This window comes from Hevea brasiliensis, chromosome 18 (assembly GCF_030052815.1).
Source record: "Hevea brasiliensis isolate MT/VB/25A 57/8 chromosome 18, ASM3005281v1, whole genome shotgun sequence".
NCBI classification, from domain to species: domain Eukaryota; kingdom Viridiplantae; phylum Streptophyta; class Magnoliopsida; order Malpighiales; family Euphorbiaceae; genus Hevea; species Hevea brasiliensis.
The window spans coordinates 43,240,725-43,312,813 of NC_079510.1; the positions used below are offsets into that span (position 1 = coordinate 43,240,725).

General features: G+C 34.3%; 5 protein-coding genes across 9 annotated transcripts; 4 read left to right on the forward strand and 1 right to left on the reverse strand.

Annotated features, from left to right (window-relative positions):
• The first annotated feature begins 6,865 nt into the window (after positions 1-6,865).
• Positions 6,866-8,123, forward strand: LOC110653664 (F-box protein At5g07610). Its single transcript, XM_058140937.1, has one exon. It carries the CDS (start codon positions 6,936-6,938, stop codon positions 8,121-8,123), a length of 1,188 nt encoding a protein of 395 aa, XP_057996920.1. The 5' UTR covers positions 6,866-6,935.
• Positions 8,124-8,622: 499 nt separating this feature from the next.
• Positions 8,623-26,482, forward strand: LOC110653663 (cleavage and polyadenylation specificity factor subunit 3-II). Its single transcript, XM_058140368.1, is given in 19 exon segments — positions 8,623-8,835; positions 9,161-9,256; positions 9,353-9,530; positions 9,632-9,704; positions 10,347-10,464; positions 11,144-11,217; positions 12,279-12,415; positions 13,320-13,383; positions 14,164-14,229; positions 15,724-15,793; positions 16,573-16,677; positions 17,591-17,732; positions 18,464-18,560; positions 18,812-19,358; positions 21,639-22,275; positions 24,453-24,572; positions 25,063-25,195; positions 25,332-25,490; positions 25,943-26,482. Coding segments are annotated over 18 exon segments (2,907 nt in total). The 5' UTR covers positions 8,623-8,835; positions 9,161-9,231; the 3' UTR covers positions 26,105-26,482.
• A 3,025-nt stretch (positions 26,483-29,507) lies between these two features.
• LOC110653692 (nuclear pore complex protein NUP155) lies at positions 29,508-40,576 on the forward strand. 3 transcript variants are annotated; one of them, XM_021809438.2, is made up of 13 exons: positions 29,508-29,972; positions 30,075-30,244; positions 31,744-31,870; positions 32,981-33,243; positions 33,530-35,180; positions 35,255-35,467; positions 35,637-35,884; positions 35,987-36,407; positions 36,563-36,765; positions 37,366-37,723; positions 37,835-38,053; positions 38,223-38,551; positions 40,073-40,576. In XM_021809438.2, exons 1-13 carry the CDS (start codon positions 29,814-29,816, stop codon positions 40,188-40,190), a joined length of 4,479 nt encoding a protein of 1,492 aa, XP_021665130.2. In that variant the 5' UTR covers positions 29,508-29,813; the 3' UTR covers positions 40,191-40,576. The 3 variants fall into 3 exon arrangements, with proteins under 3 accessions (XP_021665130.2, XP_021665131.2, XP_021665132.2); XM_021809439.2 differs by having other exon boundaries at positions 35,987-36,401; XM_021809440.2 differs by lacking the exons at positions 29,508-29,972; positions 30,075-30,244; positions 31,744-31,870 and adding an exon at positions 32,636-32,797.
• Positions 40,577-52,795: 12,219 nt separating this feature from the next.
• Positions 52,796-64,654, forward strand: LOC110647381 (protein VAC14 homolog). Of its 3 annotated transcripts, none has more exons than XM_058140747.1 (21): positions 52,796-52,939; positions 53,124-53,265; positions 53,357-53,470; positions 53,605-53,670; positions 58,043-58,132; positions 58,225-58,344; positions 58,448-58,476; positions 58,569-58,711; positions 58,817-58,911; positions 59,348-59,434; positions 59,605-59,712; positions 59,799-59,890; positions 60,094-60,175; positions 60,560-60,625; positions 61,631-61,746; positions 61,868-61,988; positions 62,173-62,334; positions 62,451-62,579; positions 63,196-63,264; positions 63,772-64,071; positions 64,157-64,654. In XM_058140747.1, the coding sequence occupies exons 2-21, from the start codon at positions 53,176-53,178 to the stop codon at positions 64,259-64,261; spliced, it is 2,184 nt and encodes a 727-aa protein (XP_057996730.1). In that variant the 5' UTR covers positions 52,796-52,939; positions 53,124-53,175; the 3' UTR covers positions 64,262-64,654. The 3 variants fall into 3 exon arrangements, with proteins under 3 accessions (XP_057996730.1, XP_057996731.1, XP_057996729.1); XM_058140746.1 differs by having other exon boundaries at positions 52,909-52,939; positions 53,047-53,265; XM_058140748.1 differs by lacking the exons at positions 63,772-64,071; positions 64,157-64,654 and adding an exon at positions 63,466-63,690 and having other exon boundaries at positions 52,836-53,265.
• A 1,277-nt stretch (positions 64,655-65,931) lies between these two features.
• Positions 65,932-71,539, reverse strand: LOC110647380 (ankyrin repeat-containing protein At2g01680). Its single transcript, XM_021801178.2, has 3 exons — positions 70,899-71,539; positions 70,030-70,439; positions 65,932-67,050 (listed from the first exon to the last, which is right to left on the reverse strand). Exons 1-3 carry the CDS (start codon positions 71,212-71,214, stop codon positions 66,175-66,177), a joined length of 1,602 nt encoding a protein of 533 aa, XP_021656870.2. The 5' UTR covers positions 71,215-71,539; the 3' UTR covers positions 65,932-66,174.
• Positions 71,540-72,089: the final 550 nt, after the last annotated feature.

Below are 72,089 nucleotides of genomic sequence, written 5' to 3' on the forward strand. Positions count from 1 at the left end.
TTGAAGGTTAGAAAAATAATTAGTGATTGTAATTATTTTTCATTAATAGTAGATTTGTTGGCACAATAGACTTATACCGAATCATATTAAATTTTATATTTTTTATTTTGAATGGGCGTATTTTTTCACAATAATAATCAATCCAATAATTTAAATTGCTTGACATGAAATTTATATATTTAATATGAATTTTGATATGAAATTTAAATAAAATAAAATCAAATTTTATAATAAAAATTAACATTTTAATTAGTAATGGATTCCAGCCTGACCCCCAATCCTTTTCACGTAAATTCCCATTTATTTCAAACAAATAAAAAGACAATTCAAGAGCAAATCATGGAACCGATCAAATTTGCATGTAAATTTAGTATTGGAAATGGCCAAACACAAGATGTCCATTTTCTTAGTAGAGTGACACGGTGAAAGAATATTGAGCCCTAAACCTAGTTAGGGAGCACAAAAACTGGCGGATATGTTACCACTAACAACAGTAGCGAGACATATCCCATATTATCCACTTCATGGCTATTGCGTCTGCTACGGGGAAGCATCTGCTTCATAGTCCCCAATTGATGTTTTGGATTTTTATTTAAACTCAGTGTATTATAGATTTAAAGTATAAAAATATATATTTAATAGATAAATTTTATCTTATATTATGTATTTTAGATCTATAATAATGAGTATAAATAAAAAAAATCGATATATATATGTCAAAAATTCATGATATGGGTTTGGTGCCTCTAGTTAATATGTTTGTATATTCTCACAATTGGAGCATAAATATTAATGCAACTAATTAAGCAGAGTAATTAAAATTGCAGATGGAAATATGATATGATATTCTCATAGTATCTCAAATTGTGTGTGCATCTTTCACTCTCCAATCTCCATAGAAAGTGAGGGGATAAATTAAAGAAACATAAAGGAGAAAGCAAAAGCTGCAGGCCTTGGCCTTTTTATAACGTTGCTATTCCTTTAAGAATCAAAATCAAGGGAATCAACCAAAACCCAAATTAAAAAAAAAAAAAAAAACCCAAAATTTATGAGCTGCTCTTTGTTAATTAATTAACATGGGCTATTAATTTTAATTCCTTAAAAACGGATTTAAAAGTGAATGTGTGGTCTGGCAGGCATTGCTGTTTTCTCAACGGCCTCTCTACTCTTTATTCACTTTCAAATGTAGAACAAACAAACAATGCCTTGCATAATACACACAAGCAGATGTAGACACTTGTTGCTTGGGATTCTAACGACAGTGTGAACGTGACACTGCACCCGCTGCCCCGTACGGTCTAATCTGTAGATGAACCTTCCCCCTCTCTCTCTCTCTCTCTCTCTCTCCCTTCACCAATCCCATTATATTTCCAAATGATCAAAACTCAAGTTCCATTTTTCAAAAAAATATCGCTGGAAGAAGTAATATTGAATTTGAAGGGATTATTATCTTGAAGTAGGGTCCTCGTGCTCTCATATGCTAAAACAGCAGATGGTGGCTGCATGTTCCTTCCGTAGCCTTTGCAAAGTCATTTGTCCAAAGTGATACTTTTATTGTGGGCCTAAATGTCATCTTCAATGGGCCAATTGGTCCAAAGTGGACAGCCAAAATTTAACTATGTTATTTATTTCCATTATTTTTAATTTCGATTAAAATGAATGTTTAAACATTTACTTAAGATCATCATGCCTTAAAAAAAAAATATATATATTATTATATAATTTCTTTATATATATTTACAATTTAAAAAGAGTAAGGCTAACATTAAATATAGTATGTGTATAAATTATATAAAAATAAAAATACTATTAAAATTATCAGTGGTTCATTTTCATTGTGTTTTATTAATAAAAAAAAAAACTCAAACGAAAATAAAAGTGAATTTATTTGGTTGCACTTTTGACACAAAATCAATGTTTTAATTTTTGAAAACAGCATTTGCTTTTATAGGTTGTTATAATAATCATAACTTTTATGCACATCCCGTAAGCATGGGCTTTTGGATTGAAAGCGACCATAAGCATTATATATATATATAATTTAGATAAAGATATTATTCTATTAAAAAATAATTTTCATATACTTAATGGTTTCAAATTAAAAATAAAAATAAAAATGTTTAGATAACTAATGGTAAAACGATTAAATAACATGAAATGATTAATTTTTTAATTAAATAATTTAAAAAAATAAACTATTGTAAATTAAAAGAAAAAAAAATTAAATTATAAACTTTTACTAACCTTCAGGAGCCTATGGGCTCTGAAAGAGCATCGTGATTGGTAAATACCAGGGGTGTTGGTTGGACAATTAATTAATGTGTAGATAAACTCAACTCAACTAAACTAAGCCTTTATTTTAAAAAATTAGGGTCGGCTATATGAATTTACTTTCTCCATTCTAAACGATTTTGGGTTAAATCCTCATAAATGTGTAATACTTCTAGGTCATGTTGTACTACTCTCCTCAAAATCAATTTAAGTTTACCCCTTTTTTTATTTATATCATCTAACCTAATGTGCTCTACTTGTTTAACTGGAGCCTCCGTATGTCTACGCTTCACATGACCAAACTACCTCAATCTTCATTCTCTCAACTTATCTTCAATTGGCACCACTTTTACGTTTTCTCTAATACTCCCATTACGGACTTTATCTAGTCTAGTATAGCCACTCATTCACCTTAACATTCTCATATCTGCAACTCTTATCTTAGACGCATACGACTCTTTCAGTGCCCAACACTCACTACCATATGACATAGCCGGTCGTATGACTTTATGGTAAAATTTTCCTTTCAACTTATTGGGAATCTTACGATCACATAAAACTCCTGTGGCACGTCTCCACTTCAACCATTCGGCTTTAATCCTATGACTAACATCCTCCTCACATCCCCCATGTACTTGAAGGACTGAGCCTAGATATTTAAAGTGATTACTTTAGGACAGTACAACTCCATTCAAACTAACTCCTTCCCTATCATCCGTTTGGCCTTTACTGAACTTGTAATGCATGTATTATGTCTTCGTTCTACTTAACTTAAAACCCTTTGACTCTAGAGTACTTCTCCAAAGCTCTAGCTTTCTATTGACTCCTTCTCGTGTCTCATCTATCAGAACAATATTATCCACAAACATCATGCATGAAGGAATACTCTCTCGTATATGTTTCGTCAATTTATCTAAAACTAATGTAAAAAGGTAATGGCTTATGGCTGATCTTTGGTGTAATCTAATTGAGATCGAAAAATCTCTTGTGTCTCCTCCAACTGTACGCATAATAGTAGTTGTTCCTTCATATATATCTTTCAACACTTGTATGTACCTAATAGATACCTTCTTTTATTCTAACACATTCCATAAAACATCTATTGGAACATAATCATAAGCCTTCTCTAAATCAATAAAAACTATGTGTAGATCTTTCTTCACATCTCTATATTTCTCCATCAAGCTTCTAATGAGAAAATCGCTTCCGTAGTTGAACGACCGGGCATGAAACCAAATTGATTGAGAGAGGTAGAACCGTAGAAGTATCATGACGTATTCGATGCTCCACAACTCTTTCCCATAACTTCATAGTATGACTCATGAGTTTAATTCCCCTATAGTTTGAGCAACTCTGTATGTCTCCCTTATTTTTAAAAATAGGCACTAAAATACTCCTTATCCATTCATCATGCATTTTCTTTGAGTTTAGAATCTTATTAAATAATTTAGTTAACCATGCCACTTCCATATCTCCCAAACACTTACACACTTCAATTGGTATTTCATCAGGTCCACAGGCTTTACTCACTTTCATTATCTTAAGTGCTTCATTTACTTCTAAAGATCTAATCCTTATAGTATAATTCACATTCTTTTTTATTATTCTATAGTCTATATTCACGCTATTACCATTTTGACTATTATTAAAGAGATCATTAAAATAATTTATCTACCTTTCTTTAATGTCCTCATCTTTCACCAATACTTTTTCTTCTTTATCCTTAATGCACATAACTTGATTAAGATATTGACATTTCCTTTCTCTTCTCCTTGCTAATCTATAAATATATTTCTTCCCTTATTTAGTTTCAAGTTTCTCATATAATTTTTCAAAGGCCTGTGCTCTTGCTTGACTAACTGCCTTTTTTGTCTATTTCTTTGCTATCTTGTACTATTCATATGCCTCATTATTATCATATTTAGGTAATTTCTTATACCATTCTCTTTTTCTCTTCACTGCCATTTGTACTTCCTCATTCCACCACCATCTCTCTTTTGAGGGTGGTCCATGTCCTATAGACTCTCCAAGTACTTTTCTAGCTACTACTCTAATCTTTGATGCCATCTTTATCCACATATCATTAGCCTCCATGCCCAGCTTCCATACTTCGGACTCGAGAAGCTCATTTTTGAACTTCACTTGCTTTACTCCTTTGAACTCCCACCACTTTGTTTGAGCTACACTATTTCTTCCGACCTTACTTAAATTGTTCATAAACTTGAAATCCAAGACCACCAACCGATGTTGACTTGTTAAAGCCTCTCCTGGAATGACCTTGCAATAATTTCATAGAGCTCTATTTGTCTTCCTGGTTAAGAGGAAGTCGATTTAGCTTCTATATTACCCACTTTTGAAAGTCACTAAATGTGACTCTCTTTTTATAAAGTAGGTATTTGTTAGTATTAAGTTGTATGCCATAGCAAAATCCCTTATCATTTCGACTGTCAAAACCAAAACCTCCATGAACATTCTCATAAACTTGTCTATCACTTCCTACATGTCCATTCAAATCTCCACCATTGAAAACATTCTCTTCATTCGGTATGCTTTGCATTAAATCATCCATATCTTCCCAAAACTTTTGTTTACTCTCACTGTCTAGTCCTATTTGTGGGGCATAAGCACTAACTATATTTATTATTTATCCTTCTAGTACTAGCTTAATTAGTATAATTCTATCTCCTACTATTTTCACAACTATTACTGCGTCTTTTAATGTCCTGTCTATAATTATGCCCACTCCGTTCTTGTTTCTCTCCTTTCCGGTAAACCACAGTTTGTACCCTGAATTACCCATTTCCTTACTTTTCTCTCCTACCCATTTAGTCTCCTGAATGCAAGCAATATTCACCCTTCTCCTTTTCAAGATATCCACAAGCTCCATTAATTTTCCTGTAAGTGATCCAATATTCTAAGTGCCGACCCTGATCCTCCTCCTATCCTGCTCATTCCTAATTGGTCTCCTTCTATGATATCTTCTGTTGTTTTCTATGTCTATCTTATATTCTGTTCCACTATCTGTTCTACTATCTGTCTTATGGACTAACTTATTTACCCACACCCATCCATGATGTGGGAACCCTTGCTCACTTAATACCACACTCGGGCGCCGGCATGGCGCATCGCTTTCGGTGAATGGTCTACACCCTTGCATATTTCTCACTAAACCCGGGCTCCAATGTAGCGCATCGTTAGTAGAGGACGTCCCAACGTTTATATCATTTGAATTCATATCATAAGGTGATAAAATTTTTACGCTGGTTGTCACCTACCGCAACCCTCCTCCTTTATCCGGGCTTGGGACCGATTAAGCGTAACTACTTAGGCAGAGTTTAATTAATGTGTAGATCATGTAATTAATTAGGGGTTTTTTATGTGAATGATTAATATTTGACGACTGCTTAAAATTAGGGTTCCTAAGTTGAAATGAGATCAAATTAAACCAGCTAATTAGGCCTATTACTCTCTATGAATTGATTTTGTAATCACGAAGTGAGAATTTTAAAATTAATATTTTTTATTTACTTAAAATATACTTTGATTGCCGCACTCTAAATTTTTTTATTTGAATTATATATATTTTAAATACACTTTTTTTATCCTTAAGTACACTTGTTTTTAATTTATTTAAATTGTAAAAAATTTACAAATTATCATTTTAATTTATAGATTTAAAAAAAAATTGATAAATACTATAAAAAAAAAAATCTACACTAGTTATTTCCTGCTTTTAACTAGAGTTAAAATTCAAAGTTAAATGCTGTTATTAAAAAAAATCCAAAGCTAAACAAATTAACCAAAGAGTTTTTAAAAACTAACCAATGAATTTTATTTTTTTTAAACACAATCAATTATTTTTAAAATGATAAAAATTTAAATTAGAAATAAAAAAAAAATAAAAAATTGCAGTCAACGAGCAAAAAGAGACATTAATCCTAACACGTCTCATCATCACTACGTATTGCCATTTTTTTATCCATACATAATCTATTATCAATTCAATATATATAATATATAATAAAATTTATTTATTAAATATATAAAATTTTTATATGTATATTTTAAATTCATAATAAATTTTATCTAGATAAGCCTCTTATTTTTTAAAAACAGTATAAAAATTTTTACGTAACAATTTTTTTTAATAAAAAAATAAAACAAATTGTAGAGAAAATAGTTATGAGAAACAGCCAAGAAAATAGGGAAAAAAAAAATCAATGATAACAAATTAACCCTAAACACCGAAACTCTGGGCCTATAATCATCATGGGAAAATATCTAAAACTGCATAATTAAAATTAGTTTAAAGTTTATGATCTATGAAGCTTGTATGTGAGAGTAAATCAATTAAAAATTACTTTCGTTCAACCACAACCTCAGAAAATAGGATTTTCTTTATACTAATAAGCATTTTACAGGCTCTTCTGTTAAATAAATCAAGTTATCATATTTTACAATGTCGTTTGGTCCAGTTTCTGCTAGATTCTGTTTTGCCAGAGTTCCTAACAAGCTAATGGTTATGTTCTTTTTAAATCTCACATGTTGTTGGCCAATCTCGTCATCTTCTGCACCAAAAGATTAATAAAGAAAATCATAGAATCAACCACAATTGGCCATTGGCTTACACCCACAATCTTGTTTGCAGGCCAGAAAGACTGATCATGTTCTCTGCTAAAGGAATCAAAATCAAAACAACCTCCTCTTCATCAGCGGAGACAATTGCCGATAGCGATGATCTCTTAACCGAAATACTTCTCCGTCTGCCCATCAAATCTCTCCTTAACTTCAAGTGTGTATCTAAGCATTGGCTGTCTCTCATCTCTGATCCTGTCTTTTATCTTTGCCTTAACCCCTCCAATTCTCCTTGTGCTCTCATGGTGCACAAGTGGCCGCGTTTGGATAACCCTGAATTCGACTTCGTCAATCTTGGTTCCAAGCACTCAAATCCCCCCTTCAAAACTCTGAATTTCGTTAATGACTCTTCAATTATCAAAATCATTCAGTCCTGTAATGGATTATTATTGTGTAATAGTTTCTGCAAAAAATCACGGAAACTAAACTATTATATTTACAATCCCACTACTAAGCAACGGAAAATACTTCCTGCACTGGGTCAAGTTGGTAAAACTTACGGTCTTTATTTAGCTTTTGATCCTACGAAATCACCTCACTACAAAGTCATTTGTGTATGTCAATGCAACATTTCACAATCAGTATACAGAATACATATTTACTCGCCGGAAACTGGCCAGTGGAGGGTCTCATCAACTGCGACTTTCACTCTACCCTTCAGTATTGGATTCCATGGAGGGGTTTTCTGGAATGATTCTATTCACTGGTATACTGATGTAGGTCCTTCTATGCGTTTTGATACTGATGAAGAAAAAGTCAAAGAAATGCCAATGCCTTCAATGCCATATGATTGTTATCGGAGGAGGGTAGCATATTTTGGCGAGTCTAGAAGGCATTTGCGTCTGGTTGAGATTCATAATCGAACCTCTACGCAATTCAATGTGTGTGAGATGGAGAGAGACCACTCAAGATGGTTTGTCAAGCACCGTGTTAATCTTGGTGGAGTTGTAAATGCATTTCCTGGGATGATAAGGTCCTATCATAATCCTTCAGTGTTGAACTATTATGTTTTTCAAATAATGGGCATTGAAAGGGAAGCAACTGACGATGGCGACTATTTGGTGCTGCATATACCTGCACAAATCATAAGGTATAACTTGAAGGACGGGAGTTTTAAAAAGCTTCGTGATTTTGCTCCAAATTATAAGCGTGAGGATGCCTCCAATTTTGGATATTGTAATGCTTATCAGTACATACAGAGTCTTGCTTGTGTTTGATGATTAGATTTGAGTTGGCGATCTCTAATTTGAGGGTGTCTTATTCTTTGGTTTATTAGTCAGAGCAAATTATAGGTGTTGGTTCGATAATTAATTAATTAACTAATTTTGATTTTCACTTCAATTTGATTCTGATTAATTTTAATACGGTTTCAATTTTAATTATGATTTTATTTTTGTTTAATAAAATTAAATATATTATTAATTTTTATATTTATAATATTTTTAATTAATTTTTGTAATGGTTAATTTTTATAAAACAAAATTTTTTATTAAATTAAAAAAAAATTAGAATTTAATATTTTTAAACGCTTATGAGAAATTCGATAATACAATTAAATATTTTTTTTGTTGAAACAAATATAATATTTTATTAATTTAAATTATAATTATTAATTTATCATTTACCAATATGTCAAAATTTCTAAATTTAATATAAAACTTCGTCGTTTAAGGGGCTCAGCAGAAAAAAAAAAAAAAAAGGATAGTCTCTTTAGACTTTCTGCAGACTGCAAGCCGCGTCCCGCTTTTCACTCTCACTCTCTCAATCTATCTCTGCCCCTCAATCTCGCCGTTGCACCGAAGAATCCCCCGCCTCTCCATCTCGTCGCAGCGCAGAAGCAAAGCGTCGCCCGCCCCTCAACCTTGCTGTTTCACAGAAGTACTCCGCTGCCCTTCGTCCTTCCCGCATTACAGAAGCAATCCATCGCAGGTGAGTGGATTTTGGGTTTACAGCTCTTTGTGTTCAGTTTTATTAAAAAAAAGCTGGGTTTGTATTTAGAATTTTTAATATAGATTTAACAACGTGTTGCGTTTCTTTTGTTTCTTGAAATTATAAGCAAAGCAGCTAATGAGTTGGCTCACTAAGTATTGGAGCTTGATTCTGAATTTGTTTGGATGGAGGATGTTCCTCTAGCTAATAAGCTTCTCCTCCTTGCTAATGTTGCTAGACTGCATAGTTCAATTATGGCTTATTCAGGTATATATATTGTGACACAGGTTTGAGAATTTTTTTAACTGGTATTGCCCAACTTCAGGTACCCTGAAGCGCGCGAAGAACTGACAGGCTAGGGTTTTTAAACTTTTCATTGCGCAGAGATAGGATACCATGGCCATTGAATGCCTGGTCCTTGGTATTTCTCTTTCCCTTCTCCTCCCTTTATTTCCTCTCTATTTTTTACTTCCCATCCACTAAAGTCAATTTACGTGTTTATGTATTGTTTGTTTAGGTGCTGGGCAGGAAGTGGGGAAAAGCTGCGTGGTAGTGTCGATCAATGGCAAACGAATAATGTTCGATTGTGGGATGCACATGGGCTACGATGATCACCGTCGGTACCCTGATTTCTCTCTTATCTCTACATCTGGAGATTTTGATAGTGCCCTCGATTGCGTTATCATCACCCACTTGTAAAAACATTAGCCCTCCATTTCTCTCTCTCTTTCTTTTTTTTCCCCCCCTTTTTTTTAAAGAAGATAATTTATTTGACTATTGAAGTGCAATTTTGCAGTCATTTGGATCATGTTGGTGCTCTTCCTTACTTCACTGAAGTCTGTGGGTATAATGGACCGGTTTACATGACGGTAATGTCTCTAAGGTGCTAGTTAAAATGTTTGATTCATAATTTAGATTCACGATGTAAAGGATTTATTATTGAAAGATGCTCGTTGGTCTGGGCTTTTTGGATTGGATGTTATTTGGAGTTGGAATTGGGTGATTAAAATCTCATTCATGTTAAAGCGTGAAGTAACCTTACTAGGCTTTTTTTTTTTTTACTTCAGTGATAAGTTTGCTCATTAAATGGCCGAGTTCCACGTAAAATATAAGTGGAAACTTGGTTTTGCTTCTTTTTTTTTGGGAGTCTGTGTAATATACGAGTTTTTGTGGTGGTTCTTTTCAAAGTTACTATATTTCTTTAGATCTTAGTTCATGTTCATCTTGATTTTTCCCCTACTTTTGTTTGCTGGATTGGGAGTATTTTGGTGCTTAGACTAATTTAACTTTTTATGTGAGAGTATGGAAAATGACTCTTCCTGCAATTTCATGATGAGATATGCCCATTTTCTCTTTGATTTTATTGGTTTCTTTCTTTAACCATGTGATTTTTATTTTTTGACTTCTCTGATAGTCTGAGAGAACTTGTACATATAAGCTCCCAATATCATGATTGGAATTGGAAATCTAGATTTTAATTTGATGTTTTTAGTAAAGTTGTTTTACTACAGTATCCAACAAAGGCATTGGCTCCTTTGATGTTGGAGGACTATCGAAAAGTAATGGTTGATAGAAGGGGGGAGGAAGAGCAATTTACTGCTGATCATATTTCTGCATGCATAAAGAAAGGTATCTGAATTTCTATGTTTTCTTATGAAGTTCAGTTTGTGCTTAGTTTGTTTTTTTAGTTTAGTTTAATATATGTTTTGACAGATAAAAAAAAATTGAAATGCTGATGTTTTATCTGAGTTGGTTGTGGGCCATTGTGTCTGATTTTGATATGCTGCATGTGTTGTCTCAAATGAGATTGAAAATCAGTATCATTCTATTGAGCTGTGGTTAATTTGCCAGTGATGCAAACAACTTTGCTTGATCTGCAGCAAACTTCTGAGATCTATATTAATTGGCTTAGCCTTGAACTCTAAACGGTCAAATCTTTCCTCAACATTCTTTAATGGAGGCATCATAAAAAGTCGAGCAATAATTGAATGACCATCTACTAATAGGCCTAATGTTGCAGACACAATTGCTTTTAACTTTTTGATCCTCTTTATAGCAAATATGAAATTATGAATAGAGTTTTTCAACAGAATTGAGAGTACAAATTGAGAATCTTCCATGCTTATGGTCTCAACTTTAATGAACTTGCGTAAAATCGGTTGAAGTTTATTTTCTGTAATAAAAATGATGCTGCTGATGTAAAAGCATATTATATTAATGATGTTTCTGCTAATATTATTCTTCCTTGCTAATTCCACCACCTTATATGCCTTAAACTTTGTTGCTTTCATTTGATTTTGCTTTGCAGTCATAGCAGTGGACCTGAAGCAGACAGTGCAGGTTGATAAAGATCTTCAGATCCGTGCCTACTATGCAGGTCATGTAAGATAACTTAATTTCTAATGGCACATATTCAATTGGCAGCCCCTGTTTCCATATGGTTGAGAAATAAATACCCTTTTACAGGAAGTTTGTTCCATTTAGATTGGCTTGTTATATCCTATTCTGGATTTTTGTTTTTTAATGTTTCTAGGGAAAGAGAAAAACTATTTTGTTGAATCCTAGCGTTAAATAACATGTTTATTGTTTAGCTAACCACAGCAAAACATCCCAGATTATAATTCATACTAGAATTAACTTTTCTGCGGAATTGTTACACATGTTTCTTGTGCTTCTTGTTTTCTCATAGACACTAGCGGAGGAGACGTTGTGATTTTAACGTTTCTGCATTATCCCAGGAATTGAGGGTGGTGATTTTTTTGAGATAATTCTTAGTTTCAGCTGCATTGGCAGGCTGAATTGTACTGTTGTCAACTCTCGAGCCCCAGGAAATAAGGCACTTGTTAACATAAAATTTTCTAGATAAACTAATGTTGATCTAGCAAATTGAGACTGGTAGCTTGTGTCTATTTTCAGTGTAAACTAAAGAGTAAAATACTTGTGGGAGATCAACATTTATTTGTAAAACTAAGAAATCTTATGAAAGAACTTTTCTTGTTATGGTAGGGATTGATGATAGTCTTCGCTTGAAACAGTAAGGCTGACATTTGAAGATTTGTTTTGCTACTCATGTTTTTGCGCCTTTTTCCAGGGTATATCCTTGATATGTCCTGAAAATACTTGATTAGTTGGTGTGGATGTAGGAGGATTAACTTTACTATGAAATTAATATGATAACTATTTGGTGGTACATTTTCAGAAAAAAAAAAGTGGGAGTAAACAAGGAACTAATAGTCAATTAGGAGATGTTGTCACCTGTTTTCTTGGATATGCTTGTTGGACGCATGTTTGATGGGCAAATTGGTATTACCTGCGCCATATTGTTTGTACCAAAACGTTTTAAACAATCCAAAAATCAGTGGTATTCTGGGAATGAAGCCTATGTTGTTATGGGTTTGTTTGTTGTTAACATTTGATCCTCTTTCAATTTTTTTTTCCTTAAGGTTCTTGGAGCTGCAATGTTTTATGCAAAGGTGGGAGACTCTGCTATGGTTTACACAGGGGACTATAATATGACCCCAGATAGACATCTTGGAGCCGCTCAAATTGATCGATTGCAACTAGATCTTCTCATAACAGAGTATGTGGAAAATGTATATGTTTTAGATATTCTTATGAATCTGTCTGTATAGAGTCTCCTTTTAGTGGTACTAAATATATATATTTTTTATATTACTGAATAGAATTCTACATTTAGATATTAAACTGTGGGAAAGTCCAAGTTAATTGTTATTTTTTCCCCCATTTGTATTTCATCTATTTAGTTTAGCTTTTTCTCTTTGTTAATCCATAGTTGGGATGATCAGGGATTTGCTGTGGGAATTTTAATTTTTTGAAAAATTATAAGAGTAAATATTTATAGGTATAACTTTTAAGCGCTGCATTCAAGGGGCCATTTATTGGTGATATTGTTTAAGACTTGGGCAGCCAATTGCAGGTCTACAAGTTAATGGGTAGGGTATAGCCACTTAATGCAAAATTTTGAATTTCTACGTTAACCACTCCAATACCTTGCTTTGGCTTGTCAAATACTGTGTTTAATGCATGAAATGCTAAAAATTCATGTCATGATTGCTTTTGTACATAAAGCCCTTAGGAGTGAAGACTACATAAAATTGACAGAGAGAGTTTTTTGTATTATAAAGGACTGATGGGATGATTTGCTTTTCAATTTTGAGCTACATGAGGTTTGCTAATCCAATGTTATTTGGAAAGCAATCTCCATTAGGACTAGTTGTCCTTCTTGCATCAATGGCTAAACCAGCCAAATTAACAATGTATATGTATAGCATCAATGTGAACTATCGTAAATGATCAAACATCATAAATTTTTACTATTATGTACTTCTTTGTTGAACTGCTATAGTGCTATGACTATATGTATTGTCATGGCATATAAAACATTACAGCATTGATAGCTCTTACAAAATCTGGTTTCTTCTAATGAAGTCTTATTATCATACTGTCGTAATTTTTTCTCACAGATCTACATATGCAACAACTATTCGTGATTCAAAATATGCTCGGGAGAGGGAATTTCTTAAAGTTGTATGTAAACCAAACTGTCAATTCTCCATCATGTACACAATTCTATATTTTTGTAGATTTCACCGTTCACCTCATTTCCTTTCCAATACTTCTCATGATAGTAAGATTTTGTGTCTTTTCAATCATAAATTGATTGAGGACTATAGATATTTGATATCCAATTGGTTGTATTGCTCTTTACCTAAATTGTTGAATGACACTTTTCTTAAAGACTAAAATTATAAATTCAGAAGTTGACAATTTGGTTTTTAGATAGCTCCAAAGGTTGTTTAAACAGTTTTGTTTGTTTAACTAGGGTTGCAGAGTTATGTGATCATTCCTTCCAGTATCAATGCTTAGCATCTGATCAATGCTTAGTATTTGTGCAATGCTACCTTTTTTAATGCCCTAAATAATTAATGGCATCAACTCATGTCCCATTCCTACATTCGCTAGAGGATTTGAGAGATAAGATGAATTTCTTAAATGTTTCTTCTCTGATTAACTTAAATTAATTTTCTTTCTTATTCTTGTTGTATTTCTTTTCAAGGGTTGGAGTTGGCATCGTTGCTTCAACTTCTTAACATCAAATTGCAAGTGTGCATGCTTTTCTTTCTTTTTTTGTGTTAATGAATCCATCCTTGAGGCTGGTTAATCACAGTTTAGATTTATGTTGTTGGGTTGGCACTTGGCATTGGCAAGCTAGACTAGAGGTGAACTAAGCAATGGATTACTAGCAACTGAAATTACATATTTTTGCATTACCAACTTTATGATATTTCTGCAATCCAATTATTGTAGGTTCATAAATGTGTTGCTGCTGGTGGAAAGGTGCTTATTCCTACCTTTGCACTTGGAAGAGCTCAGGTATTTCATCAAGATAATGATTTGCTTCCTTTTGATATTTACCTACCTTAAAGGTTTAAATGTTTTAATGATTTGTAAAAGTTTTAACCATTATAGAATCTATCTTCCTGAAGCTAGATGTGATACATGCAATTCATTATCTATGCCTGAAATTTGAGTGGCAACTGTTAGTGGTACATAGGCTGTGTCTCTGCAAACCTAGCCAAAACCATTGAATCCAAGACCTAATCTTTGTCCTTACATCTCCTTGCTGAATTTTGTATATTTGCATTTATTGGTGAAGCAGTCTGATTGTGGCTGAGAATTATAGAAACATTATCATCTTTCCATCAACACCTGCAGTGTTCTTTTCTCTGTATACCTTTCTACTCTTCTCACCTCATTACACATCTATTCAGAACACTTGGCAATATAAAGGGTGCCCACTAAGCCTTTTCTTCAAATTTCAATATCCTGAAGGCATAAGCAGAATTATTTGTCTCATCAAGATCCAAATTAGTCCCTCTTCTCCATATGCTTGCTTCACGTTCCTAAACCATCCCAAACACAAACGCTCGTTTCTTGGAATTTGAAAATCTTCTCTGATTTTCTTTTTTACTTCTAAATTCATTAATAGGTCTAGGCTTAGCAATGCTCTCATGGTCATATAAACCAAGGTTCTGATAGATATGAATGGCATATGTTTTATGGGTGTCTTGATGAATTTGGAGATATTTATTCAGATCTACAGTACTTGTGAGACATAATTATTGGGCTGGTGTCGTCCATTTTTATAGCACTATAGGAGATGAAAATCATTTTGATGTATAATAAGGAAATTTATAGTTTAAATTGTTCGAGACTAAATGATCATTGAATTTTTTTTTTCTTGCTGTGGTGATTGATGATTGCAGGTCATCTTAGATCTGGCAGATAGTGGTAGTCTATCACGAGAACTGGAGAAGAAAAGAAAAGAAAAAAGAATATAACTTTAAATTTTCCTTCAGAAAAATAAAAATAGAATAATTATTTTTGTTTCATGCTGTCTTATAACATGTCATTTATGATTGGGGCAATATTTAAGGGAAAATAGACTTTTAAGTTTTAAGGGCATAAACTCAGATAAGGAAGCAACTGTATTTTAGAAATATAACTTTTTTTTTTTTTTAATTATAAGCATACCTTTCATAAAAAAAAAAAAAAAAAAAAAAGAAGCATACCTCAAGTGCAATTTAGGGAATTTACTAATACCTCAAGGGCATAAAATTTTAGTCCTTTCTCCTTTAATCTCCGCACATACATTATTTTTCTGTTCTTTCTTTTGTGCTTGAGCAAGCATTTCTTTGTTTATTGCATTATTATGTTTTGTTTTCTTGACTTGGGTATGCATCTCTGTGAGCTCTTCACTGATTTTTTTTTTTGTGTTCCTTGATTGTATGAAATTATGGCCTTATAGTCTTGTTTTGATAATGTTATTATCCTTGTAGCCTTGTTTTGACAATCTTATTAATTCAGGAACTCTGTATTTTGTTGGATGATTACTGGGAACGCATGAATCTAAAAGTTCCTATATACTTCTCTGCTGGTATGCTATGTGTCCTATTCTTTCCTTGTTCATATTTAGCGTATGTATGATTAGTCAAACGTTGTTTTTTATTATCAAAATACCTCTGTAATCCATTCCATAGTGATTTTTTTTTACTAGATTTCTTATTCCCTTTGCATAATAAATTTAAGAACTGAGGGGTTGATACTTGATAACTTGATGTCAACAATTGTCATTAAATTAGTAGGCATTACCACATTATTTACTGCCTCAAAATATTGACCACGTCAAAGAAGATAGTAAGATACCACTAGAGGGGATAGGTAGTACAATTCTTTCATACAGAATTTATCTTATCTTGAAATTGTCAAGATCTATATTTGTGAGTGCATACATCATATTATGTTGAATTCGTGATTAAAGAGGTTTCCTTTTGAGACTTACAGAGACGAGTTACATTTACTGGCAAAGACTACCACGTTTGCATGGCTGTCATTGTGCCTTTGAGATGGAAAAATTACAGATCAGCCTTCGTAAATAATTAGAAATATTTTTGTAATAATTTTTATTGTTTCTTAACAATGTTTGCCTATGTGAATCCATTATTCAAGCAAGTCCTTAAGTGTTAGTCTTCTAGTCATCTCAGCTTTAAAAATCTTTATGTTTCATAATTTATTTAGCCCTAATATATAGGATTTTAATAGCTTGTTAAGAGAGTTTGTGTCTGTGTGTGTGTTTTCCCAGTTGTATTTCCTTTTTCATTCATAGGTAAAAGGTTGTGATAAATCATGCTTATTATTTGGATTTTAACTTTTCAGGTTTGACAATTCAAGCTAATATGTACTACAAAATGCTTATTGGCTGGACCAGCCAGAAGGTCAAAGAGACATATACTACACATAATGCATTTGATTTTAAAAATGGTATTTTCTGCAGTTGCCATTTGAGCATCCAAATGTAGTAATGCTTTTGAAGCTTATAGTTACTTTGCTCCCTCGCATTTCAGGGGAAGAATTAAATCACTTGTTTTATGTGTTTGTGAAACAATTAAGCAATGGAATTGGATTTCTGATTCCATAGTTTTAAATAATTCCTCTGTAATGAAATGAGAGTTGAAATTGAAATTTTGTCTATTTTAAAACCAACGATATAGAAGTCCTATAAAAAGTGAGAGGATTTTTAATTCCCTAGCTTTCAAAGTTAATAAAATTCACAGGACTGACACTAAATATCCAAACTCATATTAATCAAAATGAAAATCAGATCTCCTAGTACCAACACCCTCTTTCATGACCACCACTGCAGCACACCCCCATCCTACCCCTAATCCCCAATATAATTTTCCAATCACTGCCATCCCCACCATTACTTTCACCCACATTCTTTAATGCTATCACACACCCTGAAATTAATATGGTAAAAATTTCTTTGTTCCTGATATTTAATTCCATTGATTTATTGCAAACATAATAATTGAAATAGAAAACGTATTTAGACTTTTCATTTCCATTAGAATTTATTCTGAACAAGCTGACATGTTTCAGATGTTATGAAGCTTCTAGATTAGATGGCATTTTTTGATCCTACAGTTTGATTTAGTGAAACAGATTTAGTGAAACAAATGCAGTAGAGCATAACATTGATGAAGGCACTGAAACTATGATGGACTTATTTGAGGACATTTAGCCATCTCGAGTGTATCAAACAATTCAATATCCTCACTCATTCTAAATGTGGGTCTCCTATGAAATGTCTGATTGCATAATAATGTTCTTTTACTTTTATTCTTTTTATTTGAATAAGTTCTATCTCTCATTCTTTGGTTTGATGTTTCAGTTTGTAATTTTGACCGCTCTCTGATAGATGCTCCTGGACCATGCGTTCTGTTTGCCACTCCTGGGATGATTAGTGGTGGTTTCTCATTAGAGGTTTTTAAGCATTGGGCTCCTTCTGAGATGAATCTTGTAACATTGCCTGGGTAATAACTTGTTATTTCCTCCTTTTAATTTGGACTATTTAATAGGAGCATGCTTGGTACATCTGCCAGTTGGAACCTAACAGTTGATAATCATGAAAAGCACACTACCACAGCAAAGTCTCATGTGGCATTTTAACTTCCATTTGATGCATATGACATTATAACATCAAATATATACTGTTTAGCTTGTTCTCGATATCTTCTTTTAGAATAAAACAAAAAACATCCCAAGACTCAAGACTTCTTGGTCAAATGCCCATAAATGGCATAAAATTGTTCAAGGTTTTCCCCCTATTGTTTTGACATTTTTTAAATTCTTTCTATGCACACAAAATGAGAGCATAAGTTGAACATTACCTGCAGGTTCATTGAATCATTTGCTGCATCATTAAATATTACTTTGCTTTGATCTTTGAAATAGAAAATAAAAGAAGTGTGAAAATATAGAATAAAGCAATGTTTTCTCTTGAATCACATGATCATCCTTGTATTTTTTGATGTGTGTCTTGGATGAGATGTTTGTACAGAGTTTCAGGTAGACAAACTACAAGTACTTAGTTGGCAATAGTTGCTTTTGAGAATCCATTATATCTATTCTAGTGTCTATGATATCTGCAGTCCTTTTCTTAGCGGAAAATGTTGCATGCTCATTTCTTTAGAAACCATAGTGGAATAGTAAACTTGTAGCTGTCTTTCCAAATTTACTGTAGCTTCTCTCTTTTCTTTTCTAGATATTGTGTGGCTGGAACCATAGGTCATAAATTGATGTCGGGTAAACCCACTAAAATTAATTTGGACAAGGACACGCAAATCGATGTGCGATGCCAGGTGCATATTCATCTCTGGACTCATTATAAGTGTTGTTGCGATTGTGATTACTATATTTTCATGAGAATTTCTTGGGGCTGACAATTTTCACCTAAATAGATTCTGCTTCCTGTATGTGGGTGCGTGCACGCGCGCGCGCGCGCGTGTGTGTGTGTGTGTGTGCATGTCTTAAGAAAGCTCAGATATTCTTTTGCATTTGTTATTCTATTATATTATCTGTAACATTATTGACCTTATCCCTATATTGCCAGATCCATCAATTGTCTTTCAGCCCCCATACAGACGCCAAAGGAATTATGGATCTAGTTAAATTTCTTTCTCCTAAGCACGTGATATTAGTACATGGTGAAAAGCCTAAAATGGTATCTCTGAAAGAAAGAATCCAGTCTGAATTGGGAATTCAATGTTATGTTCCTGCAAATTGTGATACTGTGTGCATTCCTTCCACTGTCTTTGTAAAAGCACATGCCTCAGAGATGTTTTTCCAAAGTTGCTTGAGTCCTAATTTCAGGTTTTTAAATGAAAGTTCAGAAGATACATCTGATTCAATTTTAGAAAGGACGAATGGCAAATCTCGGCTTCAGGTAACTGATGAAAGAGTTGCTGAGGGGATCTTGGTTATGGAGAAAAGCAAAAAGGCAAGGGTTGTGCACCAAGAAGAGCTGCTGCTAATGTTGGGAGAAAAACAGCATGAGGTTCAGGTTGCTTATTGTTGTCCTGTACATGTTGACAACTTAGATGAGGCTAGAAGAGATCATATCTCAGCAGATGATGTACTTGGTCTCTCTAATAAATGCAGTTGGCTTCAGCAATTATTCACAGAACTAACAACTGATTTTCCTGGACGGAACATACAAAATCTTGGGGAACATCTTCAAGTGGAGTCATTTCATGTGTCCTTGTGTTGGAAGGATGACTGCCCTTACAGAATTATTGATAGTCCTCGAAAAAAATTAGCAGCAGTGTTTTTTTGCTGCACTTGGTCTGTGGCTGATGGAAAGCTTGCTTGGCAGATCATTTCAACCATGGAGAAATGTCGTTTGACCGTGCAAAATTTGAATCAAAATACTGATTGATAGATACTCATGAACTCATTGTAGTGTATATAGTGAAGAATCAGCAATGAGACCAGCACCTAGGAACCAGCTACTAAACCTTGGTAATCCTTCTTACAGCCTGTCTTTTTTTTTGGGGGTAATGTTGTGAGTTTTTGAGGTTCATATTTTTCTATCCTGGGATGGAATGTTAATAATGTCTAGTGAAATCTGTTGCTTGTAACAGCTTCAACAGCAATGGAAAAAGTTTACAGCAATCCAGCATCACCTACTCATTAACTTCATCAGGATTGAAACTCAAACTGCATTCACGGGCATGCTTTTTTAGTTAAGCGAGAGACCTCAGTGAAATGCCTTCAAAGAAGAGCTCCAGTCCATGGCAGACGCACCTGAATGAGATAGGAATTGTGCTTTTAGAGCTGCAAAACGAATGGGGTATTTGCTTTCTGTTGCTTTTGTTATATTCATATCTGCTTTGCAATGTCCACTTTTGACCTTGCCCCTTTTGCTTTCTATAGGTTGTAACAGTGTCAATTTGTTTGATGTGATTTCTTGATTTGGCTTTGGGGGTCTAATTATTTGGACCACTTGATAATCTTGATCTCCTGTGTAAATGCTCTCTCTCACATCACATGAAGTATGAATCATTAGATCATAATCTTTCATATTGCAGCTCAAGATTTTGCAGTTTTACTGGAAGATGGCTATATTAAAATTAATTCATTGATTGTGACCTACCCTCTTTGATAATATATCCTCTTCTTGAAAACGTTATAATTTTTCAAAAGTTGGATTAGGTCTGGAACCTTCTCGTCGTTTTAAATATTGACAACTTACAAAAAGGTATGCCTCACTCTCGTTTTTAACATACCCATTGCTACGTATACTTTCCTTTTTGTTTTTTTCTTTTTTTTTTTAATGGAAATATTCTGATTTTTTACTTAAAATCATTAATACTAACAAATAATTATAAAAAAAAAGCTAGTTATCTTTAGCATCATAGAATTTCGAGTTTAAACCCATTTAAACCGAATAAATAAGATAAATATTTCTGGTGAAGCTATCCTAGTATTTATGATTCGTTACGTATCATTACCATAAATTGTTGGTTGGTGTAATTAAAAATTAAATTTAAAATAATATTTTTAATTTAAACTTAAATTTAATTAAATTTAATAAATTAAGATAATAATAATATATTAATATAATTATTTTAACCTTTTAATTTTAAATATGTATTTTATATGTTGTAAATAAAAATATAAAATATTTACAAATAAAAATTATTTTTTGAAATTTAATATATAACATATAAAAATTATTTTTATTATATTTTAAGCATAATATATGTACTTATTATATTTTAAATAAATATCTCAATTACTTTAATATAGAATTTAAACAAAAAGAAACAAACTAAAATTTGAATGATTTAATTATTTTATAGTAAATAGAGTTAAGGATATGTAGTTATTTTATTTATAATTAATAATAAATTAGATCAAATTTAAATAAATATATTACTTTATTGATAAAATAAAAAAAAAATTATTTATTTAAAAATAAATAAGTTTATAAATTATAATTTTTATATATTTTAAAGATTAATAATAATAATTTATCTTTTAATTTTGAAATTTACTATTGAAAGTATCGAATAAATTCATAAAAAGGCTTAAAATATAATCTCTCGCTTTGTGGGAGGAGTTAAAGTAAAGTTTTATAAAATAAATTTTTTTAAAGTAAGATTTTTTATAATATTTAAATATATATAAATTTTTAGCATTTAAAAGAAAATAAAAATTTTATAAAATATTTAAAAATTTTAAAGGGAAAATCATTTAATTTATTAATTTAATAAAAAATTGAGATTTTTAGAGAAAAATTTTTAAATTTTATACTTTAAAAAATCTTCTATCTTCCTAAATAAAAGATCAAAATTTTTAAACTTTAAAAACTCTTCAACTACTTTAAGAAAACTCCTTCCCAATCAAAGGGTTAATCTGTTTGTTTTCTATATTAGAAAACTCTTGAATTCAATTTTAACCCCAAATGACTGCTCAAACCCCTAATCCATAATTATGCTTTTCTTCTTCTCTCTGAAACCCAAAAGCCTAATTCTTCCCCCTCAATATTATCTCTCCAATGTCAACGCAAACCACCGCCGGTGCAACCGCCTCCTCGGAGGAGAGTGACAGCCACGCTCCGCTTCTCCTTCCCCGCCATGAACCCCCTTCCTCCACCACCGTTCGCCCAACTTCCCTCGCTGTTCTTCTCGGCCGTGCAACTGGCCGCCGTGGTCCTTCCATGTTAGTCAGAGAGACGGCGGCTCGTGAGCTGGAAGAGCGACGCGCCGACTGGGGGTACTCGAAGCCCGTAGTGGCTTTGGACATGCTGTGGAACACGGCGTTTGTGGTGGTTTCGATAGTGATGTTGATTCTGACGGTGAACGAGAATCCGAACACGCCGGTTAGGCTTTGGATCTGTGGGTACGCGTTGCAGTGCTTGGTGCATGTGGTTTTGGTGTGGTTGGAGTATAGAAGAAGGAACACGAGGAGAGCGAGAGATGAAGAGAGGCAGCAAGAAACTGAAGGAGGGAATCTTGATAGTGAAGATGAGGATGGGAGTGATAGGGGTTCCCTGAGTTCCAGCCGATCAAGGTGAGGGATTCTAGTGTTGAATTTAACTTTTTGGCTGAGCTGTACACTTGAATTTGTGCTCTTCAATTTGGAATTTGGTTTTCTAGTTTGGATTTTGTTTTTAAGTTTCTGGTGTGTGTTTGACATCTTAGTTTAATTATAGAATTTTACAACCACCATTGTTAACTTGTGGGTTGCTAAACATTGGTGCTCGAAATCTTTTCTGGTCTGGGATAACTAGTGTAGAGATGCAGCACTGTTTATATTAATAATTGTGCCAATGAAATGAATTTTGCGTGCTTGACTTAGTTTTGGAGTCAGGAACCCGGGGATCAAAACAATATGACAGATAGATAAACGGTAAGAACAAAGTCAGTGTGGAAAGACAACATTTGGATATTATGTTTAGAAAACACAGAAGATGTGAAGTAGGAAGAAAATGGAATCAATGGGAACTTATAATGAGTGTTGAATTTAAAATAATTATTAGATTGGTCATATGAACAAATCAGTGCCTGGGAAGGAGTATGATTTGAAACTTGTATGATAATTTGTGAATTGCCATGTGAGAAAAGAAGCTTCTCTCTCATGAATAAGTGATATTTGGAAATCCTTAACATGTAAGTTTTAGATTTCCAGAAGTTAGCTTGCATTTTTTTAGGAGTTCTCGTGCATCGTTCCAAATGTTCAACTAAGTTTCAGAAAGCTTGCAATTAGAATCTTGGGAACAGAAGTCTCATTGTTTCAGTGATTAACTTTAGGCAGTGGATTTTGTCATTAAATAACTTTACACTTGTCTTTAAAGAGGATGAAAAAATATTATAAAGTGATAATAATCATGCATTGCATATAGGGGTGAGCATTCGGTTCAAACCGAACTGAATTAAATTATAAAAACGGAATCGTAAATTTTAGAAACCGAACCGAACCGAACCGAAATGGGTGAAAAACCGAATCGAATCGAACCGAATCAAAATGGGTGAAAAACTGAATCGAACCGAACCGCTCTATTTCGGTTTAAACCGATCGGTTTGATTTTTTATTATTTTTTAATTTAGACTTGATTTTCAAGTTATTTGGTCTAATTTTAACTTTGGTTTGAACCTAATAACCATTAATCAATGAAATTAAACAATTAATATATATATAATTAAATATAATTCATAAATTTTCCACAAAAATAAATCAATTCAAAAATTGATTCGGTTCGATTTAGTTTGATTTGACTATATAAATCACTATTCGGTTCGGTTCTGTTTAACTGATTTTTTCCTGTTCAAAACCGAACCGAAATAACCAAAATTTTTATAATTTAAAACTGAACCGAACCGATTGAATTTTAAAACCGAATCAATTGAACCGAATTGACTCGGTTCGGTTCGATTTTTCGGTTTGAACCGAATTCTGCTCAGCCCTAATTGCATATGATAACCTATACAAAGGTAGTGCTCAAAATTTTACTGATGTTATTTGTTTCTTTTCTATTATGTGAGTAGCAGTGAATTGGCTGGAACTAAGAATTGGTGTTAAATTCATTTAAATAATGAGGAACTGGTGGATTGTTCTTTTTATCAGTCATGATAATGCAAAAGATGAGAAAAGGATTAAGATATTTCTCTTTCTTTGGTTTTAATGTTCTTTCAAGTTCAGGGTGAGCTTTTTTGTGATTTTTTGTGGATTTATTCATGGAAAATTGTGTTAGTTTTTGATAAGCTCTACCTCTCTCAAGGTTGAACCGAGTCAACTGACTGACCTGTTTATGTTTAAGAAGTGTCAATCAGAGCAGTTTTCCTAAGTGAGTTCAAGGGAGGACAAGAGATTGAAATGAGAGTGGTTGTCAGCAAAACCTGTAGCCATGTAGGTTGCTTCAGTGTTTGTTGGAGCCTTATGTCTAATAACTAAGGAGATTTGTTTATATCTTCCTAGCAAATTGTTTTATCTTTCCAGTTCCTTTATCCGATCACTTGCCAAAAGGCACGTCTTAACTACATCAGACTGTCCATTTTATGTTCTGCTGTAATTATTGCCATGCTTATATGCATCATTTGTTATCCATAGTGGTATTGGTTGATGCAAATTTTGAATTAGTGTTTGTTTTCTTCTGGTACTCTACAATGCATTTGGTCTTTGTGTTGTAGTAGGTGCATTAAAAGATTTACAAATATTGATCTCTTACTGAATTTGTTATGGTGACTTAGCGTCGCTAAACGATGTGAATCAGTGAACACATTGGCTTCATTTCTATGGTGGATAGTAGGCTTTTATTGGGTAGTTTCTGGTGGTGATGTCCTTTTGCAACGTGCTCCACGTTTGTACTGGTACGCTTTCTACATATGTTCTTCACTTTTTTTCTGTCGCTACTTCTCCTTTTTCTTTTTTTTTTTTTTTTTTTTTTTTGTTGTGTGGTGGGAAAGGACAATAAGGAAGGGGAGTTCTGCCAGCCTTTTATGTTAAATTGCAAATTTTACTAGAATTTGTGGTCTGGGTTATTATGCCATGCTAATACAAGTTTGAATATAAGCTTGCTACTGTATAACTACCTCTTTTTTACTTGTAATCCTTTGCAAAATGACAAAGTTGTTGCTCTTGGACTTTGACTCAAGTGAGGTTGGGATGAGGATGGTGCCGGTGGGACTTAGGTTTGATTCTTTAACAAAAAAAAATTTTAGTAAAATAAAGATAGAGTTAGAGCCCCGCATAGCTATTGCAATGATATTTCTCATCTTATGCTAAATTCTCAAGAAGTCATCTAAATTAACATATATTTTCCAGATGCATTGTACAATCTCTAATTTTGAATCCATGCAGGCTGGCTGTGGTTTTTCTGGCATTTGATGTGTTCTTTGCGATCTTTTGTGTTGTTTTGGCATGTTTGATTGGGATTGCTCTCTGTTGCTGCTTACCATGTATCATAGCAATTCTGTATGCTGTTGCAGGGCAGGTATTAAAAACAATATTTCTTTATATTGATAATAAAGTCTTAAACAAATTGGAGGCTTGTGATTGCTTCTTACAATTATTTTTTCTTATGTGATTAGCTTAGCTTTTGTTGTCGTCGTTTCATTTTAATGAAATAGGAAGGAGCGTCCGAAGCAGATCTTAGTATGCTCCCAAAATACAGATTTCATGTGATGGACAATGAGGAAAAGCCCATTTTTGGGTCAGGGAAAATGATTCCCATTGAATCCAGCAGTGGATACTTGGCAAATGAACGGATACTTTTTCCTGAGGATGCTGTAAGTTACTGTTTTTGTTACAGAATACTCTTTTAACTGAAGTACTATTATAGACTTAGAGATTATGAGGAGAGTGAAAACTGGAAAGTATGTTTTCTCTCTCTGGTTCTGTTTCACTTGGAGTTAGTGTTAGCAATTATGCCAAGAAGCTGTGCCAACTAGCTTCCAGCTCAATCATTTTATAGTGATTTGGGATGGAACACTGAGTTGCAAAAAATAATAAGATTGACCTCAATTGAAAAGCATATCAAAGTCCAAGACTTAATGGTCATTAATTAACCATTATTATTATTATGGTTAGGATAAGGAGAATGGATAATGAGGATTACTTTTAAGTGGCTATGTTTCTGAATATTTATTATTTGTTTGTGATAGAATAAGGTTTTACTGGTCTTTTGGACATTAGTTTAACTTGTTCTTGGATTTTTACTTTTCTATCTTTTATTGGTTAGGAATGCTGTATATGTCTCAGCCCATATGAGAATGGAGCAGAGCTCCATACACTTCCTTGCAACCATCATTTCCATTCAACATGTATTGTGAAATGGCTGAAGATGAATGCTACTTGTCCTCTCTGCAAGTACAACATTCTCAAAGGAAACGAACAAGTATGATGAATAGGATTACAGAAACCCACCGACATCTGGGTTCATCCACATGCTTCTTGTTCATCTTTCTGTACAGAAGAGACTGGGGCAAACGGAAAGAAACTTCTCCAAATTCTTGTGAAAATTACAATATATGGCATAGTCAATAGAGCTGCATTTGTCTTTTCCGGCCTTTTGAGTTGTCTTGATTCTTCCTTTTTATTTAGTTGTTTGAGCTGAGACACTGCAGAAAAAAGAAAAAAAATAGTCACATTTTGTAGGCTTTCTGCTTTTGGGTGATGAATTGTTTTGTAGTTATACATTTGTTTCTATATCACCTGCTAAGTATGTAAATGACTTTTTTTTTTTTGTATAATAATGTAATTGTAACAGCTTTGTTGGTGTGGTTGTTGTGTTTTTTTTTCCCCTTCAACTGTTCCCAAATCCGATTCCCTAATGACAATATGCTATGCATCTCTATTGCTACTTTCGCTTTTCAGGTAAAGGAAAAGAAAGAACCTGAAATTTTATAATCAAGTGCATGAACAGGAGTGTTGACAATCCTAACTGAGTGTTGACAACCCTAACTGAAAATCTAAGGAGCCTAATATATTTTCTCTTTTATTAATTTTCCTCGTGTCAAAGCCATTATTGATGGGTTTATTTCCGGGACTCCACTGCTCTCTCTCTGCCTTCTGGGGTATTTGACAAGAGGGGGAAGCCTCATCTTTGTTTCATTTCCACTTTTTGGCTCCAATGTCAATTCTAGCTGTATAAGTTTCCACATGTAGAACGGAGTCCTTAAACATTCAACATTTTAGTTTCGATTTAATTTAGTTTAATTAAGTTTAGTTTAAATTTAACAGTTTAAGTTTTTATAAACCTTTTTATTTTTTGAGTGAAAAATATTCAGTTCAATCCAAAATTGAACCGAACGAATCTAGTTGAATTTTAGTCTAATTTATTCACGGTTTTTGTTAAACAAAAATTTAATTAATTTTGATTTGATTTAAACAGATACTAATTCTGAAACAGCCCACGAAACACATGGTATGAATGTAGTGGGGACGTCACAGTTAAAAGTTTGGTTTGTGGAAGTCGGATCATACTTCCATTTTCGTGGCTCTCAATTGGAACAGTGGCATTGAGGTTGCGCTACCAATTAAAGTAAAAGAATGGAATAAGTTCATTTAAAAGCACTGCAATGAGATTAGAGTTCAGTGCACATACTATTAGGACTAAGTTTCATTTGGATTAATACCATCTTTTAAAATATATATATATATATATATATATATATATATATATATATATCTCGGTCAGCGCAGCCAGAGACCTAATCCCATGAATATTTTATTAGAACCAGACTTGAGCTTTGAGCTTTCAGCCCAAATCCAGCCATTAAGTTGGTACGAAGCTCGAGGGTCGCAACAGAAACCCAAAAAAAAAAACTATATATATATATATCTTTTTTTTTTCAATTTTGTAATGCTTTTTTTTTTCATATTTTTCTTGGTTTATTTTTATATGCCAATCAAAGGCTAGAAATCACTTTTTTTTTTTTTTTTTTTGCAAAACCAACGGCAATTTAATTATTTGAATGAAAATTAAGGCTAATTAATCTTGGTAGAATCATTACCACAAATTCAAAAGAAAAGATAGCCATCACCCCAAATACTTTATAAAATGAAATTGCATAATTGGATTTTGGCTTTTTATGAATTTATGTTTCATGCTTCGGTTAAGTTGGTTTTATTAGTCTTTTATCGTCTTTCAAACGATGAAATTTGTCGTCGAGGCACAAAAGTGGTCGTGATGGTCATTGAAGTCTTACTCTAGAGTACTAAACTTGTCGACACCGATGGTGCACATATGACAATGAAGATCATGAATGGGCAAGAGAGGATAGCTTGTTCATGATGGATTACTTTCTGCAGCCAAAATATACATAAGGCCTAGAATATCCAAGATACTCCAAGCTCAAAACCTAGCAAAAGCTCAGCACAAATAATATCACCCTAAGCCCAACAAAAGAAAAAAGGTCCAAAAGGCTTATGACTTAAGGCTCAGTGGTTGACCCATAGAGACTCAGAATTAGTTGGCAAGGAAGGCAACCACCAAGCCACCTACAATGTCAACCACACCATTGGAAACCTAAGATAAGACATTGAATAAAAAGCACAAGCAGAGGGGTCACTCCATCTATGATGAAAGAGCCAGCATCGCATCGCCAAGGCAAAAGGAAACCTCCACAAACAAGCATTGCCTAAGGATTTCTATATAGCCAAAGTAAGACATTAGTCTCGGATGCTTCATGAGGATGGTGAGGTAAGAATCCTCAAGAAGGAACTTGACACTACAACAGCGTCAATAACATAACCAAAAGATGCCTTCCTCCAAGGAACCCATAAAATCAAAATTAGTTCCTAAGAAACACTAGATGGCATAATTCAAGCACAACCCCTGTTGTTAAACACAATAAGCCAAAATCACAACAAATCAAAGGAATCCTCTCGTTTTGGCACATACATGCAAGAAACCACCAAAACAAAATTTATTTGCACCTAAAATATAAGGTGGGAAGGATAAACCCACAATACTGGGCAAGAATGAGCTCTCTACTTAGAAGGGGTAGGGGAAGTCTTATAGAAAGATAAGAAACTGATTAAACCACAAGAAAGTAAGAAATTAATAAAGAAAATTCTCTCTCTAGAATATTAAAGAGAGTTTGCTGCCATGTCACAACTTTATTTACTTATAATTTAATTATATGTTTTTGTGGATTTATGAATTTACTGATTTCCTATTCTATTTTTATGTTTGTGTATTATGTATTTGTTGATTTTATGAGCAAGAAGACAGAGGGACGAAGGAAAAGGCAGAATGGGAGAGAGGGAGAAAAATAAGGGAGAAATTTAATAAATTTGATGTCATTATAATAATAATATTATTATTATAATTTAGGTTTCGTTTGTTTCTTTTAAAATAATTCATGTATAAAAAATATTTTTTATAAAATATTTGTATAGAAATATTTTATGTTATTTAATTATATTGTTAAGTTAATAATATGTGTTTTATATTTTGTATGTAAAAATATTTTTATATTTTAATGAAATTATTAAAATTTAAAAAATAAAAAATTATTATTTTATAAAAAAATTATTATTTTTTTAAATTATTTTCCTTAAAAATATTTAATTTTTTCTTTTAACTAAAAAAATTTTCACTTATGTTTTTTAAAATTCTTACGGAAAAATATTTTCTCAAAACAAACGGGGTTTAAGATTAAAAAGAAATCTATTATTTAAAATAAATTATAGAATTAAATCATTTGAGTTACAAAAAAATGCACAAAATACAAGACAATTTTGTAATTTTTCCTTCTTTTATAAACAGGAGACGATAGCTAAAGCCTCGGAAACGAACCTAGTCCTGGCCCCCGGCTTTCAAAAATGGCTTAATTTGCCTGCCACCACCGAAAAACCTCCTTCAAGAACCCTATTACTGTGAGAAATCTACTCTTTTACTTCAGAGGAACTGCTCCAAGAACACACCTCTGTCTCTCCATCTCTCGCGCGCTCTCCACTGCTCCAATTCAAATTTCGATCCGAATTCCAAGCCCAAGCCCAAGCTTCTAAAAAGCTCTCCTGAAACCCTAGGGCTTTTCAGTTAAATCTCAATCCCTACTTTCTATCTTAGGGTTTTGTTTTTCTTCTTGGTCTTTCACAACGAAATGCTGTGGGAAGAGGAGATTGTGCTTCGAGACGTGACGAATGCTGGTCTCGTTGTGAGCGACCGCATTGGGCGTGAGGTTGCGGCTCAGCTTGACCTTGAAGAGGCCCTTGAAGCTTCCAGATATGCCAGCCATCCCTATTCTACTCACCCCAGAGAGGTATTTTTACAATACAAATAAAGTTTTGAATTGAGAACATGTCTTGTGTTGTTGAGTATGCATTTGCTAGCAAATGACTGATGATATGCGATTCAATTGCAGTGGCCTCCTTTAATTGAGTTGGTGGATACTTGGGAGTTGCCTCCTGTACTTATTGAAAGATACAATGCAGCTGGTGGAGAAGGGACGGCTTTATGTGGAATATTTCCTGAGATACGCAGGGCATGGGCATCGGTTGATAATTTCCTGTTTCTATGGAGATTTGATAAGTGGTGAGTCATTCTTCACTTCTCTAGTGGGCTAATTGATAAGGGTAAATTACTTTTTCTTTCATATTCATGTGTTGTTCAATAATTAATATCCTAGTCCCTCTATTTTGAAAAATAGAAGAAAACCTTTCTAAATTTTGATTCATCATATACTTTAGTTTCTTCATCTATTTTTCTCAACTTTTGCCTTTAAAAAAGAGTGAAAATAATATTTAATCCATGAGTTTTTGTCATTATCAATACTTTCATTCCCAAGTTTTTACCACTATTAACACGTTAGTTAACCATCTTTTTGGTCCCTTGACCTATTGGCTAAAATGGCAAAAACAGAAGGGATAAAAGTAAATGACTGAACCAAAACTCAGGGACCTTTTTGTCTATTTTTCAAAATATAGGTACCGAAGTGTTAATTATGGCATAACGTAGGGATGAAAAAGTAATTTATTCTATTAATAATTCATCATCCTAGAAGCTTAAGCACCTAAACGTTACATTCACTTCAGCCAATAATAATGACTGTTCTGTTTGCCATGGAAACTCTATTCTGATTGACTTTGGGTTCTAGTAGTTTGTCAGTGCTCGATGTTCTACCGTAGATTGGATTATTTGCACACATTGCCTTTATATTTTTTGTCAATTTACAATTGATTAATGATAGGAACAAAGCCAATATATTAGCTTCCTAACAAGCAATGACAAATTAAGTTTAAATTTAAATTAACTGTCACCTTCTATCTGCAAAAGTAGACATAAAGTGTGGCCCTGTTTAGTTTTCAGAATGAAAAATTTTCTAACTTAAAGGCCTATAATGATTAAAATTGGTGTGTTAGTTATGATTGATGTAAGTTTGTTGTTGAATTTTTGATCTGACCTGAGAAAAGTTTTGATCACGTCTTTACACATTGCTTGAGATGATTTTTCCCTTGTGCTTTATTAAATTGTTATGAATGAAAACTCTGTAATGTTTCTCTTTTTAACTAAGGATATTCATTCTCTTAATGCCATGTCATAGTGATAAGTTCGGTTTGCCGGTTATATATCAAAATAGTTGCCTTAAATAAAGTCATAAAAAACCTGGGATTTCTGTCTATTTCCCATGAATGTAAAATTAGTGGATTTCCATATTCGGAAAAGAACTGCATGACTTTTGATCTTGTGAAATATGGACTGCTAATCTGTATGCAATCGAGATTGGTAATGGACATGTTAGAGTTGTCATTTATGGTAATACATAATGTAAAGTTTCTACAAAATAGCGCTCATTTTACTTGCATGGTTCTCTATTTGTGGTCCCTTCCAGCACTGTTCCTCTAGTTTCTGTTCTGAGGTTTTATTTCTTCAAACTGTTTGATCTTGCCTCTTTATGTGAGTCTCTTTTCCTCTACATCTCGCTCACTTCCTGAGCATGCCATTATTATCATTGTTGTTGACTTGTTATCATAATAAAGGCACTAATCTTATTATTTGTTGTTTTTGTGTCTTGACATTCTATTTGTGATTAGGGATGGACAGTGTCTTGAATACAGTGTGGAAGAACAAGCCATTTGTGCTGTAGGCCTTGCCAAATCTAAAGCTGGTGTTTTTGTTGAAGCAATTCAGTATCTTTTAGTTTTAGCCACTCCTGTTGAGGTAGTAACGCAAATCTTCCCTCTTATTTTCTATAGAATTCTATGTTTTGAATTGGCCTTTTAGATTAGATGGCCTAGTTATATTCTTGGCTTTCAAATGACTGCCATGGGATTGACTTGTTATCATTACATCAGTTTTCAAGCCAATAATTGGTGGCAGTTTTTATTTGTCTTCTTTATATTTCATTGCTTCCTGATTGCCATGGTATTAACTGTTGCCAAGATACTGATGCCAATAATTGTTGGGAGTTGTTAATTTTTCTTGTTTATGTGTCATTGCTTTTGTATGCATGGTACTACTCTGAATTAAGAAATTGAAGAAACCATACTGTTAATTAGTCCTTGACTTCATATTATTAGATTTATTGTTGGGTATATTTTCTAATTTTCTTATTATTTCACACATAGAATAGGTTTGCACTTTGCAGCAATTGAAATGTCTGGATTTGATGCCAGATTCATATACATTCCTAAGTTTAAAGGACAGCTTCTAATTGGTTCATAGATTTAATGGCATGGCATTATTGCATATTTTGTGTTATGCTAGTCTGATGACTTAGCATGGTAACCTTTGTAAAACTCATCTTGAATTAATTGTGTTTATGTTGGTTTTATGATCACCTGAAATTTGGTATCTAAGTGAACTGACTCTTTAAATGCTGAGCTCATTCTATGGTTTTTGTCTTGGTTTTACTCCTTAATATTAAAACATTGCCCTTTTCTTGTAAAAGAACCAATTATTGAGGATTGTACTCTCCTAGCTGAAAGGAATTTCAACTCTGTTCGTGTCTTATCAAGGCATCATATTGCCACCCCTACTGGAGCTTGATGACTAACCTGGCCATGTTAGGGCAATGCTGTCTCAGCTTTTGAGCTAGTGGTGGTGGCCAAGTGACACCTTGGGGGTTCTTTATCAACGTAGTATCAGGTGCTTTTAAGTTGTTATTGAACTTAAGGTGTTAGTCTATAAATGAAAAAAAGGAGGAAGGAATCAAGGATTCTTCTACTGTCTTTTCTAAGCATTTTCCTGTTGCTAATATTTTCTCTAGTTAATTTTAGTCATTGGATTTAACAATCTTATTGATCTGTATTAGCCTATTCTTGTTATCAGCTGATTCTTGTAGGATTATGCTGTTCGGGTGGTGGTGATGGTACTGATCCATATGCAGAAGTTTCGCTACAGCCTTTGCCAGAGTACACAGTCCCATCTGATGGGGTTACTATGACTTGTATTGCATGTACTGATAAGGGTCGCATCTTCTTGGCTGGGCGCGATGGCCATATTTATGAGTTGCATTACACAACTGGTTCTGGATGGCATAAAAGATGTCGTAAGGTTTGCCTCACTGCAGGATTGGGTAGTGTCATCTCAAGGTAAGTTGTATTTTTCAATGATTTGGAGTTTTATGGTGTCATCACTTCTCCCAGTTATGTCACGTTGAATTTGATTCCTGTATTAATACATATCATATTTTATTTCTGCATGAAGTTTAACATAATGTTGAAGTTGAAGACATTTAAGAATCAAAGTGGATACATTGGTTAATATAAGTAACTATTTACAACTGTTCATCTCTGGGTATCTCAAATTTTGTTTTGAAAATGAAACATTGCTTGTATCTCCTGTATGTTAATATTAAGTATGTTTTCCTTTTTTCAGGTGGGTTGTACCAAATGTATTTAAGTTTGGAGCCACTGATCCCATTGTTGAAATGGTTTTTGATAGTGAAAGACAGATTCTGTATGCAAGAACTGAAGAGATGAAACTTCAGGTTTTCCTTCTAGGACCAAATGGAGATGGGCCATTGAAGAAAGTTACAGAAGAAAGAAATTTGTTCAGTCACAAGGATGTACATTATGCAGGTAGACAGTCAGCAGGACCAAGAGCCCCTAACAGATCTGTGAAGCCATCTATTGTTTGCATCTCACCTTTATCCACACTGGAATCTAAGTGGTTGCACCTTGTTGCTGTTTTATCAGATGGCAGAAGGATGTACATTTCCACTTCTCCATCTAGTGGCAGTAATGGTACCGTTGGAGGTTTGGGTCGATTCAATATTAATCATCAGAGACCAAACTGTTTAAAAGTTGTAACAACTAGGCCTTCTCCTCCTATAGGGGTCAGCGGTGGACTCACTTTTGGAGCCATATCTCTTGCCAGTAGAACTCCAAATGAGGATCTCGCACTAAAGGTTGAAACAGCATATTATTCTGCTGGAACTCTTGTCCTTTCTGATTCCTCACCCCCAACCATGTCTTCTCTAGTCATTGTGAATAGGGACTCAAGCTTGCAATCAGGTGCTTTAGGTACTAGCGTGAGGAGTTCTCGAGCTTTACGAGAAATTGTCTCCTCCCTACCTGTTGAAGGTCGAATGCTTTTTGTGGCAGATGTCCTGCCCTTACCAGATACAGCTGCAACTGTGCATTCACTGTATTCAGAAATTGATTTTTTCGGATTTGAAAGTTCAAGGGAGCCCTGTGAAAAGGCATCTGGAAAACTTTGGGCTAAAGGTGACCTTTCCACCCAGCATATACTTCCAAGACGGAAAATTGTTGTTTTTAGTACTATGGGAATGATGGAAGTAGTTTTTAATAGGCCTGTGGACATTCTGAGAAGGCTGTTTGAGGCTAACTCACCTAGATCAATCTTGGAAGATTTCTTCAATCGTTATGGAGCTGGTGAGGCAGCTGCAATGTGCTTATTGTTAGCTGCAAGGATAGTTCATTCTGAAACTCTTATAAGTAATGCTGTTGCTGAGAAGGCAGCAGAAACATATGAGGATCCAAGAGTTGTTGGAATGCCACAACTTGAAGGTATTAATGCACTATCAAACACTAGAACAACAACCGGGGGTTTTAGCATGGGGCAGGTTGTTCAGGAGGCAGAGCCTGTATTTTCAGGTGCACATGAAGGGCTTTGCCTGTGCACATCAAGGTTACTTTTCCCTCTCTGGGAACTCCCTGTCTTTGTCGCCAGAGGTACATCTGATGTGACATCTGAAAGTGGAGTAGTAACATGCAGACTCTCTGTTGGGGCTCTTCAGGTTATTGAAAATAAGATTCGTTCTTTAGAGAAGTTCTTAAGATCCAGAAGAAATCAGAGAAGGGGGCTTTATGGCTGTGTAGCTGGTTTAGGGGATGTGACCGGTTCTATATTGTATGGAACTGGTTCAGACTTAGGTAATGGTGACAGAAGTATGGTGAGAAGCTTATTTGGCGCTTATTCGCGGAATGTTGAGTCTAGTGCTGGTGCTACATCAAATAAACGGCAACGATTACCTTATAGTCCTGCAGAATTGGCTGCCATGGAGGTAGATGCTTGATATATTCACATATAGCTGTATTTGTCATTTTTTTCCTGATTATGTGATCTACTATGCTACAGGTCAGAGCAATGGAGTGTATCAGGCAATTGCTTCTTAGATCTGGTGAAGCATTGTTTCTGCTACAGCTTCTTTCCCAGCATCATGTGGCACGGTTGGTTCAAGGGTTTGATGCAAATTTACTACAAGCACTAGTTCAATTAACATTCCATCAACTAGTTTGTTCTGAGGAAGGTGATCGTATTGCTACAATGCTAATATCTGCACTAATGGAGGTAAATAGGTCCATATTAAACCTTTGAAAAGTTACTCCTCATAGAGAAGTTCTTATTTTGAACGGACAGCACTTTCTTCTTATTTCTAGATTGTATTTTTTTGTTAAATCTGATATTACTATCCTTCATTACAAGTCATTTTCCTGAACTGATGTGCTCATTGCACCAGTATTATACTGGTCCTGATGGCAGAGGAACGGTAGATGATATAAGTGGGAGATTACGGGAGGGATGTCCAAGCTATTTCAAGGAGTCAGATTACAAGTTTTTCTTGGCTGTGGAATGTCTTGAAAGAGCTGCTGTAACTTCAGACCTTGTGGAGAAGGAGAATCTTGCTAGAGAGGCCTTCAATTTTTTAAGTAAAGTTCCAGAGTCTGCAGATTTAAGAACTGTTTGCAAAAGGTTTGAGGATTTAAGGTGAGTATAGATCGAGGAAAGGACTAAAATAAGTTCTGATAGATGCAAAGACTAAAGTTCTGTGAACTTGTATCTTTAGCCTAAAATGAAATTGCTATGCAGATTTTATGAAGCTGTGGTACGCTTGCCTCTGCAGAAGGCACAGGCTCTTGATCCTGCTGGTGATGCTTTTAATGACCAAATTGATGAAGCAATTAGAGAACATGCAATAGCTCAGCGTGAAAAGTGCTATGAGATAATTACTAGTGCTTTACGTTCTCTTAGAGTTGAATCTTTGCAAATGGAGTTTGGATCTCCAGTGAGGCCTGCTGCCATGCGACCAGTGCTTGATCAGGCTTCTCGAAAGAAATATATCTGCCAAATTGTTCAACTCAGTGTTCAATCATCTGACAGACTGTTTCATGAGTATCTGTACCGGACTATGATTGATTTGGGCCTCGAAAATGAGCTATTGGAGTATGGTGGTCCTGATTTAGTGCCTTTCCTGCAAAATGCTGGCCGTGAACCATTGCGGGAGGTAAAGGTTGTCTAACTAAAGTGGAGATCTGTTCTCTTTTACATCCCCTTCTAGATCATACTATTGGATATTGTCTAAACTCTAAACTTAATAGATCTTGGAACATACTGTATTCTTTTCTGCAAACTTTTAACATTATCCATATTTTTGTCGTCTGATAGGTCCAAGCTGTTTCTGCTATATCTACAACTTCTTCCATTAGTCATTCAAAAGCACCCATCACTTCTAATCAAGCAAAATACTTTGATCTTTTGGCACGGTATTATGTCTTGAAGCGGCAGCATATGCTTGCAGCTCACATTTTGCTAAGACTGGCTGAAAGGCGTTCAACTGATGCAAGAGATGTTCCCAGTCTTGAACAAAGGTCATTAGTCTCTTTAAAATTATCTGTTTCCATCTTTCTTTTCTTCTGTCACTCTCCATTGTTGCTGTGAATTGGAACCATGTGTTTTTCAGATAACATTTCTGTCTTGCTGTTAGTTGGGTTAGGGCTGGTTGGTATCGCAATCTAATTTAAAATAATTTGTGATTTTAATCTATCAGAGGTAAACAGATATACTAAATATGCCTAGTTAAACATGTAAGAAGACTAGCAATTATGTTTGCCCTGTGAGATTGTGCCTCAGCAAGCCCTTGGTTCTGTTGACTTGCATTGACTTGGATTGACAAGCCCAGTCATAATGATACCTAAATCACTTGAAATATTTGTAAATACACACACAAGCACATCCTCATATACAAAAGATTAGGGATCCATATAATATTACTAAGGGCTGATACTGAGCAGGACACTCCTTCTATAGCTAAATCTGATTTGCTTAATCATTTCAATATGGATTCAATTAGTCAATGGAAAGGATCAAACGAACTCAAATTGTGTCTACCTTTATTTCCTTGAATTCAAAATTCTCTCCTTTCCATTAAACTGTAAGTGTAACAATTCATTTGTTTTTGTCAATGCCAGGCGCCAATATCTAAGCAATGCTGTTATACAGGCAAAGAATGCTAGTGATAATGGTGGTTTGGTAGGTTCCGCAAGGGGTGCAGGTGCCTTGGACAGTGGGTTGCTAGATTTGCTTGAAGGGAAGCTTGTGGTTCTTCGGTTTCAAATAAAAATAAAAGAGGAACTGGAGGCTATAGCTTCCACGTTAGAATCTTCATCTAGCATGTCTGAGCCCATCCAAAATGGATCTGTCCCTGACAACAATGCCAATGTGGAGTATGTGAAAGTTGTACGAGAAAAAGCCAAAGAACTATCATTGGATTTAAAAAGCATAACTCAACTATATAATGAATATGCGGTTCCTTTTGAACTCTGGGAGGTACTTCTATCTCTTGTTTTCTCATTCTACTTCGATCAGGCCATTGAATGACTATTCAGAATGTTGAGGATAATTGTTTTATATTAAAACATTTTTCTTTTTTCCCTTCAGGTATGTCTTGAGATGCTTTACTTTGCAAATTATTCTGGTGATGCTGATAGTAGCATTGTAAGGGAAACCTGGGCTAGACTAATAGATCAAGCTCTTTCAAGTGGTGGCATTGCTGAAGCTTGTTCAGTATTGAAGAGGGTTGGTTCCCACATGTATCCTGGAGATGGAGCTGTTTTACCTTTAGATACTTTATGTCTTCACCTTGAGAAGGCCGCTCTGGTAAAGTTTAATTCCATACATAATTTATGTGCTTTTGCCATCTAAATGAATCGTTTGAATTTTGTCCCATTTATTCTGTTGGACCAGAATTATTTCCTGCTCTAAGGTTAAGCATTTTTCTTTGTATGTTTTCAGCCTTGTTTTACTGGTGATTTTTTTATTGTTGCAGGAGAGACTGGAATCAGGGGTTGAATCTGTTGGAGATGAAGATGTAGCAAGAGCTCTTCTTGCTGCTTGCAAGGGTGCAACCGAACCTGTCCTGAATGCATATGATCAGTTGTTGTCAAATGGAGCTATTTTGCCATCTCCCAACCTTAGGTTACGCCTTCTCAGATCAGTGCTAGTGGTACTCCGAGAATGGGCTATGTCTGTATTTGCACAGCGGATGGGTACTACGACAAGTGGAGCTTCCCTAATATTAGGTGGAACATTCTCACAGGAGCAAACAACAGTCATTAATCAGGGAATTCGTGATAAGATCACAAGTGCTGCAAACAGGTGACCTTGTCCTTTCAGCTACTACAATATTTTTGCTCCTTTTATGTTATTTATGATAGACAATTTCCTTGGCATGAAATATGATTCGAGGTTACAAACTGATACTTTACTGTTTCGTAAAAATGGACATTAATAGGTGGAAGGAAACAAAAACTGTGAGATCCTATATCTCATTCTTATGTTAGACTTCATGAAAACCAAATATAATGAAAGGGATATAAGATTAAGATTATCAGGATTGGAGTTGTGCCAAGTTCAGAAATTATCTGGTTGAAGTGTGACCTAGTTTCTTTTGATAGCCAGCAATGAGATGCCATAGGTTTGCAGGTCCTGTTTGCCTTGATTTTTGGCAGTGAAAAGAGTATTGGTACTTCTTGTTGTCTGATAACATTGTAATTTTAGGAGTAATCATATGTGTTGGACTAAATTTGTACTTAAACAGTACATATCTAAAGAGCTTTCAAGTATTATTACTATAGCCTTTTGGGGTGCTTTTGAATTTTGACAAGGCATTTTTGTTGCCTGCTCTTTTTCCATTAAATACTTGTCGCCATGATGAAATTTTTAGGATAGTAGAGTGGACGGACCAGCAAAATAGCAATTCTCTGGTCCTCCAAGCAAATCAGGCATTTGAATTGTCTTTTATCTGTATTATGGATCAAAAAATGAACCTTGAGCACTCTGAACTTGTCATGGATTCCTCAAAATAGCCTGTGTTCAATTTTCTGATATGGATATGTGATGCAGTCAAGGAAGACTAGATTTAAGAATTATTTTTATTTAATTGTAAATTAAGATCTTTAATTTAGATTTTAGTGCAATTTCTATTAGGAAGTTTAGGTTTCTATTATTTAGGAATATTTAAAAGTTTAATTAGGTTAGAATTTTTCTGGTTAGATTGGTTCAGTAGTATTAGGATAGTTATTAGTCTATAAATGTCTCTGTAATTTAGGGATTTTGGTAGAGATTATTATTGACAATTTGAAAATTAATAAGAATTTTAAGAGCTTTATTCCTTTTTCCTTTTTGAGTGTTCCTGGTTTTACATCAATATGGCAATCGACTGTGTATACTATTTTTGTTCGTATGTTTGATTTTGATCTTTTTATGACCCCTTTTTGATGTCATATGGTTGAGAATTTTATTGTTCTAAACATGAACTGAATAGGAAAGCTAGCGTAAGTATGTAATTCTGTCTATATTTTGAGAAGTCCTCCCTATTTTATGTTCTCCGTTAGTTCTATGGAGTAACTTTTTCATTCTTAAATTTTGAACATGTTTTGTGGCCTTATTACTGGGTTATCATTAGCTGATATTTGGATGTGATTGGACAAAATTATTTCATTAGATTTGTCATTTTAATTGATTCTATTTGCTTCCATGAGAGGAGGATATTTAGTAATTTAGTCCCTCATTTCATAATTCTCTTGACAAAATCTTCTTTTACTTGGGGAAAAAGAAATTGAGAACTTCAGCTTCTCGTTCCAAGTATTCTGTTATTAACAAATTTTTGGATGGCAGGTACATGACAGAAGTGAGGAGGTTGCCGCTTCCCCAGAGCAAAACTGAGGCTGTTTACCGAGGATTTCGAGAACTTGAAGAGTCTCTGATAAGTCCTTTTTCTTATGATCGATTCTAATTCTTTTATGTTCCGTGGTGTTGTATGAAATGTTTCTTTTCACAAATAAGAAGTCAATAGTTTCAGTATCTGTCATGTAACATTATGCTTTGAATTTTTTACCGTTCTTGTAAAATTAACCCTTGTTTTATAGAGAAGCATTGGCAGAATCCAAATTCTGATGCCAAGGTGCTCATGAAATCTTGGGTGATTTGATTCCTTCTCATCTCTTAGTGAGACACACACAGTGGTCATGTTCAACTTAGAGCGGTGAAAGGAGTGATGATGAAAAATAGAAGACCTTAAAATGACATGAGGTGAAGTAGCATTAAAAGATTTATGGTTTTTAAATATTGATGTAGAATTAGTTTCAAATATTATTGAATGATAAAAAAAGATTCATATAATTGACTCTAACTAGCTCAGAATTAAAAGTTTAGTTGTTGTTATATATGTATATATATTTGGTACTTTGGAAATTCTTGAAGGGGATGGAGGTTGTTAGGATTTGAAGTTTTGACCTCCTACGTTACGATATTACGATTCAGGCAATCAACCGTGAGCTACTAGTCCAACGGCAATGAGAGAGCTTTGTTTGATACCTGCATTCACTTGAAAGAATTCATCATTAAACTTCAATTTTTAATTGTGCACAAGATTTCATTGCTTAATTGCTTTTGATATTAATCTTGTGTTGTATCATGGATATTAAGACAAAATGTCGTACCATCAAATTTGTAAACAAACCCTACTGATCTGGCGGGAAAGAATATATATATATATATATATATATATATATATATATAGTGGTATTTTTTACCCTTTTGTATTTATGTTTATGGACTAATCTATAACATGGCAGTTAAATGCTCATGATTTTGTATGTGGATTTATTAATTTTTAATTTTTAGTATTTAAATTATTAATATATTTATATTTATAATTAATATTAATAAATTAAAATACAATAAATATAAATTTAATATTATGTAAATTATTAAAAGACATTTGTAAAATGTATTAAAAAATATATAAAATATTAAAAAAAATTATTAGTATAAGCTCACATTAATATTCTAAATAATTAAAACAATATATAAATAAAAAGTAAAATAAAACATAAAAGAATATACTTTCATTTAAAAAATTGCAATCTATTCATTTTAAATATAATATTATTAATTAATACATTTTACTATTTTTTATTAATAACAATAATAACATTTTGTAGAAGGTGACATGTTGTAAATAATATTTTTACATAAATAAATTTTAGAAAATATATAAAAAAATTTTAAATAATGTATTTAATAAAAAAGTTCTTAATTTTTTAAAATTAAAATTTAAAGAAAATAATAATTTAAATTACAAAAATTAAGGTATTAATATCTATTATAATAATGATAATTAAAAGAAACATAAAAAAAATTAAATAGTTACCATAAATATAATTATACACTTATAGGATGTGACATGTGACAAACTTTTTAAAAAATTATTATTATTCCTTATAAAGGGTAATATATGGCAAATAATATTTTGGTATAAATAAATTTATAAAAAAAAGTAATATAAAAAATTTTAAATAATACATATTTATAAAAGTTTTAATTTTTAAAAATTAAATTTTAAATTTTTAAAAAGAAGTGTCATGTTATGAGAATATTTACTTGCTTTTTATATATATATATATATATATATATATATATATATATATATGATCCTACACTTAGATGTTGAGTGTTAGTTAAAAGTGATGATGGTTTTATACTTTTTCAATTGTAAAAAATGTATACAATTCGGCCTTTTTAATTCGGCCTTTTTAATTTTGTTCTACAAAATTTTATGAAATTTAATTAAATTTCTTGTTTTATATGTTTTAATTTTAAAAAAAAAATCAAAAAGAAAAATTTAATTTTAAAAATTCAATTTTATGAAGTGATTGTAATTAAAATCAGTTCTTTTTAAATTTGATGGAATTTAAAATAAATTTTACAAAACTTACATAACAACATTTTTAATACTAAAATGCCCTTATTATAAAATGTTCACTTAATCGGTCATCTTTTTATATACTTGCTTGCTAAAATTATTCATTTTGAAACTTTATTCACTAATGTAATAAACAAAATTTACTACTTCAATAAGTATCATTAATTAATTGAAAAATTAAAAGTGGTCCGAATTTTCAAGAAAAATAACTAAGTATGATTACTAAAAAAGAAGATGGAAATCAAATAACTAACTATGATTACTAAAAAAGAAGATGGAAATCACAAATTAGCTTTATATCTATTACTTGTTAATATGATTGGATAACTATATCATAAGATATTTTATATTTATCCTATTCTTAATATTTAAGCTTATTATATACTTAATAATGACATTATTTATATAGTTATATAATTTTTTTTTATATTATGACACATATGAATTTACTTTATATTTTTTATTATATTATTTGTTAATTTATATATTTATTAATTATTATAAATTTATTAGATATAAGATTTTTCAAATTTTGTATAAAATTATAATTTTTTTTAATTTTACTCTTAAATGTAATTTGGCAAATGAGGATAAAGAAATTCAATTCAGAAATCATATCAAATATAAATTATATAAAATTTAATTAAATTTTATATTTTAACTATAATTCATTCATCTAAAATTGTGTGGTAAAACTGAACCAAACACTACTTAAAAAGTTCAATTTAGAATAATGAGTCAAGTTTAATTTCCACATTAATTATCGCTAGTCAATCTAATTTGCATTTTCATATCTTTTAAAAAGTGCAAATAATTGATGTAGGTTTTCATATTTATATTTTTTAATATGATTGATGTTTTCATTTTTATGGTAAAAATTAAATTAAAACTAAGTAAAACTAAGATAAAATATTTATGAAATTTATTATATTTAAATTCAATTAAATAATTATTTTAATATCTGAACTTCTACATGTTCAATTAAAATTTATATTTAATTATTTGTATATGTTCTAAACTTAATTATTATGACTAATCTTATTTGGACTCATTTAATTTTATACTTTTAATTAATAATTTATCTTTTAATTTAAAATATAAATTATTATATATATATATATATATATATATATATTAATGTCACGACCCAACCTATGGGCCGGACCGGCATTAGGACCTGGGCCAGCCTAAAGCCCCCGAGGCCCGTAGTAAGCCTAACTGTTCATTAACCCAACTCTAAGGCCCATTTGGGCCCAATTTCAAGAAAACAAACGGACAGAGTCCGGCCATAAAAATGGACTTTCCAACGGGAGTTTTGACTCACCCGACTGTAAACACAATATATAGTCATTTGGGGAGCTCACCACCCTCCACATACTCATCAACATAAAAATAAATGGGAGCTCAGCTCCCTCATCCAATCCATCAAACATGCATAGCATATTAAGTTTACAGGTCCCAAAATAATAATTTAGTTTACAGACCCAAATCAAATAAACATTTCTAACACATGCGGAAATTCTAAGATTTAACAAGTTTATACAAACAGTAATAATTGACCTGCGAGGGAGAAAGCAGGTTAACCTCAAAAATATCCTCCTGTGGCCTGTAAAAATTTTTGAACAGGAGTGAGCGTTCGACTCAGAGAGTAAAATATCAATTTTAACCATAATCCCTATAACTATCTAAAACTAATGCACCCTGTAGAGTGAAATGCAACATCAACAATATTTTCACATCATAGCATCAAAAAGGTAATTTGGAGCACTCACACACCCTGTAGTATCAATCATAACATATGGGAGCTGATCCCCTATACAGCTCTCTTCAATCCAACCTGGTGCCAGCGAATTACTCAAGCTCGGACTTCCACTTAATAACCAAATCGAGGGTCCCAGCGAATTACTCAAGCCGTGATTACCCCTCGAAGGATCGGGTCCCAGCGAATTACTCAAGCCGTGACTACCCCGTCCTATCCATAGTCCACACCACATCACACGCACGCCAACGCACGCACATTGCTCCAAATTACCACAACAACATCCATGGCACATCAACAGTTATGAATGCAACATAAATCGTGCCTAGAGTTTAACTACATAAATATATGCATATAAGTGATGCATGGGCATGCTTGAACATATAATAATATCGAAATTACAATTAAAATTAATATTCTACTCATAGACTTGACGGTGGTCACTGAGGCGGCTGGGCGGAGGAAGAAGGCTGTCCCGGCTCACCTGACAATTTTATTACAATCATTTAATAAATTTGACTCCATACAAACAAGGAAAAAGACCAAATACGTCCTAATTCGTGCCGAAAATCCAACAGAGTCTCCCCTATACCTAGGACCTACTCAACCTGCAAAAGGGCTTAAAACACACTTCTATATCCACATATCCACAACTCAATCACATCACACAGCCCCTCCTGGGCCCATCAAATCAATCATTCATCACAATATGTAAAATTTTAATTTAGTCCTTATAATTGATCATTTTTGCAAAAACTGCTCAAATAAGCTCTAAAAATTATAAAACTCGCCTTGTCCTTAGAAATATTACTAAGCTATTGCAAAAAGAATCGTAATTTTCTAAGCTACCACGAATATTTTATGGATTTTCAATCCTATTTAAGCACTAGAAAATTACGAAAAAGAAAGGTTCGGGTTTACCTTTGCCGATTTCGACTTCAGGAACGCGCTCGGGATGCCTGACAATGGTGGGGTAGCCAAAACCTCGATCCAATTCGGAGACTTTTCCGGTAGCTAGTCTGTCCGGCCGGAAATTCACAGATCCGGACAACTGTCGAATTTCCTCGAATTGAGGATACCTACACGAAGCCCAATAATAATATATAAAAAATCAGGGGTGTTACATTCTTCCCCCCTTACAGAAAATTCGTCCTCGAATTTTACACAAGGCAGAATAAAACACATGATTATACATTGAACAAATAAGGGTACTTGCTACGCATGTCCCGTTCTAACTCCCAGGTGCACTCTTCCACTGACTGACTCCTCCACAAAACCTTAACCATAGGGATCTGTTTTGATCTCAGCTGTCTCACTTGGTAGTCCACTATGGCTACAGGCTGCTCCTCAAATGTCAAGTTCTCTTTTAGCTCTATCACATCCGGCTGCAGTACATGAGAAGGATCGGGAATGTATTTCCTGAGCATGGAGATGTAAAACACGGGATGAACGTGAGAGAGGTTGGGTGGTAGCTCCAACCGGTAGGCAACTGCTCCAACTCTATCAGTAACCTCAAAAGGTCCAATATACCGAGGTGCCAACTTGCCCTTCTTTCCAAATCTCATGACTCCCTTCATTGGAGAAACCTTCAGGAATACATAGTCGTCCACTGCAAACTCCACATCCCTCCGTCTGGGGTCTGCATAACTTTTACGCCATCAAAATCGTTCCCTGATTAAAGGAACTATCTCTAAAGTGTACTGCACTAGGTTTACATCATGCACCTTCGCTTCCCCCATTTCTGTCCAACACAGAGGAGACCTACACTTTCTTCCATATAGTGCCTCATAGGGCGCCATTCCTATGGTGGAGTGATAACTGTTGTTGTAGGCAAACTCCACCAAAGCTAGCTGATCATCCCATTGACCTCCAAAATCCAAAACACTCATGCGAAGCATGTCTTTCAGTGTTTGGATTGTCCTTCGATCGATCCGTCTGAGGGTGGAAAGCCGTACTAAAGTTCAACTGTGTGCCAAGTGCCTCCTGTAACTTTCTCCAAAACCGAGAAGTGAACTGGAGCCCTCTGTCAGATATTATGAAGCCGGAACTCCATGCAATCTGACTATTTCTCGAATGTAGAGCCGGACATACTGTGCCACAGAGTATGTAGTCTTTACAGGTAAGAAGTGAGCTGATTTGGTCAAGCGGTCTACAATTACCCATATCGAATCATATCCTCGCGTGGTACGAGGCAACCCAGTCACAAAATCCATAGTGATCATTTCCCACTTCCATTCTGGGATAGGGAGCTCTTGCAACTTCCCTGACGGTCTCTAGTGTTCAAACTTCACCTTCTGACAAGTCAAGCACTTGGACACAAAGTCTGCTATGTCTCTCTTCATGCCATTCCACCAATAGTTATCTTTCACATCATGGTACATCTTGGTGGAACCTGGGTGGACACTTTACAGTGTGTAGTGTGCCTCTCGCATGATTTCATTTCTGAGGTTGTCCACATCGGGCACACATATCCTAGAACCTTGCACTAGGGCGCCATCATTGGCAAATCCGAACTCACCACCTTCACCTTGCTGTACTCTTTCTATAATCTTCATCAATTGTTGGTCTCTGTGCTCGAAAACTCTAACTCTGTCCCTCAAGTCTGGCCTCACCAAAAGTGAGCCAACAATACCCCTCATCCGAAAGATCTAGGATTAAACCTTGATCCATCAACTCATGTACCTCCCGAATCAATCTCTTCTGAAATGTGCGCCAAACCGCTGAAGATTTTCTCGCTAAAGCATCTGCTACTACATTGGTCTTCCTGTGGTGGTACCGATAGGGCAATCATAGTCTTCCTAAGCTCCATCCATCTCCTCTGTCTCAAGTTTAAATCCTCTGTTGGAAGATGTACTTCAAACTCTTATGGTGTATATCTCGCACACTTCACCATACAGTAGTGTCTCCATTTTTAGTGCAAAGACTACACCGCCATTTCCAAATCATGGGTGGGATAGTTACGCTCATGCCTCTTCAAATGCCTTGAAGCATAAGCCACTACTTTTCCATTCCGCATCAAAACACACCCTAGGCCAACTCTAGAGGCATCACGATGTATCCTTCACCGCTCATAGGTAGTGTTAACACAAGCGGTGGTTAGACACTCCTTATCCTCATCATTATAACTGACTCTATCGAGCTCTCTTCCTGTCCTTTGCATCTTATCCACTTCCCTTTTCCTATTTTTGGTATTGTTGGTATCATTTCAACCTGCTGTACTTATTCCTTAATTTTAGTCCTATCTCATCCTTACACATTTTCCTTCAAAGATGTCTATCCCATCATCAACTTTAACTTTCTTTTTATTTCTTGGTCTTATCTTGAATACTAGTTTCATTACTTCAAGAATTCTAACCTTATGATTTACTCCTACCAGCACATTCTTCACCTTATGTAACACTTATAATTACCCATAGAAAATTTTTTTTTTTCTTGTATCCCCTTTTTTCCAACTTAACTATCAGAACATTATCATTCCCTATCAGCCTTAGTAGGAAATTGCTTATCCTGGATGAATATGAGCCCCATAAACTATAAGTTCCATCTGAACTAACACGGCTGTAGGAAATATGTGTCATGCCTTAATTCCAAACAAGATACTTCACGTGTTCATTCTCCTTAATATAATCATATATACTGCCCATAGCTTTCTAAATTTCAACCTCAAATTACCCATCAGCAACAATTTCATCTATTGAATCTCAACCATAAATAGTACTTCCTCCAGCTCATAGTTTAAAACAGTTGCAAGCCTTAGTAGCTAACTCAATTTAACTCCTGTCATTACTGTCATTCTTTCATACTTAATACTAGGTATGCACTTACTGTCATTCTCATATCAGGAAATTATGTATGAATTTGTGCCTACTAAACTCTCAATAACTAGGTCTCCTTGACTCAGTTTTTGTTCCTTATATAACCTTCTAGAACCAAAAGCACAAGCTAAACTTGAAAAGAAAGAAAATATCCTCTTATATTCAACTACACCCGATTGTCATATTATAACGTTTCACCTAAGTTTCTTGGTCTTTATCTCCAAATTTCATCATCTCTTAGAACAATTATGCTCTACCTATAAGTTATCATCTGCATAAACCCTTTACCGTACCATTTTCCTTCTTGACATAATATTTTATAATTTATTAACTTTACTTATACTCGACCTATGATTCATATCTATCATCGTTTTTATTGTGCCCTTAACTTTTGTTGATTCCTGAAAGATTTCTCTCACTAATAAATTCTTCCAACACTAATTCCACCCTTATCTAGGGTCATTAATTTGATCCCTTAAACTGACTTTTATTCAACTTACTGCTTACTAACTTCTCTTTCTCTACCTATTTAGGTAGTCCGCAATACCATCGCACACCTTCTAACATTTACTCATTATTATTGTATTCCATACCTCCATCACTTTTCTCACTAATGTGATCCCATTTTGGGTTTTCCATCCTTGTCATTCTCCTTGCCAAGAATAACACTTAGCCTATCCTATATCTTAACTTTGTTCCTTTTATTATGCGCTCTTTAGGTTGTCCTTTCATTTATTTCATTTGTCTTACCAAAATAGAACTTGACTATTCTATCCCTGGTTCCATTCTTCTTCCTAACATAATAGCTGTACTTGCTAACTATATCTTTTAGAGTCTCTATCGCGTTATCATATGTCTGTGCTACTCAGATTTGGTCCTTTGACCACTCTAGCTAGTACTTCCACTAGCATTTAGATTATATTGCATCTGCAATCAATTGCCCAAACTTTCATTCTGCACTTTCTTTATCCATTGGCCTTCTGTGATTTATCTTCGCTAATTTATTACTCTTAACACTATTATAATTAGATTATACTATTGTTTTGAATAATTTGAAATTAGAAAGGAACTCAGCAAATTACAGTCATACTTTTATTGTATGATCTCTATTCTTATCCTTTAACTTACATAATACCCTTACTACCTCGAGAACTGATTCTGCAGTAATTTTATTTATTATTATTTTTATTATTATTATTATTATTATTTTCCATGTTTACTCAATTCCAAAACTTAAGATTTCGGGCACCCAAACCCGTCATCCAATTCAAAGGATTTACATCCATCGTGATCTGATTATATATGATTCCTATAATGGAACTTGTATCCTCTCCAGGATACCCGAGCCAACTACTCTCTACCACACTCTACAGTCCCATCTGGGATACTATTCCATAAGTCATCATTATCAGTAATAACCTTCGATCCATTCTGAAAAGATAGGACTATATCCTAACTTGCTGCAACAAAGGTACTACATCTACCACCTTGCCAGAACCATGTCAAGTTAATGACTCTTTTATCATATCATAGCTCTATAAATCATCAATTCATAGTTTCGACCTTCTCTAGGTAGTAGAGTTGTACTTTATTCCATACTGATACACACAAGGTATACTATTCTCACTCTATAAGTGTCACCTTTACTTTGCAACTAGTCCGAAACCTCTGGTCTGATGGAAACTCTTGATGAAACTCTAGCTCATGTCAGTAATCGAGTCATCGACTCTAGTTATCACCCAACTGTGACCTTTCAATATTCTAACTCTAAACTCTTAGCCAGGAGTTCCCAACTCCTCTGCAAATATAGAACTCGCTCGCATAATCGTACCAAAATGAAGCCATCTCAAACACCCTCATTATGGAGCACCACGGGATGCACGCAGCTCTACACAATAATCTCATCTGCATCAGAATCAGAGCTTACAGAGTAGACATCAAGAACATTGTATAGTTACTACGATACGTCCAGACAGACTAGGTCTCCTAATTTCTTATCTCTCATGAATCTTCTATTATCACAAACTTATTCTGACTGGGTCATCTACTGATGACTGCCAGTAGTGGTATCCTCATCCTTATCTAGGGCAACTGTACTTTTAAGACTCACTTTTATGTACTCGTGCCTTACACGAAATGGGCACACCATTTAAACCCATACTGACAAAAATATAACATTTCTTGGAGTATCCTCATGATAGACCTCACACGTCTACTAACTCTATTTCACATTTCTGTGTACTCCACGAAAATCAAGACACTAACTGAGGTAATCTTATATTTCCCGAGGTATAACGTAGAATCTAGAAACAAAGAATTACAGGAAAAGACGAAACAGAATCCTATACTCCGCATGTGACTCCTAGTAGACTCTTCCCAACACTTAGATGATTTTTCCCTATGAATCTGGAGCCTAAGCTCTGATACCACATTTGTCACGACCCAACCTATGGGCCGGACCAAGACTAGGACTGCCACCCGAAAGCCCCCGAGGCCCGTAGTAAGCCTAACTGTTCATTAACCCAACTCTAAGGCCCATTTGGGCCCAATTTCAAGAAAACAAACGGACAGAGTCCGGCCATAAAAATGGACTTTCCAACGGGGAGTTTTTGACTCACCCGACCTGTAAACACAATATATAGTCATTTGGGGAGCTCAGCTCACCCTCCACATACTCATCAACATAATAATAAATGGGAGCTCAGCTCCCTCATCCAATCCATCAAACATGCATAGCATATTAAGTTTACAGGTCCCAAAATAATAATTTAGTTTACAGACCCAAATCAAATAAACATTTCTAACACATGCGGAAATTCTAAGATTTAACAAGTTTATACAAACAGTAATAATTGACCTGCGAGGGAGAAAGCAGGTTATCCAAAAAAAATATTCTCCTGTGGCCTGTAAAAATTTTTGAACAGGAGTGAGCGTTCGACTCAGAGAGTAAAATATCAATTTTAACCATAATCCCTATAACATCAACAACATTTTCACATCATAGCATCAAAAAGGTAATTTGGAGCACTCACACACCCTGTAGTATCAATCATAACATATGGGAGCTGATCCCCTATACAGCTCTCTTAAATCCAACCTGGTGCCAGCGAATTACTCAAGCTCGGACTTCCACTTAATAACCAAATCGAGGGTCCCAGCGAATTACTCAAGCCGTGATTACCCCTCGAAGGATCGGGTCCCAGCGAATTACTCAAGCCGTGACTACCCGCCCTATCCATAGTCCACACCACATCACACGCACGCCAACGCACGCACCGCCTCCAAATTACCACAACAACATCCCTGGCAGATGATCAGTTATGTTTGCATCTTTTATCGTGACTAGAGTTTATCTACATATATATATGCATTTAAGTGAGGCATGTGGATGCTTTAAGATATAATAATATCGAAATTACAATTAAAATTAATATTCTACTCACAGACTTGACGGTGGTCACTGAGGCTGCTGGGCGGAGGAAGAAGGCATCGGCTCACCTGACAATTTTATTAAAATCATTTAATAAATTTGACTCCATACAATCAAGGAAAAAGACTAAATACTTCCTAAATCTTGCCGAAAATCAGGCACAGTCTCCCCTATACCTAGGACCTACCCAACATGCAAAAGGTCTTAAAACAGACGTCTATATCCACATATCCACAACTCAATCACATCACACACTCTCCCGCCCATCAAATCAATCATTCATCACAATATGTAAAATTTCAATTTAGTCCTTATAATTGATCATTTTTGCAAAAACTGCTCAAATAAGCTCTAAAAATTATAAAACTCTGCCCCGGTGTCCTTAGAAATATTACTAAGCTATTGCAAAAAGAATCGTAATTTTCTAAGCTATCACGAATATTTTATGGATTTTCAATCCTATTTAAGCACTAGAAAATTACGAAAAAGAAAGGTTCGGGTTTACCTTTGCCGATTCCGACTTCGGGAACGCGCTCGGGATGCCTGACAATGGTGAGGTAGCCAAAACCTCGATCCAATTCGGAGACTTTTCCGGTAGCTAGTCTGTCCGGCCGGAAATTCACAGATCCGGACAACTGTCGAATTTCCGCGAATTGAGGATACCTACACGAAGCCCAATAATAATATATAAAAAATCAGGGGTGTTACAATTAATTTTTAAATTTAATATGTTTTTATCAATCGCATGTTAAAAAATATCTAATCCATTGCCAGGTGTGGCTCATATTTCTACCATTACAGCACCTTCTTTTAGTTGCTTTATCCACTGTTTTTGGGATAAGATTATTAGTATTATTTTTTTGGTAGAATATTATTATTATTTGTATTGGTTTGCTGATTTTGATGGGAATGGATTTGGATGTAAAATTATTTTATCCAAAGAATTAGATGGAAATCAATTAAGTCATTGTTACTACTTATTCTTTAAGCAATAATAATAATAATAATAATAATAATAAATTAAAATTCTCATGCAAAGTCCAAACATTGCTGTAGTGTATGGATAATGGAGTCATTGTTTGTTCTTATACCTTTATTTTTTTATATATTCCTATTCTTCTTGTTTTCTTCATGACTTTGGAATTGTCCATTCAATTCTCAACTTGGATTGGCATTTCTGCCAACTTTATTGTTCTTTTTTAGTTTATACCTTATTGATTTTTGTGAAAGTTATGTGACAAAATTAGTTTATTTATTGGCCATGCAATAGAGGCACTTTGTAGCCTTTTTAAAGTTAACACTTTTAGGCTGAAGCAAAAGGGGTTAACTGCATTATTTTATTAGTTTTATTACCTAAAATAATTTCTAAAAAAGGAAACTAAATTATTTTAATTTTATTTGTATTTGAAGTCTTGAAAAAGATATTAGAATAATGACCTTACTATTAATTATTCTAATAACAGTTAAATTATTAATTTTGATATACTTATCTAAAGAGAGAGAGAGAGGGGCATTTAGGAATTTCGCAAACCGAAGCTTATTAGTTGCAGGCTGTATTAGCATAGGGGCCTCTGTGAACAGTGAACACAGAGACTGTGCAACCCTTGAAATTCATCTCACAAAAACTAAACAATAAAAAAAGAAAAATAAATAGATAAAAAATAATAAAATTTTCGTTTTCCTTTCAAAAAAGAAACACAGACGACAAAGAGAAAGAAAGAAAGATTAGAAACAACTGCGAACGAACGAGCGACCTCCTCCCTCTCAAAATAAGGTTGCATTTTCATCACTGTCGATTGCTCTCCTTCTTCTCTCGGATCTGATTTCCCTTCATAATTTCTTCGTCTTCTTCTGATCTCTCTGTGCTGCGAACCCTAATAGAAGTGGAAGTGAACGAAAATGTTTAGATTCGAACAGGAGAAGATCAGGAAAAGAATTTGACTTCTGATTCCTTTCAGGAATTTACATCTAAGTGACGGGGATCCTCAGGGTTTTGGTGTTTCTACGGACATGGCCGACGCGCTTTCAATTATTCCCTCCTCCGTTTTTCGTAATCTCTCCGACAAGCTTTATGAGAAGCGCAAAAATGCTGCTCTCGAGGTTTATCTCTCTTTTCAGTTCCTAAAATTTCATTTCTAGGGTTTTAAATGGTTTAATTTTGTTAATATGTTTTTTTTTTTTTGGTGTGTAGCTTGAAGGTGTAGTGAAGCAGTTGGCGGCTGCTGGGGATCATGACAAGATATCTGCTGTGATCAATTTGTTAACGACGGAGTTCACGTACTCGCCTCAAGCCAACCACCGCAAGGTTTGTAAATGACTTAGGAATGAGAATTTCAGTTTGTTGATTAATCACTAATTGAAATTCCTCACTGTTTGTTTTACAAGTTTTGTTGTGTAATTTGGTTTTTCTTTTCACTGTGTATGAATTTACTCTTGCAGGGTGGATTGATAGGACTTGCTGCTGCAACTGTAGCGTTGACTACAGAAGCAGCCCAACATCTCGAGGTAATTGATCTAACGCTAGTCTGTAGTTCCTGCTCCTTTTGCAGCATTTTTTCCTTCTTGTTTTTGTAGTCTAGTCCAGATGCCTTTATTTTACTCTTAATAGATATGGCACAAATTCATCATACTAAATTCAGTAGAAGCATTTCAATTATCAGCTTCTTAAATTTGCATATTGTTCCATTTGATTTTAGAGATTTGAATGGATGCAATAACCCCTGAAGTCGTGCTATTTTTAATATGGGGAACTTTTCACTATCTTAAATAATGGAAAATATTTAATTTTCAGTGAAATTAGGCTATTGGTGTAAATACATACTGCTTTTTTCCTTGTCCCCCTTCCTTCTATAATTTCCTTTTTGACTGAGACCCTAGTTATATTTTTATTCAATTAGCATTTAGATTTCATTTTTGAGAATCTCATAATGAAATATGAATATTAACTAAACTCAACTCAACTAAGCCTTTATCCCAAAAATTTGGGGTCGGCTATATGGATTCGTTTTCTCCATTCTAAACGATTTTGGGTTAAATCCTCAGAAATGTGTAATACTTCTAGGTCATGTTGTACTATTTTCCTCAAAGTCAATTTAGGTCTATCCCTTTTTTTCTTTTTATCCTCTAACCTAATGTGCTCTACTTGTCTAATTGGAGTCTCCATATGTCTACGCTTCACATGATCAAACCACCTCAATTTACCTTCTCTTAGCTTATCCTCAATTGGCACCACTCCTATCTTTTTTCTAATACTCTCATTACGTACTTTATCTAGTTTGTTATGGCTACTCATCCACCTTAACATTCTCATCTCTACAACTCTTATCTTAGACGCATACAACTCCTTCATTGCCCAACACTTAGTACCATATAACATAGCCGGTCGTATGGCTGTACGTTAAAATTTTCCTTTCAACTTATTGGGAATCTTGCGATCACATAAAACTCCCGTGACACGTCTTCATTTCAACCATCCAGCTTTAATCCTATGACTAATATCCTCCTCACATCCCCCATCTACTTGAAGGACTGAGCCGAGATATTTAAAGTGGTTACTTTGGGACAGTACCACTCCATCCAAACTAACTCCTTCCCTATTATTAGTTTGGCCTTCACTGAACTTACAATGCATGTATTCTGTCTTCGTTCTACTTAACTTAAAGCCCTTTGACTTTAGATTACTTCTCCAAAGTTCTAGCTTTCTATTGATTCCTTCTCGCGTCTCATTTATCAGAACAATATCATCCGTAAACATCATGCACCAAGGAATACTCTCTTGTATATGTTTCGTTAACTCATCTAAAATTAATGTAAAAAAGGTAAGGGCTTATAGTTGATCCTTGATGTAATCCAGATCGGAAAATCTCTCGTGTCCCCTCCTACTGTGCGCACAATAATAGTTGCTCATTCATATATATCTTTCAACACTTGTATGTACCTAATAGATACCCTCTTTTGTTCTAACACACTCTATAAGACATATCTTGGAACACTATCATAAGCTTTCTTCAAATCAATAAAAACCATGTGTAGATTTTTCTTCACATCTCTATATTTCTCCATCAAGCTTCTAATGAGAAAGATCGCTTCCATAGTTGAACGACTGAGCATGAAGCCAGATTGATTGAGAGAGATAGAAGTATCATGACGTAGTCGATGCTCCACAACTCTCTCCCACAACTTCATAGTATGGCTCATGAGTTTAATTTCCCTATAGTTTAAGTAACTCTGTATGTCTCCCTTATTTTTAAAAATAGGTACTAAAATGCTCATCCTCCATTCATTAGGCATTTTCTTTGAGTTTAGAATCTTATTAAATAATTTAGTTAACCATGCCACTCTCATATCTCCCAAATACTTCCACACTTCAATTGGTATTCCATCGTGTCCACAAGCTTTACCCACTTTCATTCTTTTAAGTGCTTCCTTTACTTCTAAAGATCTAATCCTTCTAGAATAATTCACATTCTTTTCTATTGTTCTATAGTTTATATTCACGCTATTACCATTTTGGCTATTATTAAAGAGATCATTAAAATAATTTATCCACCTTTCTTTAATGTCCTCATCTTTCACTAACATTTTTCCTTCTTTATCCTTAATGCACCTAACTTGATTGAGATCTTGACATTTCCTTTCTCTCCTCCTTGCTAATCTATAAATATCTTTCTCCCATTCTTTATTTCCAAGCTTCTCATATAACTTTTCAAAGGCTTGTGCTCTTGCTTGACTAACTGCATTTTTTGCCTCTTTCTTTGCTATCTTGTACTGTTCATATGCCTAATTATTATCACATTTAGGTAATTTCTTATACCATTCCCTTTTTCTCTTCACTGCATTTTGTACTTCCTCATTCTACCACCATCTCTCTTTTGAGGGTAGTCCATGTCCTTTAGAGTCTCCAAGTACTTTTCTAGCTGCTTCTCTAATCTTTGATGCCATCTGTATCCACATATCATTGGCCTCCATATCCAGCTTCCATGTTTCGGACTTGAGAAGCTCATTTTTGAACTTCACTTGCTTTACTCCTTTGAACTCCCACTACTGTGTTCGAGCTACACTATTTCTTCTGACCTTACTTGAATTGTTCCTAAACTTGACATCCAAGACCACTAACCGATGTTGACTTGTTAAAGCCTCTCCTGGAATGATCTTGCAATCCTTGCATAGAGCTCTATTTCTCTTTCTGGTTAAGAGGAAGTCGATTTAGCTTCTATGTTGCCCACTTTTGAAAGTCACTACACGTGACTCTTTTTATAAAGTATGTATTTGTTAATAGTAAGTCGTATGCCATAGCAAAATCCATGATACTTTTTCTCTCCTCATTTCGATTGCCAAAACCAAAACCTCCATGAATATTCTCATAACTTTGCCTATCACTTCCTACATGTCTATTCAAATCTCCATCAATGAAAACATTCTCTTCATTCGGTATGCTTTGCATTAAATCATTCATATCTTACCAAAACCTTTGTTTACTCTCACTATGTAGTCCTATTTGTGGGGCATAAGCACTAACTACATTTATTGTTTCTCCTTCTAGTACTAGCTTTACTAGTATAATTCCATCTCTTACTCTTTTCATAGCTATTACAGCGCCTTTCAATGTCCTGTCTATGATTATGCCCACTTTGTTCTTGTTTATCTCCTTTCCTGTAAACCACAGTTTGTACCCTGAATTATCCACTTCCTTGCTTTTCTCTCTTACTCATTTAGTCTCTTGAATGCAAGCAATATTCACCCTTCTCCTTTTCAAGATATCCACAAGCTCCATTAATTTTCCTGTAAGTAATCCAACATTCCAAGTACCAACCTTGATCCTCCTCTTATCCTGTTCCTTCCTAATTGGTCTTCTTCTATGATATCTTCTATTGTTTTCTATATCTATCTTGTGTTCTATTCCACTATCTGTTCTACTATTTGTCATATGGACTAACTTCTTTACTCACACCCGGGCGCCGGCATGGCGCGTCGCTTTCGGTGAACGCCCTACACCCTTGCATATTTCTCACTACACCTGGGCTTTTATGTAGCCCGTCGTAAGTAGAGGACGCCCCAACGTTTATATCATTTGAATCCATATCATAAGGTGTGACGAAATTTTTACGCTGGTTGTCACCTACCGCAGCCCTCCTCATTTATTCGGGCTTGGGACCGGTTAAGCGCAAACTACTTAGGTGGAGTTAATGAAATATGAACATTATTTATATCAAAATGAATTTCAATTATAGAATGAACTAATAGCATGTTATAAGGTTTAGGTGTTTATCATTAAAATGTCAAAAAGAAATTCCAGGCCAATCTGTCCAAATTCTGATTTTGCAAGTCAAAGAACTTGATGCATTTATTTGCCCACTATGGCATTGTCCACAAAATGCATCAAGTATGGAAAAATGACAACAAGATAGTATGTTCTTGGAGACATTAAAATAAGTTTTGGACATTTGTTATCGGAATGTCCACACACTGGGTCAACCTGTCCGAATCCCGATTTTGCAAGGCAAAATACTTAATGCATTTTGAAAGATGTTTGTTTGCCACTATAGCATTGTCCAATAAGAGCAGTAAGTATTGTACTGAAATCCATTGCATTGAGTATTTTCTGTACGCTTTTGTGCGCATGTGTGTATAAGGGGGGAGGGGGAGAGAGAGTGGAAATGATTCTCTTGGGAAATGTATTCTCATGCCATATTTTATACTATTATCTTTGCCAATGCAATATGGTGATTATAAGTTTAAGAACAAGATTTGTATAAAATAGAGTGACTGAAGGATGTGCCAACCTGTCATATTTTGCTAGGATTTGAATCAGAATTTGTAAGTATTGCTGAAAAATTTCTCCCTATACTTACCTTTTGCTTTGATTGCATATCACCAGCAAATTGTGCCACCTGTGCTTTTTTCTTTTTCTGACCAAGATAGCAGAGTTCGTTATTATGCTTGTGAAGCCCTGTATAACATTGCAAAGGTTAGAATGAATTGGCTGATTTGTATTTCGTTTTTTTTTTCCCCCCTCTGGATGTAACAGGCCTTGATGTGCCATATTTTATTAACATGCAGGTGGTGAGAGGAGATTTTATTGTATTCTTTAACCAAATTTTTGATGCCCTATGTAAACTTTCAGCAGACTCGGATGCCAATGTACAAAGTGCTGCTCATCTTTTGGATCGGCTTGTGAAGGTAAATTGTTCCCACGCACAAGTATGTGCTGGTTATATATCTTTGTTAATAGGAACCTCCTTATACTTGAAATCAGTTCTCATATTGTACTATAATGAAACAGGACATTGTTACTGAAAGTGATCAATTCAGGTATGTTAGTATTGGATATGTAGGTCAATATTAGCAAGAGACTTTTGTCAATGTAATGTGTGTTTTTGATGTTTTTATGATGTCCCTGTCAGCATTGAAGAATTTATACCATTGTTGAGAGAACGTATGAATGTCCTAAACGCCTATGTCCGCCAATTTTTGGTTGGATGGATCACCGTGTTGGACAGTGTTCCAGATATAGATATGCTGGGTTTTCTTCCTGATTTTCTTGATGGTAAATATCATTCTTTACTTGAAAGCAGATATGCTTCTTTAACATGTAATTTTATGTTGCTTTTTAATACAAATATGAACTCACAAACTTCTACATAAACCTCAGGTTTGTTCAATATGTTGAGTGACTCTAGCCATGAAATCAGGCAACAAGCTGATTCTGCTCTTTCAGAGTTTCTTCAAGAGATCAAGAATTCCCCAGTAAGATTTCTGCTAACATAAAATCCCAAATGTTGCTCTTGTAGTTTCTGCTTCCTGGTCACTTGCTTTAGGGCTTGTTTGGCATTGCTATTGGAACTGCTGTTGAGAAAATCATTTTTTTAGATATACTTGTTAGAGAATATTAAAAAATAATTTAAAATTAAATTTGATAAGTTTTAGTAACAACACTACTAAAATATCAAAACTGTTTTTTTTTTTCAAACTGCTTTTTTCAACATCATCTAAAATGGTGTTTTTTATTCAGAAAAGCAGTTTCGGCCCTCCAGACGCAATGCCAAACAAGCACTTAGAAAATCTTGTGCACGTGCTTTTTTGCTTCTTAAGAATTTATATAATTTGATATCTAGCGTTTTGACATAAAAACAAAACTTTGTTCATTTGTAATTTTCTGACTCGAGCAGTGCTACTGTTGAAGTCTGTAGATTATGGTCGCATGGCTGAGATACTAGTGCAAAGGGCAGCTTCTCCAGATGAATTCACTCGGTTAACAGCTATCACATGGGTAAGTAGATTCACAGTAAATATGTACATGCATATATATTTCTTGCCTACTATTTGTTAATATCATTTCTAATGTATTTTTGGGCAATAAATTATAGGGTGTTGGGAACAGTTGTTGCAATTTATTGTTTCGTATGGATTATTTCAGTTTTTTTATACTATTCTGTGCAGATTAATGAATTTGTAAAACTTGGTGGGGATCAACTTGTTCCTTACTATGCTGATATCCTGGGAGCCATTCTGCCCTGTATATCAGACAAAGAAGAGAAAATTAGAGTGGTAAGCTGGTTTATGGCTTAAACCTTTTGGACCAAATAAATATCAGTTGTCTTAAGTATCCTAAGCCTTCTCTTTTGGTTTTAAAGGTTGCTCGTGAAACCAATGAAGAGCTTCGTGCAATCAAGGTTGATCCTGCTGAAGGATTTGTTGTTGGAGCAATACTCTCTATTGCAAAAAGGTGTAGTTTTTGTGACCTGAGATTGAAAGCAGGGGGAAAATTTGGTTTAAAATGTTTCTATTGGTTTTCCTTTTGACGTAGCCCTTCAGCATCATGAAATTAAAGTGTTATTATGGTCCCTTTTTAAGCTGGTCATAGTTTTTACCAAGATATTTAATTTTTAAAATGATCTTACATTGGTTGTTGATCTTTTCAACTTCCAGCCAATTATCTAGTGAGTGGGAGGCCACTCGGATTGAAGCATTGCACTGGATATCAACCCTTCTAAACAGGCATCGGGCTGAGGTAATCAAGCATCAAATATAAATCCTATACATCTTGTAATTGACTGCAATAAAATAATTTTTTAATTTTTAAAAGTCCTCTGTAGTTGAAACAACGCCATCCTGTCCCCAAGGATTCCAGAAGCACATTTACATGCATCTTCTGCTATTCTCTACAATAGAATGTTAGTGGAAATTTCATTCAGGGTGACAAAAACATGATATTTTATTAGGTACACCATGAGATGGTTATGCTACCAGTAAAGCGAGATTCATACTCTTCACTTTAAGTGCATTACTACTTTGGGCTTATATCATCCTTTCATTGAATATGTGTTCTTTTTTTGAGTTTTGAGTCTTAATTGAATCTTGTTAGTGCCTCATTATAGTTTCCAATATGAAACAGGTCTTATGTTTTCTGAACAAAATATTTGATACCCTTCTGAAAGCACTTTCAGATCCTTCGGATGAGGTAATCATGTGCTATTGATTGTGTTTTCATCTTTCACTGGTTATTAGTACCTTTTTCTTTTTTTTTAGTTTTGCAGAATATGTTATACTGAAATGACAACCCTTAATTTTTAATCGCATTTGTGTTATGTAGCCCTAAGAAGGATTCATATAGCTGACCCTAACTAGATTGGGTTTAAGGCTTAATTGGGTTGAGTTTTATTTTATGTTCCTTTTGCACCACAATGATCCAGGTCACATTCACTTCTTACAATTTTTTCTTTTCTTGGTACTCCACCTGCATGTGGTTTAGAAAGGGTGTAAATGCCAGAACAGTATAACACATGGAACTGGAAAGAAATTGTCTTGCATAGTGTAAAATTTCAAAATCCAAAGATTTGGGTATCTATTTCTGAGTTTCGTTTACCACTTGTTTTGCTTTTCATATTTTCTGTAAATCATCTTGCGGCAAAGTATCAGAAATGAAGCACAGGATAGCAGATACACCAAATTATGGGGTGGTAAACTGCATTGAACTTTATCTTCATGTAAAATTCAATAGGGTAAAATCTCACAATTCATTAGATTATTAGTCTGTGCTTATATTAACATGGATAATATCACTCATTCATACCTCTTGATTATTAGGCTGTGTCAAACTCTGTAAAAGAAAGTCTTGCATTGAATTTGAAAGTACAAGTAGTTATGGTAGAAGTAAGTTCAGAAGTCATTAACAGGAAAAGAAAAGAGAAGTTGGGGTATAGGATTCTGTAGTTCAACCTCTTTTCTCCTTTCTTTTCTTCTGTAAAGGAAAGTTACTTCTAATTGCTTACTCCTACTTTATAACAGCTCTTCTTTTACCAAAGATAAATTCAAGCAATCTGAGATTTTGATCTTGTTGAGTTCCTATTCTCACTATTAATGCTTTTATTCATACAAATTTGCATTTTTGTAATGGTGTCCCAAAAAGTAACTTTTAGTTGTCTCTCATTTGTTTATTTTGGTGCAATTCTGAACATCTTTCCAGGTGGTACTCCTTGTTCTTGAGGTTCATGCATGCATAGCAAAAGATCCACAACATTTCCGTCAACTTGTTGTTTTCTTAGTGCATAATTTCCGCATTGATAATTCTCTGCTGGAGAAGTGAGTGTCTCTCTCTATCTCTTTCTTATTCTTTCCCTTCTTTTCTTCCCCCCTCCCTCCCCCTCCTTAATTTCATGATTTAGTTACACTTTTGCTGCAAATTATTCCCATATCTTCTCAGACGTGGTGCTTTGATTATCCGAAGACTCTGTGTACTGTTAGATGCTGAAAGGGTCTATCGTGAACTCTCCATGATACTCGAGGGTGAAGCTGATCTGGATTTTGCATCTATTATGGTTCAGGTATGGTCATTCTTCTGAACAGTAAAATGCAGCATCTTCATAAATTCTACATAAAGCAGCACTTATATGATATAGTTTAAACATTTGTAGTATAGACCAAACTTCTCTTTAATATTTATCAATTTCACTCTTTTATCTCCAATTGTTTATTTTATGTATTTACTCATCTATTGCATTTTTGCAGGCTCTAAATTTGAGCTTACTTACTTCCTCTGAACTAGCTGAGCTTCGTGTTCTTTTAAAGCAATCACTTGTAAATCCTGCTGGAAAAGACTTATTTGTTTCTTTGTATGCTTCATGGTGCCATTCACCTATGGCAATTATAAGCCTTTGCCTATTAGCACAGGTAAATAGTAAAATTTTTTCATCTTCAGAGTGTTGCTCTCTTTCTGTCTGTCATGAATTTTTTTTTTTTTTTTTTGAAGTCTGATTTTGTTGTACACATGATCATTTGTTGTTCAGACATATCAGCATGCAAGTGTGGTGATTCAGTCATTGGTAGAGGAAGATATAAATGTCAAATTCTTGGTCCAGCTGGATAAATTGATTCGCTTGCTAGAAACTCCCATCTTTGCCTACCTTAGATTGCAGGTGCATAATTGGAACTGTTAGAATTTACCTTTCTACCTGCTAAGGTATTGTGCTTACATTTGATATGCTTTGTAAGGATATAGAAATTTTTTGTGTTGTTTCATTTCTTTCTTATTTTGATAATCAGTTCTTGTATGTGCATCCTCTGACCAGTGTCCTGAATTGGAAAGTTAGTCTGCTAGTTGGACTCTTATGTTTGTCATCATATTTCTCCGTGTTTCTTTTTGGCTAGTCCTTGCAAGATTGCTTTCGTGGAGGTTTCAGATGCTCATTTTTTATGGGATGTTGATACCCAAGCATAGCCACTGTGGTGGAGGTTTTATCAATAAATGAATATTTACTGTGTTGTTTACATTAGATTTGGAATGTAGTCCCTATACATATTACAGGGGATACAGTGGTACCTCAACAGTTAAGAGTGATGTAGTTCCTGGACTGAATAGTAGCTGGCTTCTTATCATACAATTACAGAAATGATCTATGTTTTTTTTCTGATGAATGCCATTCAACTTTTCTTTGATTGTGATCGTTTGCTATTTCACTATTCATGCATTTGCCTGCCTTATTCAGTGGAAATATTTTGTTGAGTATCATAGCTATTTTTGGGTTTTTGCAGCTTCTTGAACCCGGAAGATACACATGGTTGTTAAAAGCTTTGAATGGTCTCTTGATGTTACTACCCCAGGTATTCCTGACATTACATGTTACTTATGTTGAAATTTCATAATGTCACTGTAATGGCTAAAGGCAACTATTTTAACATTTGCATGTGCCAATGCCTTGTATGTGTTACATTCATATATGGACATTTGTGTGGCTGGGAATGATGAGGCTTTGCATGTGTGCTTTGTTGAATTCTGTTTCTCGTTGTGCATTTTAAATGTAGGATAGAAATTCTCTCACTTGTCTATGATAAAGGGATGGAAATATATAGTTGGAAAGAAATAGAAGAAATGGAATGCAAACAGAGAATTTCTGCAAGATGCAAAGGCTTCCAAAATCAAAGAAATTAAAAGAGTGAATGTTGTGGTTCTATTTTTTTATTATTATTATTATTATTATTATTATTATTATTATTATTATTATTATTATTATTATTTCAGCATATATTGGATTAGTAAGTTGTTAATTAGTTGTTCCTTCTATTAATATGTGGATTCTTATACCCGTTTTATTTGATACTTCGATATAGCAAAGTGCTGCTTTTAAGATATTACGGACTCGTTTAAAAACTGTCCCTGCATATTCCTTCAATGGCGATCAAATTAAGAGAACATCTTCAGGAAACCCCTACACTCAAATTCATCATCACATTCCAAGTGGATCACAAATCTCTGAGGATGGTGAGGTAAACCAGGATATTGGGAATTCTAGTTTGCACAATGGAATTAATTTTCGTTCGAGGCTTCAACAGTTTGAGCAAATGCAGCACCAGCATCGCTTGCATGCAAAGGCACAGACACAGTTGCGCAACATTTCTACTTCATCAAAGGTTTGCAGAATTTCTTTTATGATTGGTAATAAAGGTTTGCTTGTGCCTTATCTTTAAATAATATTGTGCCTTGTTGTGTGTGCAGGAAGTACAAAGACCAGAAGAACCCCAGCGACAGCCTTCTGTGGCCGAGATGAATAGGCCTCCTTCAAGATCATCTAGGAGAGGCCCAGGACAGCTACAACTTTGAACATGGAGGTGTTTCCTGCCTTCATTATGGAGCCAATTGTACACATCCCAGCATACAGGGGAATGGATAAGATCTGGTATAACTTGTAAAATTGTATATCGTAGTTTACTCTGTTAAATTTGTGGAGGTTGGGAATGTTTTAAAATTGGCTTTTGGACCAAGATAAGCTTGGGCTTTCCTGAGCTATTCTTTCTTTGTAAACAGAGTATGCCCATGTGGTTCTGTTATTTTTATTGAAAGCCATATGGGCAAGAGCAAAATGTTTTAGAGAAATATGCAGTTTGTTTTTTTCTAGTCCACGGCTGTTGCAGTGACCTTATAAAGTAAGGAATCAGTTAATTCATGTACACATCAATTTTCGCCAAATTTATGCATATGTTGATTTTTTTTTTCTTTGGTATTTTCCTTTTCCACTTGAAATGCTGCTTATTAGTTCTCTCCTTCCGCTGGAGGAACACAACTGCCATTGGTTTATTAGTTGAATTTGTCCTGGTAATGCGTATATGCTGAGGAAAAGAAATGTCATGCTGTTACCTATGTTGAATTGTTCCCAATGCAATATGCAACATTTCTTTGCATGTCTTTATAGGCAGAGAGAGCATTGAAGATGAGTATGCGTATGCAACTTTTTCTGCAGTCTGCAGCCTGAGAAGCATAGAACATGGATTGAACATTATAGTTTTGTTGTTATTGAAAGATTCTAATGCGAAAATTCTCACAAAATTGCCATTGTATTCTGCATAATCGGTGTGATATATTTTGATTCTAAATTTGAAATCAATGAGTAAAATTACCAGTAGCACTTTAACCTTATTATGACGCTCATTTAGTATTTGAGGATTCAGCTGATGATATGTCTCTACGACAGCAGTGTTCTGACGTCTGACCCTTTGCAAGAACTTTCATAAACCACCGTGCTAATCTAAAGCTTTACAAAGCCAGCATGAATTGCATTACAACTTGCTAATTAGTAGTATTACTAGCATTGTGCCCTTGCGATGCTTCTGGTTTTAGAAGTCAGTTATTTTAATTAATTTTATGTTCAATTATCACTAATAACATATTTCCTAATTTCTTAAAAAACTCAAAATGTTAATTAATTTTAACGCTCTAAGATCACTGATTCAAGTTCCTTTTTTCTTTAAGACTTGATCTCCATCCATAGCCTAAGAATTTTTTATTATTTAAAACATCCAAATGGTCTAAATGCAAATCATATAATCTAGAAATTACTGATGCTAGTGATTATGCTAAATTTTATGGGAAGGGGAGAGTGGTTTTCACAGCAAATAATTCATGCCAAAATGAAAAATATTATAAACAAGGTAGACAAAAAGGGAAATTAACCAAAGGAGGAGGTATAAAGACACAGCGTTGGTTTTATGACTTGGGTACCTATCGTTGAAGCCGAAATTGCTCATGGTTACTATCTTAATGACATGAAATGAAAGCCTTTGGAAAAATCGTAGTGTTGAAAAAAAATAAAAATAAAAATATATAGAGAGAGAGAGAGAGATTAAGCTCTGAACTAAACTCGAGCCTAGAGTGATTTAACAGCTTCAATCTGGAGTTGACTCGTACATTGAAACTTTAACTATTCCTGTGCTCAATATACTCGCAAATCAACCATAAGGACAGATGAATTTTCTAACTCAAATACATCCATGTAGTTTCAGCAAAACCCAACTGCTAATATTGCAATCAAGAAGCACATCATAGGACACCAAGTTACAATAACTACCATATACAAAATTATAGAGTCTTCAATCTTCTGTAGACAACTACAATACAGAAGAAAACCAGCCAACTCTTGCTTGCACCACCTAAAATCCAGAAATGGAACCAACCAACAACATTTTTTTTTTTGCTAGCAAAAAAGCAGAGTTGATTGCAAACGTACTGCCTTATTGTATTTACAAAGCATATATCTTCTCCATATCAGAGTTGTAGTCATCAATATCTGATATGTTTGCCGAGTACACAGACCATGAGAAAGACTTACTGCCACTAGCCCTTTTTATGCGCCTCTGTGAATCTCTAGACACTCCGAAATGTTGTCGGAAAACAAAGTAGCACATGCTTGCAAGTGTCCCAACAAGAATTGGTGCACCCATTAAGGTTATTGTTATAGCCATCCAGGAACTGCCTTTTCCCACTACCACAAAAGCTACAGACAGAAAAGAACCACAAGTGCAAGCACAGGCAGCCCACATCAGTTTGTTAACAACCGATACAACCTGTTTCTGAGCTGTAGTGTCCCAGGCCACCAAAGTGATCTGAACCACGACAACGGCTAGAGATATAAAGAGAGATGTTGCATTTAGAAGGCAAAAAACTCGGAAACCAATATTATCAGCAATGTTAGCCTTCCCTGCTTCACTTCCTTCCTTTATATATTGCCCAGGCAAGTTGAATATAACCAAGAAAGCAATCGAGGCAAAAAGAACAGCAACAACTGTTACAGAGTTGGTGGTATTTTGGACAGCCTCTCTGTGAAGTTTCCTTAGTTCTTTTGCAATACCAGAAACCCTTCTGTTAGTTTTTTCATTTTGTATGAGTTGTGAGTGCACCTCATGCTTTATATCACTCACGGTCCTCTTAAGTTCCATTGCTTCATCCACTTGACCAACATACCTAGCATGCTTGGCACCAGCCTCTGTAAGAGCTTCCTTGATTTCCAATGCTGATTCTCCATATTGGAGTTTATCCGCCAAATCCATTGCAGTTTCACGTTGATTATTGATGGCATTGACATCGACAGATGTATAGCTCAGCAAGAGGCTTACAATCTAAAAATAAAGAAAAGCATGTAAGTACAGGACATGGCCCGGAGGAAAAAAAATCACATTCACACTGCTAGACCAAGTGACAAAGAAGCTATTCTATTACTATTTTGCCTTAATGTTAGGTTTAGAGTTGCAGGTTTGAAGGGTAGAAGATTCTGCTAATAATAGGGAAGTCAGCTTTAGATACAGTTTTCTGAATGATAAGGTGATTGCCTGTTTGAGTTGGGATTAGTGGACATTGATGATTATGGATAAATTTTCTTTATTGTTACAAGCTCATCAAGTTCTTCAATTTGTCCAATCTGCATATATACATGCGCGTGAGTGTAGAATCATTTTCATGTAACCATTAGGAAATAAAATTAGAATTAAGTTTAGGTAACAGTTGAAGAAGGAAATACAGACATATGCAGCAGCAAAGAAGCCATCTCTACATTTAAGCTATCCTATGATATGCAATTGAAAATGAACAGTTGCTGGCAGCTTCAAACATGTTCAAAGTTATAACAAGCAGTATAATTTTGTTGTTATTAAAGATTCTGTTAGAGTCCAAGTCCAATTGGAATTAGGAAGTACAAATAGCTTAGGAAGTAAAATTAGTTTAGGAAGTTTAGTAAAATTTAACTTATGAAGTTTAATAATTAGAGTCCTAAAAGGACTAAGTTTTAGTGACATATATATATTTGTAGTTTGTTGGCAATTATATGTAATGCATTGTAGAGAGTTTACAAAGTGAAGAGGTGTATTGAATTTTGTGAGTTTTGTTTGAGTGATTTTGAGAGTAAGAAAAATAATTAGTGATTGTAATTATTTTTTATTGACAGTAAATTTATTGGTGGAGTGGACTTGCGCCAAATCACATTAAATTTTATGTTCTTTATTTTGTGCGGGTGTAATTTTTACAATAAGTGGTATCAGAGCTATGGTTTGAGATGTCAAAGATGATGAGCACAAAATTTGAGGTGGAGTCATTCGATGAAAAAAATAATTTCGGTTTATGGCAAACATCATAAAGGATGTTCTTATACAACAAGGATTAATTAAAATATTGAACAAAAAAAAACTAGCAACCATGAAAGATGATTATTGGGAGGAGTTTCAACAAATGGTAGTGAGTACGATTAGATTGACGTTAACCCCTAATGTGAAGTATAATATCTTGGAGGAGACCTCCCAAGTTATTTTGTGGAAGAAATTGGAGAGCTTGTACATGTCAAAGTCACTCACAAATTGCTTGTACTTGAAGAAGGAGGTTGTACTAACACAGAATGGATGAAAGTACCGACATTAGGGATTACCTTAACATTTTTAATAAATTAATTACTCAATTGGCTAGTGTTGGTGTACAAGTGGAGGATGAAGATAAAACTTTCTTGCTTCCACCCTCTCTCCCAAAATCTTATAAAAGCTTGGTGACAGTTCTAACAGTTGGATAGAAAACTTTGAAGATGGAGGAGTTTAATGCAGTTATTTAAGATGATGAGAAGTTCAAGAAGATAGGTAGTAGCAATGAAGGTGGAGCTTTTGTTGCTAGTTCTAATCGTGGTAGAAGTAATCCACGTGAAAATAATTGGAGAAAGAATAGTAGATCGAGCTCGAGACCACGAGTAGGCCATGAAGATAGAGAATACTACCACTATCATGAAAAGTGTCACATTCAATACCATTGTATAAAAATGAAGGAAGATCTTGCAAAATTTAAACAATTTAAGAAGAATCATGGAAAAGAAAAAGAAGGAACTGCTGCAATTGCAATGGATGATAGTGTTGATGGTGAATGTTTGAATGTGGATAATGATAAGGAGAAGGCAAAAGATCCATTAATGGATTCCGCTTACCCGTTCTATATTTACTCAAAGAATGAGTGGTTTGATGTGATTAAAGAAAAGGAAGGAAAAAAAAGTAAAGCTAGCCAACGGGAAAAAGATAGAAGTTAGAGGTGTTGAAAGAGCGAATATCAAACTGCACGGTGATTATGTAAAAGTATTCGATGAAGTGAAATACGTTCCTAAATTTGAAAGAAACTTAATTTCCTTTCGTAAGTTGAATTCTTTGGATTATGGGTGTTCGATTCATGATGGAGTCATGAAAGTTAGCAAAGATGCTCTTGTGATCATGAAGGGTGAGAAAATTGGTACAAAGAATCTCTATAAATTGGAAGGAAGCACATTGATTGGAAGAATGCAAGTAGAAGTAAGGGGTAACATCAACAATCAAAAGTACAAGGAAGTACCCAAAAGAAAATTGACTTTTATAGAAATTGTGAAGATTAATTTCATTTGACTTAGAGATGGAGATTGTTAGAGTCCAAATCCAATTGGAATTAAGAAGTACAATTAGCTTAGGAAGTATAATTAGTTTAGGAAATTTAGTAGAATTTAAATTATGAAATTTAATAATTAAAGTCCTAAAAGGACTAGGTTTTAGTGGTCTATATATATGTGCAGTTGATTGGCCGGTATATGTAATGCATTGTAGAGAGCTCACAAACTAGAGAGGTGTATTGAATTTTGTGAGTTTTATTTGAGTGATTTTGAGAGTGAGAAAAATAATCAGTAGTTGTAATTATTTTTCTTTAATTGTAAATTTATTAGTGGAGTAAGTTTACTATGATCCGCATTAAATTTTGTGTGGGTGTAATTTTCACAACAGATTCTAATATGAAAATTGTCTCACAAAATTCCAACATCCTACTATTCATGATGTGTCTATTGTCAATTAGTTGAGCTTCCCTCTCTTTTTCAGCCATTGGCTACAATGCATCAGGTGTCTTTCCTAGGCGGTATGATCAAATGAAGGAGAAGAATCCTTCAGGAATAGTACTAATATCACAATAGAGATACTAAGAGAACTAAGGTAGTTCATAATCCACCTTATTAATTAAAACTCAAGTTGCCATTTTATTCTGCATGTGAGGTGATGACTAAATGACAAAATCAATATATTTTCATTCTAAATTTGAAATCGATAGAAAAAAAATACCATTGGACGAGATTTCCTTGTGGCTATATGTACTGCCGTGTTACCCTTCTTGTCACGCTCATTTAGTATTGAAGAATCAGCCAATAATATGTCCTCAACTACAGCAATGCTCTGGCCCTTTACAGCCATATGGAGAGCAGTTTGGCCTTTCTTATCTTTGATGCAGACAATTCCTGGATCACGGTCTATTAATGCTTTTACGATTCGAACAAGGCCATACCTAGCAGCTGTGTGCAATGCGGTTTTCCCATTTTTCCTCACTATCCTTACTGAACTGACATCAACATCCAAGATTGCATTCACCACATCCAAATGATCTTGAACAGCTGCTGAGTAAAGGGGGCTAGTATTTGAGGAGTCACAGAACTTGCAAAGCTCAGGCCAAATGCTCAAAAGTTTTTTCACAATACCTAAAACCAACAGCCAGTAACATCAAATTATCAATTTTAATAAAATAGCCCCATATGAATGAAACCCTCAAGACTAAAACCTATAACCCTCTAGGATTATCATGCAAACAAATGCAGTATTTGCCTACAAAGAGCAGAGTTTCTCTTGAAACTCTGGAACTAGAAAGAAAGTCAATTTCTTGCAGCATGGTCTTTAACTTGCAATAATCATACCAAGTCAAATTTCCAAACATTCTTCTCTGTTCTTGTGCATTTGAGTAATTCCAGGTTGTATTTTGATCACTCTCAAGGTTCCACATGCTTAGTTTTCCCGGATTCTTATTAATAAAACTAATTCTGATTTAAAAAAAAAAATTCAAACACGCATCACAAAATAATAATAATAATAATAAAAAACAATAAATAAGCAAAATCAGATTAAAAACTGAAGTGATAACCGTCACAGAATCAGGATCATACCCAAATGACCCTTCTTAGCTGCAACATGGAAAGCATCCATCCCAGACTTAGCCCTGATCTTGACAGCTTCCACATCATAAAAGTTGATCAAATAGGTAAAAACCTCTTCCAAATTATTATCTGCAGCTATATACAACGCAGGCTCCCCTGCAATAGTTTGCGCAGCCATTAGATCAGACACAGGAGAGGACCCATCGGACGGCTCATCTTTTGTCAACTTCTCCACAATCTCTTTCAGAGAGTGAAGGTCGCCTGATCGCACGGCCGAGAAGAAGGATTGGTGGGTTATGAAGGGTAGTGATTTTGCCTCCATCATAAAGTCAGACTAAGATCACTGTCTAGAAAAGAGAAGAAGAAGAAGAAGAAAGAAAGGGACATGGGTGGGTTAAGTTCTCCTTCAATGGAGAACAAAGTACCAGCTGTAAAAGACTAAAAAAAAGAGTTCCTTCTTTAAAGATTCTCACTTTCTGCTTAAAGAAGGTTTCTTCTTGTTCCTGGATGCAAAGAAAGAGAGGGGCAGATGCTAAAACGAGTCACTTGGAATGGAGAAGAGAGTGATGGTGGGCTTGGGAAAATGATGAAGCTGACATAAGGATAATGGGTGGTGTGGAGATAATGGGGTCACCCATTTGAGACTCAACAGAGACTCACTGATGAATTTCTGCGGGTTTCTTTTTGGAAGCAAACACAACTGTCCGATAGTTATTTGTCGGTATTCAATCATTTCTTTTCTTTTTTTTTAATAAATTATTATTAATTCCAATATTTAAAAAATTAGATTATATAAATATAAATTAACTAAGAAAACTCTAAATCTAGATTAGTTAATTTGACAATAAGGTATTACATTAAATAAAATAATCTAACTTTTAACACTCTTATTTTATAAGATTATACATTATAATAAATTTATTTCACTTATTTCATTAGACTACTTATAATTATTGTATCAGTAAAAATATAATGTCATTTCGTTATGACTAATAAGTTACGTATGAATAAATTATATAAGTTATTAATATATTAATTATAAAGAGTTAAAAGTATTGTAAGTGATTTCTGTAAAAAAAATAGTAAGTTATATATAAGTTAATAAAAATAGACTTTTATGATTAAATTGAATCAATATCAACACATAATGAGTTTAGCATGATAATATTTCTCAACATGTTTATTTTGCGATCACTTATA

Coding starts and splice junctions, on each gene's coding strand:
- LOC110653664 (XM_058140937.1), top strand. CDS start 6,936: ATGTTCTCTGCTAAAGGAATCAAAATCAAAACAACCTCCTCTTCATCA.
- LOC110653692 (XM_021809438.2), top strand. CDS start 29,814: ATGCTGTGGGAAGAGGAGATTGTGCTTCGAGACGTGACGAATGCTGGT. Junction 35,468..35,636: donor TAATATCTGCACTAATGGAG/GTAAATAGGTCC, acceptor TCATTGCACCAG/TATTATACTGGTCCTGATGG. Junction 36,408..36,562: donor AACCATTGCGGGAGGTAAAG/GTTGTCTAACTA, acceptor GTCGTCTGATAG/GTCCAAGCTGTTTCTGCTAT.
- LOC110647381 (XM_058140747.1), top strand. CDS start 53,176: ATGGCCGACGCGCTTTCAATTATTCCCTCCTCCGTTTTTCGTAATCTC. Junction 53,266..53,356: donor GCAAAAATGCTGCTCTCGAG/GTTTATCTCTCT, acceptor TTTGGTGTGTAG/CTTGAAGGTGTAGTGAAGCA. Junction 58,477..58,568: donor ACTGAAAGTGATCAATTCAG/GTATGTTAGTAT, acceptor TGTCCCTGTCAG/CATTGAAGAATTTATACCAT.
- LOC110647380 (XM_021801178.2), bottom strand. CDS start 71,214: ATGATGGAGGCAAAATCACTACCCTTCATAACCCACCAATCCTTCTTC. Junction 70,440..70,898: donor AGCTAAGAAGGGTCATTTGG/GTATGATCCTGA, acceptor TGTTGGTTTTAG/GTATTGTGAAAAAACTTTTG. Junction 67,051..70,029: donor CAAGGAAATCTCGTCCAATG/GTATTTTTTTTC, acceptor CTTTATTTTTAG/ATTGTAAGCCTCTTGCTGAG.